Raw genomic sequence first — 72,089 nt, 5'->3', positions numbered from 1 at the left:
GGTGTTACTAAATTCTCATACAATGTCTGTACAAGTTTGGGTAGAGCTCTAAAACATATTTTAATGCTACCAAGAGAGCCCATTCCTCAAGTCCTTTATGCTAATCACCAATTCACTGATTAAAAAAATCTCTGACACTCCATATGTTTAATAACTAACCTTCTGATGTTGATCTGACAGAAGCACTTGTAGTAATGGTCACCTCTGCTGTGTGGCCTTTTTGATTTATTATTGGATGATTATCCCTGCAGTGTGAATTTCTTTCTGATCAGAATGCTCACTACATCTGGTTTGTAGTTTAACTTTACCACACGCAACATATCACATTGTCTAGGCCAGCCGTTCTTTACCCCGCCTGTATAGTAGAATCATCTAGAGAGCTTTAAAAAAATTCCAATGCCCAAACACTATCCACAGAGATTCTGATTTAATGACTCAGGTACAGCCTGAACATCAACATATTTTTAAAGGTCCTCAGGTGATTTTAAAGACCACAGCTGACAATCAGCTTCTGCTAACATATTTTAAAATGCATCACTGTCATGGTAACAGTAACGAGCTGGAGCTCAATGGAGACTGCTCTGTTTTGACAGGGGTGTGTTCTCCACCGGCCTCATAGGCATTTACCAGAGTGAACTTTTTAGCTTGCTGGCCTCTGGCGGCCCTGGGACCCCACAGCAAGTCTACGTCTAGACTCTAGAAAACGTCTAGGTCCAATCCCTAGATAATCAGTTCAGCCTTAACCACCCAGCCTTTGGCATGATATAAAGAAAATAAAGAGAAGTAAAAATTAATTAGAAAATTATACTTTCATGTGAAAGAACAGATTTTTTTACTCAAAGAAATTGCTTAAAAGATCCTGCCAGGATAGCTCTAAAGAATATTTTTAATTTGCTCAAGGCCTTATACCTACTCCTCAGGATGGGGGTCCTTAGGTAAATGGCAGGGACATAGCACCTAGGTTTATTTAAACTTTTATTAACTAAGGAACAGGATGATATATCCAATATATCCTACCATTAACTTGAGTGTGTGTGTGTGTGTGTGTGTGTGTGTGTTTTCAAAAAAAAATTAGAAAAGAGTACTTAATGCTATTTATTTTACATATTTCTTTCTACTAATTACTTATCAAATTATTTATTTCTTTCCACCCAATATGAGCAAATGTGGGCCAAACTAACTTTCTAAATATTAATAAGTTATGTGGTCATTTATACTACTATGCACAAATTCTGCTTACTCCAAATATGTGCTTATTTTCTTTTTCCTACTTCTTGGTTATCCCAAGCTATTTTCATGGCTTCTCTCCCTTTCTATTTTAGCTTGTATCAGCTGTTAGCTAAAATAATAGTTCTCTAACTTTTTAGTTAGGAATGTGGGTTAGAGACAGAAGCTTTAGAACACCTTGGAGAAGGGATGAATGAGATTAGCCACGTATGAGGACTTGGACAGAATTCCTAGGAGACTCTGATATCCAGCTTCAATCTCTTCCCTTGCCCATCCTCCCCAAGACATGCAATCCTCCCATCTCCCATCACCACGACATACAAAAATTGAGGATTACTGACCACAAACTCAAGACATTATAGATGAGACAGCTGAGTGATTTATGAGCTGAAACCCTGACCATTTAATGTTATATTCCAGGCTTAATGCCATCCATTCATAATTAATTTCAGCAATCTCTCCACTTCTCCTTTCCCATTCTTGGTCCCAACTTTGATTGCACATTGAATCACCTAAGAAGCTTTGAAAAGTTCCTAGTGGCTGAGGTGTATCATAGATCAATTAATAAGAATCTCTGGAGGTGGGGCCCAATAATTTTTAAAGCACCCCTAGTGATTCCAATGGCTCAGAAACACTCCTCTAAATTTATTGACAAACAAGCTGCTTCTAATCCACTCACCAAATTCCCACAAGAAGTTCAAAATCTAGTGACTCTTAGACTATTGTGCAGAAAGACTCTTCCTAGGATAGAGTGGCCAGAAAAACAAATAAAAATACAAATTCTGTTGAATTTGAATCTCAGATTATCAAGTATAATTTTTTTAGCTTAAGTGTGTCCCACTTGGATTATCTGAAATTTAAAATTAACTGGGGCTTTGTGTATTTTACTTCGTAACCTTGCCTTAGTGGTATGTGGCAATGCAGAGTCCTGGGCTCCCCTCCAATCTCACAGATCAGGAGTGCATCAAGCACTCTGTATTTTTTTAATCTTTATTTATTTTTGAGAGAAAAAGAGAGAATGTATGTGAGCAGGGGAGGATCAGAGAGAGAGGCAGACACAGAATCCAAAGCAAGCTCCAGCCCCAGGCTCTGAGCTGTCAACACAGAGCCCACAGCAGGGCTCAAACTCAGGAACTGCAAGACCATGACCTGAGCCAAAGCTGGACACTGAGCCATCCAGGCGCCCCAGAGCACTCTGTACTTTTAACAAGCACATCAGACGACTTTGTTGCAGGGATGGGCCACACTTTTAGAAATATTTTTCATTTTATCACCTTGTTTTTCCTACTGGTGTCCAGTGTCCAAGGTTTCTGGCCTCTTAAAAGTGTTAAGATAAAATATAAACAAAGTTGAAAAATTAAATAGATGTCTTCATAAATGGCGACTTTCACGGTACCATCAATCCAGGGAATTGGAGTCCAGACATGGGAGGTGTAATTAACCCCTTTAGTATTTAGACAATAAACCTTTGGAAGCACCTATTCACTTCACATCCTGATCTGAACTAGATATTCAGAATGTGGGGACCCTGTCTGTGCCCACGAGAAGTGTGATGGCTCCAAGGGCTAGTGGATGTAAGCAGAGAGATGCTGGCTTTCCCTATAAAAGGCAATGAACTCATCAGACTTTAAAAATTTCAGTCATTCAATGATTCACTCCAAAAAAATTTTTTTACTCAAAAATTTTAATAGAAACCTGTGATGTGCCAGGCTTTGTGGGAAGTGCTGGAGTCAAACAGAAAATATACTATGAGCCCTGCTTTAGAAGAGTAGCAATTCTCAAACCTTAATTCCAGGAGTCCTTTTACACTCTTAAAACTATTGAGGACACCAAAGAGCCTTTGCCTATTGGTGTCAATACTTATGTTAAGTCATTTAAAAGTAACAATTATAAACTGTTATGGAATAAATAATATATTTTTATGAAAATCACTATATTTTGTAAACAGAAGATAGTAAAAAGAATTTTTTATTTTATTCTCTTGCAAATTTCTTAATATCTAATTAATAGAAGGTAGCTATATTCTTGTATCTGCTTCTACATTCAATCTGTTGAGTAGTGTTTGGTTGATGTATATGAAGAGAACCTGGTCTCAAACAGACATGTAAGATCATTAGAACACAAATTGCGCTATGGGAACATACAGGGTAGCACAATGGTGCATGAGACCCAGAACGAAACCACTAATTGGATCAGTGGCCTTCACCAATACTTGATCACATGTGTCTGCCAGTTAAACATTTTTATCAAAGCTACATATAAGATGATCATATATATATATATAAAATATATAATTATGTAATTAAGTTATAGTGTATGGCATATGCTATATAGTAATATGCTAATGTTTAGTATATGGATATAATACATAAATAATATCCATCAAGGTACAAAATTCACTTATTGTTGGGGCTCTTTGTTAATTATAAGAAGTGTAAATCTATATTTTAAATATTCTTCTTAGGAATTTCACTTTTTGAGAGCATCTGGGTGGCTCAGTGAGCTAAGCATCTGACTTTTTTTTTGGCTCAGGTCATGATCTTGTGGTTTCTTGGGTTTGAGCCCGTATTGAGCTCTTTGCAGACAGCACAGAGCCTGCTTGGGATTCTCTCTCTCCATCTCTCTTTCTGCCTCCCCCCACCCCATTCACACTGCTCTGTATCTCTCAAAAATAAATAAGCTTAAAAAAAAAAAGAAAATGTCACCTTTTGTTTTCCCTCAAATCTTGACAAATCAGATATCATGACTCAGTAGTAGTAAAAGTGTCAGTTCTGCCATCTTCTTATTAATTTATGCTTCCACTATTAGCACATATTTTAATCTATGTTTTCTATTTAAGAATCTTTTTAAGTCACTTGTCCTTTCATGAGAGTGACTTTAATGCAGAAGACGTCATGCAAAGCCCCACTCACCCAGGCCACACAGACGCCCGGAGACCAAACCGTCGAAGTTGCGCTAACATTCCTGCAGCCCCGTGGCATCCCGTTCTCCTGCAGAGCCACCTGGCGGGGGGGGCGGGGGGGGCACTCCTGACACCTCACTGTCTGACAAGGGAATGAGGGAGGATCCCAAGATCAAACAATGTATTCAGTATGAATCGTGCTTAATTTCTTTTCTCTCTTGATTTTTTTTTCTCCAAAATAGACATCCTCATATTTCCTTCTGCCCCAGATATGTAGTGTGGGCACACCCCCAGGGCAGATCACTTTGGAGACACCGGATCACAGCCCAGGAAGACTGTAAGTGCAATGGAGCCCTCATCAGGAGCGCTAAGGCAAGGTGGGTGGTCCAGGAGAAGTTTGCTGGTGGAATGGATACTTGAGCTAAGGCTTATAGAATAGGTGTACATTGGTGGTGGGGGTGGAGTATCGCAAAGAGGATTTATATATTATTATTTTAATTGGAATGATTTTGGAATATGCTTCTCTAGGGACCTCAAGTACAAGTAGAGAGTGTTATTGATTACTAGCTAGAGACCCAATCTTGCTAAGCACCATGCATGCATTGCTTATCTGATATCCCAACAATTCAATGAGTGAGTTACTATGTTCCAGTTGAGGAAACCGAGACTCAAAAGGTAAGGTCCCCACGACCACACAGCTAGTGACCAGCAAAACCATAGCCACAGGACTCAGCTTCTTTAATTTTTTTATTTCTTTATTTTTAAAATTTTATTTTTGAAGTTTTATTTATTTATATGTGACAGAGAGAGAGTGAGAGAGAGTGAGAGAGAGAGAGCAAGCACACAAGGTAAGGAGGGGCAGAAAGAGAGAGAGGGAGACACAGAATCCGAAGCAGACTCAAACTCATGAACTGTAAGTTTATGACCTGAGCTGAAGTTGGATATAACCAACTGAGCCACCCAGGTGCCCCATCCAATTATTTTTATTTCTTAGAAAGAGAGACCCTGCAGTCAAGGGAGAGGGACAGAGAGACAGAGAGAGAGAGAGAGAGAGAGAGAGAGAATCTTAAGCAGGTTCCACTCTGGCTCAATCCCATGACCCTGGGATCATGACCTGAGCTGAAATCAAGAGTCTGTTCATGTTCTTTATTTTTAATGTTTTATTTATTTTTGAGAGAGAGAGAGAACAAGCAAGGGAGGGTCAGAAAGAGAGGGAGATATAGAATCTGAAGCAGGCTCCAGGCTCTGAGCTAGCTGTCAGCACAGAGCCTGACATGGGGTTCGAACCCACAAACTGTGAGATCATGACCTGAGCCAAAGTCAGACGCTCAACCGCCTGAGCCACCCAGGTGCCCCTGTTCATGTTCTTAATCACTGTATGATATTGCTTTTTAAATATCTGGCCAAATAAACCTAAATTCTTATCATCAGGATGCCAACATGTTTTTCATTGGTCCGTTAATTCATGCAACAAGTGTTTATTGAACTCTAACTCTAAATCAGAAACTATGGTGATATGATTATCAACAAGAGAGGTAAGCCCCTACCTCCATAGAGAATATGCTAGAATGGGAAGGGAAAAAAGTAGTGAATACAATAGTTTCAAAATGTGATTAGTGCTATGAAGGAGAAAATAAAAAGGCTGAGATGGAATGTGACAGAAGAACCCACTTGGGAGATTAGGGATGGCATCTTGGAGACGGCATGAGGGTTGAGATTTAAGGATGGAAAGGCTGTGCCCATGTGTAGGCAATGAAAGGAAAACCATTCCAGGAGGAGAAAAATACTCATGCAAAGGCCCTGATGTGAGATAGAGTCATCGGCAGAAACCGCCTCCTGCCTTTGGCTGACCACACGGGAAAACGGATCCAGAAAGTGGTTGGTTGAGTACGCCGCTCTGGGCGGCTAGCTGTAGCTCTTCGGTGTGCATTCAGCGTGTTACATCTCACCTGCCTCTTTGCTGAGTGATTGGAATATTAAAACATAAATTTGCCATCCGAGCCATGACCACTGTGTTGTCATCCAGAGATTCTTATCACCTTGATAACAATCACTCAGGCATTACATGTGAACAAGGTAGAGCTTGGCCAGGACTCAAAAGACAAATCAGATACAATTTGCAAGGTGAAAAACAGAGCTGAGCAGTCAATTAAGAGAACACGTGCATGAAAATCTAAAGTTATGTGAGGAGCTAGAAATATTTATGTCTAAGGTACATTTTATAATACAATATAGTATCCATTTATCACATTTTCATAGCGTTAACATTCTCCCCAAAAGAATATTCAGAAATAATAAGTATGACTTTGTTGTGGAAAAACTTCCTACACAATATTACAAATCCAAAAAATACACATTTGCAGGGTAGCTAGACTCATGATGAATATTAGATTATGCTCACAGCTAATTTGCTTAGCCTTGCAGGCCTCACACTTTGTATCCAATTTCACTTACGCTTTATCCACTGGAGAGCACAGAGGTGTAGCACCAACGGGCATGGAATTTAATGTGTGTAGGGTACATTTCATTTTCCCAGGCTCTGACACTCACTTAGCAACAATCAATGAGGCACTGATAGCATTATTGATCATAGTGATAGCATTGTTGATTTTAGATGTCACTGTAGGCCCTGCAGGCCTCTGAACAAGGGATCCTATTTCACAAACGAGAATCATTTTCCAGATGTGCTCCCTCTGACCCTTGACCCCTCGTAGAGTGAGGAACACATCGTTGGAACTAGGATTACCCTGAAACTGAACCTTAGACTTAGTCCCATTTCAAACTTTCTCATCATTTAAAGAAATTTCAGGCCAGGTTGGCCTAACGCTCAACCATACCCACCCTCGTGGGCCTCAGCTCTGAACTGGGCTGCCGCACAGGGCACGCAGGTTCTGTCCTGTAAATTCCAGGAGACGTCATCCGCAGGGATTCTGCTCTGTGACCTCCCTGCCTTTGAAGAGACAGGTTATTACAGTGTGCTCATTATGGTGAACGAGCACAACTTGACTTATAATCAGAACTCAGCTCTTCTGTCACTGTCACTTTAAATTTATTTACATTTTACTGCCCTTAGATGAAAACTCAGGCAGGCCCATGTCTTTCGTAGCTTTTAACTAAATCACAATCATACAGCCTCTCTAAGTCCTAAACGAGTTCTTAAACCAGAAATCAGACTCTAGACCAATATATTAATCAATGGCCGCAGATGTATCCAATGTCAGGTCTTTCCCCAGCTCCAGCTCAGCTCTGTAGGCTAACAGTCTCAGATGAGAAAAGGACACAGAGACAGCCCTTGGTCTATTTCTCTCCTCACTTTTCTTTCCGTCCATCTTCCTCTCACCCTACTCCATTTTTTGCTAGCCAGTCTCCGACTACTCCATGGGAGAGAAAGCGGGTAGCTCTGGGATCAGAAACCTCTCATTTGTTCTGGTGCTCATGCTCCCAGGTGGTGACCTGGGCCTCTCTCTGCTGAGCGTTTGTGAGCTCTCGAGCCTTCTGCGTGCCTGGCCACCTCACCTGGGCTCTGACGTGAATGGTAGCTCCTGGAATTCTGGACAGAAGCAAACTTGTTTTTGAAGAGAAGGTTATTAAAGTGTCATCAGTATAATGAACAAACAGAATTTGAGTTGGAATTAGAACCTCGCTCATTCTTTTATTTTTTTTATTGTTTATATTTTTAAGAGACAGAGAGAAACAGAGTGTGGGTGGGGGAGAGGCTCAGAGAGACAGAGAGAGAGAGAGAGAGAGAGAGAGAGACAGAATCCGAAGCAGGCTCCAGGCTCCAAGCTGTTAGCACAGACCCCATCGTGGGGCTCAGACCCACGAACTGCGAGATCATGACCTGAGCTGAAGTGAGACACTAACCAACTGAGTCAGTCACCCAGGCGCTCCTACCCTAGCTCGTTCTTACAAAATAGAAAAACATAAAAGCAAAAAAAACCTGGCTCATTCTTCGTTGTCTTTCCATTTTCAAGATATGGGCCATGAGCCTTTTCCTTTGGCCAGCTTCTTTCTACCTGCCCTCAGCTTTTGCTCTGCAGTCAGTCCTCCTCGCTCAGACTCAACTTCGGGGTGCTCTTCCCAGCTCCCGGCTGGTTTCTCTCATGTGACCCACACCTGGGTCAGACACACGTGGACCCTTGTTGCCCCTGCAGGTCCTGGCTGATCAGCAGGCAGATGCGTGCCGCCTGCCGCTTTCTTTTCCCCAGGCTGCATTAGCGTGCTTGGGCCACGGTCCAGGCCTGGTGACGGCAGTGACCCCTCTCAGCTGCCTGGACGTCCCACTTGAAGAACGTCCTTGCTAGGTTTGGGATGAGCCTGTAGCAGACTCGGTTCTTCTTCTGAGGGACAGGAGGGAGGGAGGGACAGCTCTCTCTCGCAGCACTGGTCGACAGAAATGCAATGTGAACCGCACAGATCATTTTAATTTTCTAGTAACCACACTGAAAGTAATGAGATAAAAAAGAAATAAAATAAAATAATTAATAAAATAAAACAAACAGCAAAACAAAAAAACAAAAATAATGATAATAACGTATTTTATCTAATGCCATAAATCCAAAATATTATCATTTCAACATGTAACCAATATATAAAAATTACTAATAAGATAATTTATAATCCCCCCCACTAACCCTTCCAAATCTAGCATGTTTTACAACTAACTCACACATCAATTTGGCCCAGCCACCTGTGGCTAGTGGCTAGTGTATTGTACAATGCAGATGTATTGAAAAATCTCTTCTATGGTCTCCATTTTTAAAAGCAGCTTTATTAAGGTATAATTTACATTACATCAAATTCTTCCATTTTAAGTATATGATTCAATGATTTTTAATAAGTTTCAGAGTTGTACAGCCATTGCCTCAGTCAGATTTTAGAACTCTTAGGATTTTTCCTCTTAGTATACACAAATTTAAAATAACCAGTCTATGGACACCTTTTACTAATTAATTGTTGGCAATAGCCACATATTAGAGATTCTGTGCAAATAGACCTTTTTTTCCAGTAGTTATGAAGCATAGGCCTTTTAAGCTATTTGAAAGATTCACAGGGGACGCTTGGGTGGCTCAGCCAGTTAAACTTCCCACTTCGGCTCAGGTCATGATCTCACAGCTTGTAGGTTCGAACCCCGCATCGGGGTTCTGAGCTGCCAGCACAGAACTTGGAATCTGCTTCAGATTCTGTGTCTCCCTCTCTCTCTCTGCCCCTCCCCTGCTCATGCTCTGTCTTTCTTTCTCTCTCTCTCTCAAAAATAAATAAGCATGGGGGGAAAAAGAAAGATTCACAGGAAAGCCTTTTTAAGGAGTGCTTAACTTTTCCCAAGAGGGGTTTGTGCTAAGAATCAATCGTGTATTATTCCAAGATGTTAAAATGGGGGCATTTTCATCACCCCAAAAAGATCCTTTTCAATTTCTACCTGTTCTTACACCTAGTTTTAAGCCACCACTAATCTTCTTTCTGTCTCTATAGATTTGTCTTTTTTGGACATCTCATTCCAATGGTATCCTATGATATGTGGTCTTTTGCTTCTTTTACTTAGTGTCATATTTTTGAGGTTTATCCAAGTTAAAGCACATTTCACTATTTTTTCCTTTATTGTCAAATAGTATTCTATTATATAGATGTGCCACGGTCTGTTTATCTGTTCTCTAGGTCATTTGGGCTGTTCTTAGGTTTGACTATTATGAACACTGCTGCTATGAACATTTTGTGCACAGGGCTTTGTGTGGACATATGCTTTAATTTTTCCCTGTAGATTTCTTAAGAGTGGAATTGCTGGGACATATGGTAAATTTATATTTAACTTATGAGGAAACTGCCAAATGGTTTTCCAAAGTGGTTGCACTATTTCTCTCCTCTTTCTGATTCTTATTTATGTATCCTTGATGCTACAGGGATAGAAGAGCTGGAGAACTGGTCTTCCACAATATCCCTCAAAAATTCTGCATTTGGGGTTTTGTATATTTGGTATCTGATAGTTATCACATGATCATGTCTGTAGATCTTAATTCTGAAAGAGTCCCATTTTAACATCATATATAATATAGAGATTGATTCTCAGCACAAGCCCCTCTTAGGAAAAGTTAAGCATTCTTTTTTAAATGCTATGAGTAAGAAGAAACATGTTTCAAAACAACTGGAAAACAAGGTCTATTTATGGCATGTGTAATAAGTGGTTGGTTAACAATTAATTAGTAAAAGGTGTTACCTGGGCAGGGAATTTCCAGTTTATGTATAATAAGCAAGAGATTCTAAAAACTCTCCTAGTATCCTGGGAGGGGCAGAATTTCCGAGTAAGGCCGACTCTGAACGATACCTTGTCTCTCTCTTGAGTGCCTCCATGACTGCTAAATTTTAAATAAAAAGCCCCCAGGTGGAGGAAGAACGTAGAGAATCATTGGACACAGTCTCCATGTAGATTAAAAGGAAGTATTCTGTTGTTTCTTGATTTCATCAGTTTAATAATCCTGTTGGGGTTTCCCACAATGTTTGAAGCCAATGTCTTATGATGCCCGTGATTTTTCTTGGTGTTCACTGGAGGGGAATGGGAAAGACAATGTGTAGATTTAATCAGCATTTGATTTTCCTCAGTGCCTTTGCATGTAGAGAGGAGCAGCTGCTCGTAGGTAATCTTGCCCTTGGGAATTATCAAGTAAAAGAAAGAGACAAGCAGCAGCTTCCACAAAGCCGGCTTTTATGAGGCTGAGCTAAAGAATCACCGGGGAAGCAGCTGGGTTCACCATTTTCATCCAAGTAATTACTGGAAGAGATAGATGGTTCTCAAGGTCAGTGGTAGAAAGAGGAACTAACGGCCAGCCCTTCCTCTGGGAGAACATTCACAGGAGAGAGGATGGATGAAGATGTCAATTTCCCAACCTGCTTGAAAGCAGCAAGGACAGTATTCAGAATTGGCCGCAAAGACCACAGTTCAAATCCTGCATCTTTCAACTCTTAGTTCTTTGACTTTGGGGTATATACCTTAACCTCATAAGCTGTAGTTTCCTCATTTGCGACTTGGAGAAAGTAATACCCATCTTGCAGGTGTTTGGTGAGCATTAAATGAGATAACCATCTCCATTTTAGAAACTAAATGAATTGATCTAGAAGTTTCCCCGAACACAATCAACATCTAGCCATCCTTCTCTTTTGCAATTCTTCCCATTTAAAAAAAAATTGGAAAATGATGTTTCCTGGTTATCACACGCACTATAACAAATCAATGCCAGGACGTTTTAAATGTATCACTTTAAAAAAATGAATCAAAATAAACTCCGTTTGGAAACAAATTCACTAAACACTTCTTTATTGCATAGCTGTTTCTATGATCAAAACCAATTAATAATTTACCTTCTGTATCAATTTCTTTCTATTAACAATCTGCCTTAAAATAAAGTTTTTAAACATGTACAAAAATCATCATTGCAGTGCTATTTACATTTTTAAAGAGAGGAAATGATCAGTTTGTTTAAATTTAAAAATAGCAAATAGTAAAGTAAGTTACAGCATTTTTGTAAGATAGAATATTATACAAACAGAACTATATGGAAAGGATTTTAATGATGTTGGAAAATGTTAAAGAAAAATATCAGGTGGTAATGACAGAATTAAAATATTGACTTGTTAAAAATTGTGTATAGAGAAACACTGGAAAAATTAATCAATATATTATATTAACAACAACAACAGAGATAAGCCATCAAGACCTATGAATGTCTCTATTTAGCTTTTAGCCCGGCCTTGTGGTTCCAACCTGTTCCAGGGAGAGCTGGTCTTTGCTGGGGCTGAATTACGGTTTCTTGGTTTCCTGGGCTGTTTTTGTTTTAATCCAAGTTGGTTAACATATAGTGTAATAAAGGTTTTGGGAGTAGAATTTAGTGTCTCATCACTTACATATAACACCCAGTGCTCATCCCAACAAGTGCCCTCCTTAATGCCCATCACCCATTGAGTCCACCCCCCACCCAACACCCCTCCAGCAACCCTGTTTGTTCTCTGTATTTAAGAATCTTTTATGGTTTGCCTCCCTCTCTGTTTTTAGTGTATATTATGCTAAGTGAAGGAAGTCAGTCAGAGAAAGATAAACATCATAGATTTCACTCATCTGTAGAATTTAAGAAACACAACAGATGAACATAGGGGAAGGGAAGGAAAAATAAGGTTTCTTAGGCTTTTAAGAAAGGCAGGTATAATATTTCATGAAGATGGGGTTTGGTATGACAGATTTGCATTAATATTAATACTGAGCCAAACCTGGTTGCTTTTAGAGACTTTACTATAAACCAATTAACTCTGCAATGTATGTTTCTTACCAGCAGTCAAGGAGCTGGCTTCTTAGAAAGAATCAGGAAGAACTTTTTGTGTTTTTGGAGGGAAAATACACACACACACACACACACACACACACACATCAGTTTCCTTAAAAGCCACAGTAATCAGGGTTTCAAAGAGTGTGTTCCAAACCCATATGCATTAGAATCCCCTGGAATATTAGATAAAATGTAGACTCTCAGGCCTAGTGTCACATCTATTGAACCAGTCTCTGGGATGGTTTAATAATCTGAAATGTAAACAATCTTCCAGTTGAGACATTCAGACGGAAGCTGAAGAAACTGCATTTTCACAGTGGTGGAGAAGTTCCTGTGCACAATCGTGAAAAGTTATGTTCCCCTTCATTCTCTGCACACACGTTGGTTTGCCCCATATTTATCTGGGGATGTTCTATGCTGACATGAAAGTCATTAGAGAAGCACCAGGTAACTGAGTTGGACTTTTCTGTGAGCAGAGAAAGCAGTCTCATGCATAGGAACCCCAGGCAATTTTGTTGCTGATGGGAGAAGGAGAACTTCATAAAGCCATGGATCTGTGCCACTTGCTTCATTTTCCATCATGGATGGCCACTACCTCAATTTCAGCCTTCTGGCCTAGAGTTTCAAAAATTCTGTTCTTTTAAGTATCAAAGGTAACAAAAGTTATATTGACACAGTATTTGGGGAGAAGATTCAATTCAATATTGCTCTTTCTATCCTACAACAGTCTTTATTCAGATTTTCTTCCTTTATTTTCTTATAAAAGTTTTTAACTGATGTTTCCTTCCTATTAGAAGATAATCAATATACTTTCTAACATTTTTTCCTTTTAAGGCCTTAAAGAAAGATTAAATCGATTTCATTACACATAGAATTACAGCTCAACATTTGGATTTCAAGCCCATTTGGTCCTCCTTTCCCTTGTGGGGCAAGGCTGAACCCTAAGGGCTTATAAATGGGCCCGGCTGCAGTTTGCAGGTGCAGTCATTTTGCAGGAGCCCAAGTCAAGATTTACATATGCAAATGTGTGTGGATGTGCCCAAACTGAGTAATTGTGCATGCAAATAGGTGATTAAATAGACAATTACCAGATCTGCATGAACAAATGGAAGTTGTGCATATTCAATAAGCAGGGGCACCTGAACATTATGCAAACAGGCAGCTTTGCTCAAAGCCTATGGAAACCTAGCCCCTGGGGCCTCAAAGTAGCTGAAATCCCAGAGCAAGTGGGGACTCAAATTGCACAAGTGGAATTTACTCTTTGACCTCAGCTGCCATAGTAATGACCAAATCTCTGACAAGGTCATCTTCAGGAAGTACCGTGGGAAAGGGATTTGATTTCTGCCAGGTCTTTCCACATACTACATTTAAAGCAGAAATTTAAGTATTCTTTTATGATCAGTACTAAGAAATGAACTTTGGATATCTCAGTACCCCTGCTCTTGCTGGACCATGCATCCACTCTTCCAAGCCAAAGCTCAAAGCAGGTATAGAGAATCAATCCAAGTTAAACTACCACATCTAGTGAGAAGTTGTTATGGCCAGTGTCAGAAAGGTTACTGCCTGTGTTCTCCTTTAGGATGTTAATGGTTTCCTGTCTCCTATTTAGGTCTTTAATCCATCTTGAATTTATTTTGTGTATGGTATAAGAAAAAAGTCCAGTTTCATTCTTTTGCATGTACCCGTCCAGTTTTCTAAATTTCATTTGTTGGAGATACTGTCTTTTTTTGCATTGGATATTCTTTCCTGCTTTGTGGAAGATTAATTGACCATATAGCTGTGGGTTCATTTCTGAAATTTATTTTTTTTAATGTTTTATCTATTTATTTATTTTTTGAGAGACAGAGAGAGACAGTTCGAGCAGGGGAGAGTCAGAAAGAGAGAGGGACACATAATCTGAAGCAGGCTCCGGCTCTGAGCTAGCTGTCAGCACAGAGCCCGACGCGGGGATCGAACCCACTAACCGTGAGATCATGACCTGAGCTGAAGCCGGATGCTTAACCAACTGAGCCACCCAGGCACCCCTATTTCTGAAATTTAAGAAACAAAACAGACGAGCATAGGGGAAAAAGAGAGGCAAACCAAGAAACAGACTCTTAATTGTAGAGAACAATGTATGGTTACCAGGGAGGAATTGTTTGGGGGGGAGGGGAATAGGTGATGGGGATTAAGGAGGGCACTTGCTGTGATGAGCATCGAGTGTGTATTGAAGCGTTGAGTCACTAAACTGTACACCTGAAACTAATATTACACTTTATATTAACTAACTGGACTTTAAACAAAACCTTTAAAAAATAAACAATAAAAAAATAAACCCATAAACTACCATCGCGCAATGGATGCAGCCTCGCAATGCTCCTGACCACAACAGGGCTGCCAACAATGCAAGCAGGGCTTATTTAATCTTAGGTAGCAGTTTTTAGTTTGTCTTTGTGAGCTAGGGAAACGTACCCATTGGTTTTAATTGTTCATTTCTTCACAGTTCAAGATCTCAGTTCTTTACCTCCCACCTAACCGTGATGGATGGTGTTGTCAGTGGCGTACATCAATGAGAAATGATTTCACATAACCGGGGGGCTTTTCTGACAAAAGATTAGTGGTGATGCCCAGACAAGCCCAATAGGAACCAAAGAGGAGTAAAGTCTGAGGCAGCAAAAGAGTGCTGCTTGCTAACATCCTCATATTTTTCACAAAGATATTTCATCTCTAGTAAATTCTACTAGGACATTTTCCCACATTCAGTTTTATATGAACTGCTTAGAGTTTTTACTTTACAAAGTAAGAAGTGTATTGCTACAAACCATAAAATCAATTATTCAATTCAATCAATAAGCCAGTTAAATGAAATAATTCCTTTAGTTTGCACCTGTCAGAAGGAAATTTCAAAATATTCTCCCCGGCATCAGAAAAGAATGGAATTAGCCATGTTCTAAAGAGGAAGTAGCCGTCTATTTAGAATATCGGGCAGCCTCATGCAGATGTGGAGAACACTGACCAGTGATTATCAAGGTCACATCCTGGCCAAAGAGATGCTGCAGAACCAACTTCAGTGAAAGCATCCCTTCAGCACTGTCTTCTGCATGGGCACAGTAGATGCTAACCAAGGACAAGGCTACCTCCAGAATGGCGAGTCATGTCCACGTGTCCAAGAATGCACTTAGTGGTCTTAGAAGCCAAAGAAAGCTAACCTTTTAACCAAGTGTAAATGTAATTGTCAGTTCTTTGCTTTTCCTGAATATCTAAATCAGTTTTTCACTAACTAAACAAAAACCAGTGTCACCAATACTAAAAAGCCATGTGTGTATGTATGTGCGGGGGGGGGGGGTTATGTCCAAGTGCATAGTAGAAATATAAATGTGTATGTGTGTGTATTTTCATGCTAATACTAAAATGGTATTTATCTTTTTCACTCTACTGGCATTTTCACTGATGCTCAAAGTAAAATTGCTCATGTGTTAGTTGGAATCAAGACCCTGTCACCAAACCTATAGTCATGATACTTCAATGTCAGGCACTCATAACAATAATAATAATAGTACTAATAAACCAGTTTCACTTATGAATATCTTTGAGGAAGAATAAGATATGTGTTCGTTTTATTAAATCAACCTTTGAGTACAGGCGTTTTTAGTAATCCATGTGATGACATGTTAATGACACACAAAGCACTTCTAAGCTGCATATGGAAGTATGATGGCTGCCCTGAGGAAAAATACTTGAGTGTTTCGGTTGCAAGGTGATCTAGATACTTTTTCCATGAAATACCTTTCACCTTGAAAGAAGAACTGATGGACAAACTACAGTTATTTGGCAATAGTTTATTCTGCAAGCATTTTTCGGAAAGGAAAGTGAGGCTAGTACTTCAAAGAAAAGAGCTGATTTGTTTGATAGCCTCCCGATAGGGAGAGATTTTTCTCATGAGATTGGTGATCATATTACCAAATCCAGCCTATTGAGATGGTAAAATGAGCTGTATCAATTTGAAAAACAATTCAGTGAACCAATATTTCTCAGATGACCAAAATATGGTGTCACAAAGTTATGCTTGGGTGAAAAAGCCATCCAGAGTGCAAGAGAGACAAATATTCCAATATATGGAGTTAAGAATGTTTATTAAGAGGAGTTTGATTCCATATTACAAATTAACATTTAAGAAACCACTAATTGTCGAGTTTTGGTGTAGTGTCAAAGAGGAATAAGCAGAATTATCTAGAAAGACTATTAAATACTCCTCCTTTTTCCAACTATATATCACTATGAGATCTGCTTTTTTAAATTATATACTTCAACTGAACAACATATCATAACAGATTTAGTGCAGAAGCAGATATGAGAATCCATCTGTCTACTACTAGGCCAGACATTAAAGAGATTTGCAAAACTGCAAAATACTGCCACTCTTCTCACTCATTATTTCTGTTTTGGAGAATATGGTTATTTTTAACAAAAATATGATATCTATGTTATCATGGAATGGATTTTTATTATTTAAATAAATAAATATTTAAAAATAGTCTGTGTTAATTTCAAATATGGTGAATACTAGTAAATAGAATCCACATAAAATAAATGCCCTTCAAGGTCCTCAATAATTTTTAAAACTGTAAAGGTGTCCTGAAACTAAAAAGCTTTTGAGACCTGCCATTTGAAAGTGATGGTTTGTAAATTTGTTTTTAATATCAGAGCTCTGTCCTCAAAGGAAATTTTATATGAACGTCTAAGTTTCAGAAGAGAGAAAATCAGAGTTGTTCTGGTTAAACAGGGAATGAAGACTCAATGCCATCTGGCCTCTCCTCCATCCCCTTCACCTCCCCCCTTAGTTGCTCTATAATCCCAGTTTGGGAATCTCGTGGGGGTGGTCTGATGTGTGGGATGGTAGGAACTGCAACATCCCAGGCCTCATGAGAGTGACGGAGGAGGCCAGGTGAACCGTCATGACAGGTAATAGGAGAGCCTGAAATTGGACTAGACACAGCTGCCTCTTCTGTCTCCTTCTGGGTCTGCCGACCGGCATCACTTAGAGCCAGGAAATCTCGAACTTAAAAATACTTGCCTTGTGGCCACTGATCTCTTAAGAATGTGTAGAATCAGGGATAAGCCCACCCAAAAGTGGTTAATTTGGCAAAAAGAAAAAATGGTGTCTGAGTTTGGGGTGTATATGGGGACACTCCTGGCATATTCTTTCCTCTGAATTATCAGTGCTGGATGGGGCAATGGAAGATTAACTTCCTCCCATCTGGGACAAAACACCATTTTGAAAGACCACGGAATGGAATGAAGTAGAGGAATCCAAAGGAGGGGGAGATAATAGGAGCACAAAGGCCAGGGATGAGAATTCTAAGCGGTTCTGGGCTCTGGACAGAAGTAGCAGTGGAGGGAGTAGAATCCTGCCAGATAAAGAAACTCACGAGTCATTATCTCTAGCTCTGACCTCTGTCCTGTTATCCAGACCACAGTATCTAACTTCTGGGCTTTTACTCAGCTATTTCGAAGATATCTCAAACTCAGTCTGACCCTGAGTCATTGTGGCATTCCTTTTGGTTCCGTGTCTCATTCACAATTATGGCATCATCGTTCACTCTGTCAATAAATCTGGATCCCTTGGAGTCCTGACGATAAGTACTTAATATCCTTGAAATGAACAGTTGTCGTCAGGAGGCAATTCAATGTCCAAACTTCCCTTTCAGGTTGGGAAAAGTCCACCAGAATTATTCTACCAGCCACATAGTCCCCTCCCCTCTCTGGACCCTCAAGCATGGCACCCAGAATTCTGAGATCTAATAAGTGTAACACCCCTGGAATAGAGTGCAGACTCAGGGTAGCAGGTTACGGGGAGTGCTGCCTAGCAGCAACAGCAACGCCACTGCAGTTAGGATACATTTTTCTTCCTAAAGAAGGAAAAGAAGCTGCTCCCTGCTCTTGGTTGTCCAGAGGCTTTTGCTGCACATTTTCTGAATCTGATTCTCAGGCTTCACTATGATAATCCATACGAGGCTGATAGAACCCTTCCCATAAAATCTTCTCTTCTTAACACAGCCAGTGTCATTTTTTCTGAGTTGTTGTTAAAAAGCCTTGACCTACGCCCCATTTCCTTTTTATTTTAAAAATTTCTTCCCTCCAGATCCAATTTATCTACCTTAGTTCAAGCCCGTATCATCTGGACAAAGACAGGTGCTTCTCCCTGACATCTGTCATTCCCCACTCCAGCTCAACCTCTGTCTGGAGATCTTACCGTAGCATTTAACCCCCTGTTAAAAAACAAAAGCAGAATGATGTTTGAACCTCTACATATCATTCAAGGCCTTTCAACCTCCTTTCTAATATCCAGCCTTCAGCTCCTTGACCAAAGGAGCCATTCCAAAATGATTTTGGAACTCCAGGACAAGCACAATGCCTGGACATAGAGTAAAATCCACTAAATGTTTAAAATGAGCGAATACATGAATGAATGAATATTACTCAGAAACCCTGTGCACCAGACACAATTAATATTTTGCCACTAAACACCATAATTATTTTTCAAACTGTCTACTGAAATACACACACACACTCACACACACATAATGTGTAATGCACATGCATGTTTGGAGAGGTTTTGGCTTCACAGTGCTTTGTACTGCTGGTACTCACTTACCACAGTATGTTGCAGTCAGTTTGATTCTACCTGCCATATCCAATAACCCATCAGCTCTCCCAGGGCAAGACCCATGTCTTATTTGTCTTCGTACCTTTAATGTTCAAGCATGGAGTAGATGCTTCGTGCATCTTTGTTGAATTTACCTCCTGGAGAGGAAGTGTGTTGAAGGGAGAGGGTAAGTTCGGCCTGACAAAAATTTCACTTCCCACAACTCCCATGGAAAGCTTTCAATATATCAACATTAAGTATGGTCTTTGTGATAGGTTTTTGTAGACACTCTTTGCCAAATTAAAGACTTCACCTTTTGCCCCCAGTTCCTTGACAAGGTGACCCTGAGGGCTTGGTGTTTGCATATGGGAGACTACCTTGTCTTCAACATTTCCTCACATGCCTGACAACAGAGAACCTGGACCATGTATTCAAACCGTAAATTGCCCAGGCAAAATTGAAGTCAAATCTACAAACTATTTTTGATAATAAAGAGGGTTCTGAAATCCTACAAGGAGCTCTATAATTATCTCAAGTGAAACCTCCTTATTAAATTTTAAACTCTTTTCATTTGGGTTATTGTCATTTATGTGAAATGGGTGGATGGGAATGAAGCCTGGGAAAATTATGAAGTTGTTAATCCTGTTTATGTTCATTCAGCACACAGTTTGGGCTTAAAAGGTGTACTGTGTGAAACATCTTTATGAATAAATCCAATAGTAATTAACAGATACAGTGGCTTGCTTTCCTTTGGCTGAGGAAGAGAGAGGAGTCAACCACAGGCAATGTATTTTCTGTTTTGCCTCATGGTGGACAACTTTGAAATAAGTTCATCAACTTTGTTCAATAAGCAAAACAAGGTATTTTATCTGGTTCTTACATAAAGAGAGTAAAATATACTGAGCAATGTAAATACTTCCAATTTTAGGGATTGGTTTCCAGTGATAATTAATCTGTCTAGAAGATCCTCATTTCAGAGCCTCTGTCTTAGGTCCCACAGTCCTGCTTTTTAGGGGTGTCTCAGCCAGAGGAGCCATGTCATGAAGGCATAAGAGGCGTGGACAAATAGCAGCTTGGGCATGCCAAGTGGTGAAATCTGCTCATCCATCATTTCATTCAGACAAATGAAAGATTACAGCCCTATGAGAAAATGCAGCCATAGCTACACAATGCTTTGTGCACAAAGCAAATTACTAGTTTCCTGTGATCTTTCTGACAAGTAAATTACTTCAGAAAATAGCATAGATGGGAACACAATGACCAAAAAATGCGGAGACTTGGTCCTTCAAAGGAGTTATTAGACCTCCAATACAACCATTTCCCAAAAACTCCAGAACTTCACTCCTCCCTACCACCAACAAAAAGAGGATTTTCTCCCCTCATCATTCCATAGCATATCTTGAAGAACAACAATATAGGAGTGGCAGAGTAGGAAGTGGATTCCTCAGTGATCAAATATCCTTTTTTGGTGACCTGGAAGATGTTAAAGAAGACAAGAGAGGACCTTGCTGCAGGAATTGCTGGGTCTATGATCAGACCATTCAAGCTTGGCAGGGAACCAGGGCCATGGAGTCTGTTCTGCATAAGAAAAGATAACCTCCAAGAAAAAAGTCTTTTTACAGTTAAACAGTTTCCAACTCTTAATATTTTTTCAATAATAAAATATAAATTCAAATTGGTTTTTCTTTGGAATAATGAAGCGCTATCTTGTTACAATTTTGTTCCCTTGTCTATTCAAAGCCTAAACTCTAAAACAGTCTCAAAAGGCTCTATGAGCCCCAGGGGCAGAACAAGAAAATGTTTATTAGCTAAGCCAAATAGAGCAGAGTAAGGGAAGAGGTTTAAAGATAATAGAAGTGATAAACAAATCACAAATATTGTAAATTCTTGAGCTTCAATTTCATTAGAAAAAAATGTCTTGAAGTTGACAGACTTCATAAAATTTTAGAGTCAAGCAGGGTTTTGGGCAAAATTTAGTGACATAAAATGGCCCACCCAATACTTCAGATATTGCATGGTAATGTTGTTACTAGAATCTTGATATTGCTCTGTTGAGTTTCCCACTTCTAAAGTAGGGATTTCTCCTAGAAAATCTTACAGCACTGTGCTGTAGCCAGGAAAGCACTTAATGGGAAGGCCTGATCCACATCCACCTCATCTGATGTCTTGTAGTGTGATTTTAAGCCAGAGGCAAAAACTCTTTGGGCCTCATGTGGAGAGTGGGGGTGTCAGCTGAGATCAGATATGCTGAAGTAGCAGCAGGGGGAGCATGTACTTGAACAGTGTATTATCAAGACCATTTTCATAATTTCATATTAAAAAACAAAAATCACTGGGGCACCTATGTGGCTCAGTCAACCGACTGAGTGTCTGACTTCTGCTCAGGTCACAATCTCACAGCCGGTGAGTTCAAGCCCTATGTCAAGCTCTGTGCTGACAGTTCAGAGCCTAGAGCCTGCTTCATACTCTCTGTCTCCCTCATTCTTTGCCCTTCCCCTGCTCACATTCTCTCTTTCCTTCAAAATAAATAAACATTTAAAAAATCCAGAAACAAAAATCACTTTTGCTTATGGAATAAAAACCACAGAAAACAGAATTCAACCAAATTGCCTAGACATATAATGAATGGATCAAGAAACACACGAGCATGAAATGCTAAAATCTTTTCCAAAACTGGTAGCCTCCATGGTCCTGAGTGATTGATAACAGGTTCTCCTTGTTCGTACTGTGCTGCCTCAGTTTCTAGTTCCTTCTTGTAGTTGGTTTGTCACTGCATTGAGTCCCCCTTTCATGGTCTTGGCAAAATTGACCTAAGAGCATAAATTCAATGACAACCTTTTAAATGCCAAATGTATCAGTTCCATTACATTTAAATACCACCATTTAAATTTTGTTTAACAAACAACTTTTTGCCCTTGCCGTATAAAGACTTTGTCCCTGCCTTGGGAGACCTACAACTTTTGTGCAGAAGATAGACATTTTATCAGAAAATGACCTCAGGGACTACACTTAGCTTTAGGTCCTCTGTCTCTTTGTCAGCTTTATCCCAAATAATCCTACAATCCAAGGCATTTGGTGGGAATGCACGTACACAGTAAGTGAAGAGGCTCTCCTTATTTGAAAGAGCAAGGACAATGGCCATTCTTAAAAAGGTTAAATTCTTTGTGCCCTTTTCTGCAAGCTATTTATTTGAGGAGCAGAGGAATCTAGCACTTATTTGATTATAGTAGTTTTCCCATCTTGGGAAAACATCAATGACATCAATGCCTGACTCTAAGGTGAGGCCTAAGAATTTCTATTTCTAACAAATTCTCAAATAATGCTTAGGATGCTGGTATGGAACCACATTTGCAATTCCCTGGTGTAGACAAATAATATTCAAACTGAAATGTGTGTTTAGAGATACACAAAAACTTTACCAGTGATACAGGAAGCTAGGTAGTTTAATGGGATCAAATTTCTAGATCCTCAATTTCTATACTATTCTTTCCTAATTGATAAAACAATCCATCTGGGAATTCACCAGTAGTTCCAATTGCTCACCTCTCCCTTTTGCAATTTTTCTCCTCCCACCTTGCAAAAAACAAACAAAAAATGCATAACTCTCCCCAACAGGAAAAAATATAGAGAATTGAGGGAAATTACTATGGAAAAAATTCCTTCCATCTGTATCTACTTATTTATGTGAACAAGTTTTCTTAGTGTTTATGTTTGTTTATTTATTTATTGTTTATTTTAGAAAAAGAGAGAGAAGAGGGGAGGGGCAGAGAGAGAGAGAGAATGCCAAGCAGGCTCTGAGCTGTCAGCTCAGAAGCTGACCCAGGGCTTGGACTCATGAACCGTGATCATGACCTGAGCCAAGGTTGGCCACTTAACGAACTGAGCCACCCAGGTGCCCAACTTATATTTATTTAAACAAAAAAGGGAAAGCATTAAAGCAAAAACCTGTTTTACTCTAGCCTACATAATTTTTATTAATGGATTCATGAACCCATTGAAAAATAAGATCCATTCTTTCCTTTTTTTTTTTTAATTTATCCTCAAGTTAGCTAAGACACAGTGTAGTCCTGATTTTAGGAGTAGATTCCAGGGATTCCTCACTTACATATAACACACAGTGCTCATCTCAACAAGTGCCTTCCTTAACGCCCGTCACCCATTTTCCCCACCCCCATAGTTTTTTCTCTGTATTTAAAAGTCTCTTATGATTCACCTCCCTCTCTGTTTTTATCTTATTTTTCCTACCCTTCCCTTATGATCATCTTTTAAGTTTCTTCAAATCCAATATGAGTGAAATCATATGATAACTGTCCTTCTCTGACTGACTTATTTCACTATGCATAACCCACTCCTTAATAAGGGCTATCTTTTGATAAAAATTTTCTTTGTGATTATTAATCATCTGTTCAACATTTTAATATATTTTATTTTGATCAACTGTGTATGAGAACTAATTGTAATAATAATAATAGCTCAGTAATAACTTAAGAATAACTCAATCCAAAAAAAATGAACAGTTATGGCCTGTGATTCCATAAAATTTCACGTATGGAAATGTTATCATAGGAGTCCCTGTGTGGCTCAGTCTGTTGAGCATCTGACTCTTGATTTTGACTCAGGTCAGGATCCCAGGTCATGGGATTGAGCATCACATTGGGCTTTGCACTGAATGTGGAGACTGCTTGTGATTCTTTCCCTCTCTCTTTTTGCCCCTCTCTCCAGCTTGCACTCACTCTCTCTTTTCCTAAAATAAACAAACAGACAAAAGAGTGAGTATCAATTGACTAAGGTCAATTTTGATTTTTTGGATACATTTCTAAAGGTAATTAATATCTTTCTTTTAAAACATCCTTGTTTGGCTGGGTGGCTCAGTCAGTAAAGCGTCCGACTTCAGCTCAGGTCATGATCTTGCGGTTCCTGGGTTTGAGCCTTGCATAGGACTCTGTGCTGACAGCTCAGAGCCTGCAGCTTGTTTCAGGTCTGTGTCTCCCTCTCTCTCTGCCCCTCCCTTGTTCGTACTCTGTCTCTCTCTGTCTCAAAAGCAAATAAACATTAAGAGAAATTTTAATAAAAATAAATCTTTGTTTACAATATGAGAAAAATTACATTTTTGTCACTATTTAAATTCAGGTAAAAAATTTTATGTATACCTAAATATGGGATGGTTTTCATGTGTCTTTTTTTTTTTCAAAATTCTTTCAGGAGATACTTCAACAAAAATTTGAAGACAACTGGTTTTGATTACATTTGCAGCCAGGAGACACTAGTTTCTCTGAACCAATCAATTGTTGGCTATTGATCTTATTAATTTTCTCTACCTTACTCAAATAACTTATAAAATTTTGAGAGGGCCAAGGGCATACTCAGGACCCTCGGGAACTGTGAGGAGCATACCTGTTCAGTGCAGTGAGGCTTCCTGTTCCCACTCTGGGATCTCAGTTATCCTGTAAGGGAAGAGAGAAAGGAGAGGAAGGAAAAGAGAGACAAATGCATCGTCTTCCCAAAGTTACCAAATTCCCAACAACTGCACTAATTGTGGGAGACAGGCATCTAAAGAAAATAGACTGATGTTTCCAGTATTTGATTAAGAATGATGATTTGGGCAACAATCTTACACCTTGGTGGGAGGACTGGCTTTGAAATCCTGGGCGCCCCTACTGGCCATGGCTGTGTGCAGTATTACCAGGGCATTTATTACAAGAGTTAGCTTTCTGGGAGAATTTGGCTATTTAGGTGCACATTCCTTCTGATATCTCTACCCGCCTGTAGTTCCCAAGTTTTCCTTGCTATAAGGGAGTTCACTCAGCTACCTTCATGTTCGACTTCCCCAGGATTGGCTACAACGCGTCTCTAAGGTCCCGCTGCCTAAAAAGTCTTTGATTTCTGAACTGTGTTTGACAGTGTCCCCAGGGCATTTCTCTGACCCTCTTTGCTTATCATTAACCCCAGTTACACAACCACACGGAAGCTTACTGAGGATACAAAGTTAGGGTCTATGGTACGTGCAGCTTTTCCTGGTATAGCTAATTTATAATGTAGAACATCTTGTATACATGAAAATCTCATATGACTGACAGTTTAAAAATATCTTTCCACATACAGTCAATATCAATATAGAATTGAGCTTTCCACCACTGAACAAAATTAAAACCTTTATGTTTCAAAAATTAGAAATTGTAGAAACTGACAAACTGATTCTAAAAGTCACGTGAAAATGCAAAGGTGCTAGAATAGCCAAATGCTTTGAAAAGGAAGAATAAAGCTGGAGGACTTACACTACCTGATTTCAAGACTTATTGCTGCACTAATTTAGGCAGTGTAGCATTGGTACAAAAAAATAGACAAACAGATCAATGGAGTAAAATAGAAAGTCCAAACATATTTCCACACATTTATGAACAAATCACGTTTGACTAGGCAAAGTAATCTAGTGGAGGAAGATCTTTTTAATGAGTGGTGATGCAACAATTAGATTAGATGTGTATATGCCAAAAGGGTAGCTTCAACAGATATATATATAATTTAATTCAAAATGGCTCATAAACCTAGGTATAAAATTAAAAAATATGAAACTGTAAGAACAATAGTAGAAAATCTTGTAGGTTTTGATTAAGCAAAAATTTCTTATATAATGATAGAATCATTATCCATAAAAGCACAAATTGATAAATTAGACTTCATAAAATTAAAAATGCATGCCTTCTCTCTCTCTACATACATTATACACACACACACACACACACACACACACATATATATAAGTGTGTGTGTATATATATATATATATATATATATATATATATATATATATATTTCTACCAAATATCTGCTGGCATTTTGATTGAGATTACATCGAACCTATAAACCATTTCCAAAAGAATAGATATCTTAAAAATAGAATATTTGGTCCCTGAACAAGGTATGCATTAAGTTTCTTTATGTCTTTTAAAATTTCTCTTAACAGTTATCTATAGTTTTCAGCATGCCCATCTTGTTCTTCTTTTTTCAGATTTATCCCAAAATATTCCTTAATTCCTATCATTTTAAAAACTGTATTATGTTTTAATTTCAATTCCCTATTGCTTGTTGCTAGCATATAGAATTATAATTGACTTATGTATGTAATTTATTCTATATCCTTGATAAACTCCCTTATTAATTATGGTAGCTTTTTAAGATTCCAACTGATGCTCTATATTGGCAATCATACCAAATATGAATGAAAACTTTTAGTTCTTTCCCATCTGGATGCCTTTCATTTCTTTTTCTTGACCTGTTGCATTTACTACAATGTCCAGTATAATTTTGAATAAAGCGGTGAAGCCACAAATCCTTGTCTTCTTTCAAATTTTAGGGAGAAAGAATTCAAAATTTCACCATCAGGTATCACAGGTACCGTGGAGTTTTTGTAGGTACCCTTATTCAAGTTAAGAAAGTTCTCTGCCACGTATTGTGACAATATCTTTACTATGAAAGGATGTTAAATGTTGTCAACCACTTTTCCTGCATCTATAGAGATAGTCATATGATTTTTCTTTTTCAATTTGTTCATATGATGAATTACACTGATTGAATATCACATGTCAAACTAGCTTCATGCTCCTAGATAAAATTTACTTCATCATAATTTATTGTTCTTTACATTTAGTACTGAATTCGATTTCAAAATGGAAAAAGATTTGAGTAAACATTTCACCAAATAAAATATATACATGGTAAATAAGCATAGAAGTATGTCCAACACTAATATTCATTAGGCAAATGCAAATTAAAATTACAGTAAATACCACTCCACATGTACTGAAATGGTTAAAACTAAATTAAAAAGACCTACTATACCAAATGTTAGTGAGAATAGAAAACAACTGGACCTCTTAAAACCAGCTATTGAGGATATAAAGTGGTATAACCTCTTTGGAAGACAGATTGATAGATTCTAGAAAAGTTGAACATACGTAAATCTTCATCCAGTCATTTCCCCAAAAGAAACGAAGGCTATGTTTATTTTAAAAAAATGTCTACAGCAAGGGTTGTAAAGACTGTATTTGTAATAGCTCAAAAACTGAAAACAACCCAAATTTATGGTTAAACCAAGCTTTTATGTCAATACAATGCAATACAAATACAGCATTAAAAAGAAATGAACTATTGATATATGACAGAACATAGATAAGTCTCCAAAAAGTTACGAATGAAAAGCCAGATAGGAAAGAATACATGTCATATAATACTTGTTTTTTTTAATGAAAAGTAACCTGTAGTGACAGAAATGAGATCAGCAGTTCCCTTGGGACATGGCAGAGGCAGAGAAGGGTATGAAGGAGGGGAGCATGACAAAGAAGCAAAAGGAAATTTCTGAGGTCGATGGATATATTCACTATCTTGGTTGGGGTAATATTTTTACAAGTCAAAGGAATACTTTCAATATACAGTTTACTGTATGTCAATCATTTTTCAATATAACTGTTAGAAATCAAAGAAAAGTTAATATTCTTATCTATGAAGAACTTATAATCTACATACAAAATTATGTATATATTATTTAATATATGCTGTTAAATATGTTTAAATTTAATATATGATATTATATATATGCCTATTATATATATCCTCCAAATAAAAAATCTAGCAAAGGAACTAAATAGAAATTCACAAACAAAAAAGCAAAATAAACACATTGTTAAGAGACACATTTTTAAAGGTTCAACCTCATTCATGATCAAAGAAATTTAAATTAAAACAAGAATGGTTGAATCATTTGTGTATGTTTAACTTTCCTATATTAACAACTTATTGTCCAAATAGTAGTATTATAAAAATAATAGTACCTATGTTGGAAAGGACCGTTGGTGAAAAAATATTCTCACACTCTGCTACAGGAGTGAGAACTCATACAACTTTTCTAAAATGTCATTGGTACTATCCATATTAAGAACGCTGGAAGCAATCATAACATTTGACCCCAGTGTTTCCACTCCTTGGAATTTATCCAAAGGAAACAATCAGAGAAAAACATAAAGATTAATGTAATGAAGACCACAAATACTGCAACTTAAGAACAGAATTTCAGAAACACTAATGTCCAAAAAAGTGTTGTTTAAAGAATTAGAGTGTATCCAAAGAGTGAAATGTTGTACTTCAGTAAAGTTCAGGTTTTATATATTTAACATTATAAAAATACACCTGACTTGATATTTAGGAGCCATACACGTGCAGTCTGTTTCCACCAGTGTTTCACATTCATAGGTAAACTCACACATACACACATATATCTAAATTCTCTTATGATTAATAGTAAATCTATTGCAATATTCAAAGATGTCTTTACCTAGTGATAAAACATGACATGATTTTTTTATATTCACTTTTATATGTTTTTCTATTTCCAAGTGTTTTTAAATCATGAAACATGTAATTTTATAAAGATACAAATAAATGTGGTGAGCAAAAGTAAGTAATTTTTATTTCCTTTGTCCCATCCACACCTGACATAGGACACATGTGCTTACAGTCGGGCTTGGGTGTGGAACGGGGATGCAGCGGGCGGTGACCTGGGATATTTCTTCTTCTCAGAGCACTAAACTGATCTCAGTTAAAAATTAACACATACAATTATCTACAAAGTGACTTCTTCCACCATCTCAACCCCACCCATCCTCCTTTTATATTGTTTTCTTATGCGTCATTTCAAAGAACGTTAAACCTGGTTTTGGAATTTTTTTCCAAGGGCGCTGGAGCAAAACATTTTGCCTCCGGGAAAGTTAGCTTAAACCAGCCATGAAGAAAATGAAGAAGGAAATATAGATGGGAAAACAGAAGCGATGGCAATATCTCAAGGTCAGAGCCAAAAATTTCACTTTGTCCAGGAAGGGCAGGGAGGATGTGCAGGAGGAGGAAATCAGTGATTGATAACAGCTGTTGGGAGGACTTTCTGATCAAAGGGGGAACTGTAGTCACCCACATCATAGGTCTTCTCCTTACGCTCTGAATGACCAGTCCTGTGGCCCGCTCTGGCCACTAAAATTTAGTGAGACTGGCTCCATAACTAGCAAACTAATTTCCCTGAGGAATAACTGGAGGTGTTTTGACAGACCAGAATTATGCCACTGGTTAAGGTTTGGTGACCTTTACCATGCATCTTATTTTATGGGTGAGTTAATCAGAATATTCTGTAATTATAATTTCATATTCTCTGATTTGTAGAGGTTTTTTTTCCCTTACAAAGCAGTGCAGTATTCTCCTTTGCCCCCCTTATATGATCCTGATTTTTTGGAGGGACTATTTATTTTAGTTTTGACATAAATGTTAAATTTTATTTTTGGGGAAACCCCTCTAGCCCCTTCCCTTATGGACTTAGGTGTGTTTCTCTTACAGACAAATTATTTCCTACATATTTTCTGGTGCTGAGCAGTCTGCTGCTTCCTTGTCAAGGCCCAGCCATGATCGGACAAGAATGGACACAGACAACTTCACATCTTTAGATCTTTGATTGTTTTGTTTGACCATTTTAGCTCCTTCCTCCTATGGTCCCTCAGCTGCTCCCATCACAGGACCCAGTTCTGATGTTAAACACCTGGCATTTCAACTGAGTTCAAATGTTCATATAGGTAATTACTTTATAATTACACATCTCTACCATTAACTTTCAGTTTTTCAAAACACATCGGGACCAATGGTATTTCTTGGCCAAAGCCCAAAAATATGTGAATACTAACTTCGGTTGCTTATATTTCAAAACAGTTCTGCAATAATAAACTCTAAGTGACTTAAAAAATAATTTGAGGTATCTATATTTGTACAATACTTCAGAAAACTCTACTTTTAAAAGTATGATTATTAGACTTTGCTCCAAGCGCCCAGCAAGATGCATGATAGACCAGCAGCCGGATACACCGCTGTGAAATATCTACCCACTGGGGACAAAGCAAAGATCACATACATTTCCAGAGAGGAAAGAAGTGTTTACATATAGGATGATCAGGAATTAGAATGGCTTTGAACGTCTCCACAACAACGTGAAGTTGGAAGACAATGGGACAGCACTTTCAAAATTCTGGTTGGAAACTATTTACAATTAGCATTCTCTACAAAGCCAGACCATCAGTAAAGCCTGAGGGTAGAACAAGAACATTTTTCAGCACTTCCAAGTCTTATGATAGGTCAAAAACAGTTGAAAGGGCTTGTCTCTGGATATTTGGGCATGATACCTCTGCTTGCAACTAGCTCCCTAGAAATATTTACTTCTTTTAAATCATATGCATCAATACTTTTTATAGGATTATTAATGAAAATTGAACAAAGGGGGTGGTAAACATGAAAATAAAAAGCTGATGCCATGTTGATTTTTAAGTTTTCTTCTTGCTACTTCCATTTAGTAAATAATTGTCTTGGGCACCTTCTTTATGCTTTCGGTACGCAGAGGTATTGAATACAAACCTTGCCTTCAGGTTTGTAGTCTAGTAGAGATGATAGATGGTAATACATACGATCATAAAAAGTAGAACATCTCAAGTGTCATGAGAGATGAACAAACTGTTAGAGGGAAGGTATCACCTGTAGCTGAAGGAGGCTCACTGGGAAAGGCATCTGCGTGGTCCCCTGCAGGGGGAGGCACGGCGGTGAGACGAGGGGCGGGTGGGGGACAGGAAGCCCGCAGAATGCTTGGGTGGGTGTTTGCAGGAGACCTCATATGGCTCAGTTTGCTGCAGCCCAGAGCATGTGCAGGAGGAATTAAGCTGGGAAGGCAGGCTGCAAATACATTGTGGAGGCTGGTCCTGCCAGCTTACGGGTTTCTAGGGCTTCAAATGCTTTTCCCATGTACTTTGACCTTTTGTTTTCAGAAATGTAAATCTGCAGAAAGAGATGGCGAAGCCTAGCTCTTGCATTATTCATAAAGCATGCTGTCTCTTAAAGTTCTCACCTCCTGAATCTTCTTCTATCCCACAAGAGATTTACCAGTCTCTCTAATTAAACTTCATTTCCCAAAGGAGTTTTTTCATGTTATAGACACCTTTATTGAGAAAGGCTGAGCTGTATTCTTCTCTCAACTCAACATAAGCCTTGTTATCCCCCCCAAAAAAGTTGGAGAATGAATAAAAGTAAAAATTATTCACTTCCTGAATTCTTGCACATTTTAAGGGATTATTGAAATAGTTTTGATTTTGTACTGGATGGGCAGGGTCGATTAATTAACATCAAGTGCATAAGAAATCTTTATATATGAAAGGGCAGACTTGTAGTGAAGACTTCGTATCTTGCCTTTCTCACACCCCACTTTTCTACTGAGTTCTAGAAGGACAAATTGACACTCTGGTCCTTCAGGATTGATCACCACGCTGCATTCCCCATAGATAGCAGAATGTCAGAGGCTAAATATCCCTTTTAGGGTATCCTGGGTTAAAGTCCTCTGAGAGACAGGGAGCTCCTCTAAAACCATAAAAACAGCTGAGAGGACAGCCATCAGGGAAAATTTGTCTGAGCCTCCCATGTCTGAACCTTTGCTCTGATTTCCATCCAATTAGATCTCTCTAGTTCCCAGTTCAGCTTTCCCACAATTCTAAGGTTTAGATTTTTCACTGCCTGTAGATATGTCTCAGAATTGTGTTGTCATCCCTTTCACTCACCCCTTTGGGATCTGCTCACAAAGCTTACTTCCAGATTATGGATTCAACAAGAACTCTGATATTACAATCTACATAATGATCTAGCACCTTCCAGACTTTCTTTGCAGTCAGTCATTGGGCTTGATAGAAGTAAAAACAATGGCAACCAGTTGAAGGGTGAAGTGCATTCAGCCAGTGTACTCAGTGAACAATACCCTTCCTTTGGGACCCAGGCTTTTATTTTCATCTCCTTATTACTGGTTTCTATGGAACACAACTAAGTATTTGGGGGCTGGCAAACCTAGGCTCCTATCTGCTGCATCTGGACAGCAATCTGGGGACATTTAACCACCATCTAGTGTTGAAATTTCTAACCCAGCACTAAGGCCTTTAGCAGGATGAAGCCAAAAATATAAAACTAATCCAATTATAAGCTCAGATAGTTAGAGGAACCATAATGATGATTGGAAATCTGAGCAACAGTTCCATCTAGTTATTATATGAATTCCAAATAAATATCAAAGAAACTAGGAAACCAAGAAGACAACTAAGCAGAAGGTGAGGAGTAAGAAGAGACAAGCAACTGGGAGACAGTATGGGGATTTTTTACACTTTCTCATTTAACTTGGACAAAAACTCTTAAGTAGAGAAAGAGGGTGGGGGACAAGCACTTTGTGAACACTGTAGCAGTCAGCTTTTGCTGTCATAGTAAACAATACCAAGATCTTCGTTGCTTTTAACAACAAACCATATATTTCTTGCCCTTGAGTCTACAGGTTAATTCCGACTCTCTTAGGCTCTACTGGGCTCAGCTAGGCTTGGATGGACTCCATATGCCTTGTTATTTTGGAAGCCAAACTAGGATATGCTTTTTATCATGGTGGGAAGAATCTCAAGGAGTAAACAGAATCACATGATGTCATAAAAGTTTCTGCTGGAAACTATTCTTTCCATACACATTCTAGCATCCAGAGCAAGTCCGGCCCTAGTCAAGCCATTCATCAGTGAAATGAGGATGTTACACTTGGCGCACACAACCATGTGTCAATGAGTTGGTAAATATTATTCTTATCGGGGTAGAATATTATTGGAGGCAATGATACAGTCTTTCCCAAGCCCTCACTCCTGTGTCAAGTACTTTTTTTTTTAATTTCTCTTTGCTACAATAGGTTTAAGAGGTAGAAAGTATACTGACTTTATAAATCAGGAATTTGAGACTGTGAGGGATAAAGTAATTTGTTCAACACTGGCAAGTATTGGATCAGGAATTTAAACCCAATCTGTCTGATTCTCAAACCCATGTTCTTTTCACAATACTTTTATCTAGAAAGACTACATACCTGAGATTTAAAAGAACCTAAGACTACCAAAAAGAAATTTATGCATGAAACAGAGACTGCAAGAATAATTTCTATATAAAATGTAAACCTAATTAAGTATAATGAGTGTAAATATTAGAAAACTTTAGAAACTCTCTTTTATAATGCACCATTTGGAAGGGGAGAATGAGATAATAATTAGAGTCAACCTTAAACAAAACTGTAGAGAAACATTTCTTTCCATGCACTCTGTCCCTCACATTTATTTCTCACTTTATCAGAGGCTCCTTAGACCTGAGTCAGAAGCTGGCGACTCCTAGCTTCCTATTGCAGCCTCCCTTGTGCCAACCTTCCCAACAAATGCCCCACTTGTAAAATGCCCCTCTTTCCTACACCATGAAACACCAGTCCATCAGTGTTCCAATCAGAAGGTATATACTATGAAAGATGGTCCCTAAGAGAGCAATGTCTAACCCTCAGATAATACTTTTCTTATTTCTAATTTGACCCTGGGACCCTGGGACCTATTGCTAAAGGAGGTCTATCTCAGTGGTTGAACTTTCTGATAACTCCACAATCGAGCATGTACACTGCAATTAATATATATGCATGCAGAGTGATTCCATTTTTATGGAAGGGGCAAAACCCCTCTTCCTTCTCATTCATAGTCTATCGTCAAGTGGACTTTATGCCTTGTTGAAAATAGAGGAGTAGGTCCCAGGTGGGATGGCTCCTTACCTTTTTTCCACGAATTACTTCTTATTTGGAAAAAATGTATTTTGGGTCTGTTAACTTGGGGAGAAGCCACTCTATGCATATTGATTATGAGAAACAAAAACAGAGAGGATTACATTTGTAGGTCCTTTTAAAATATCTTCACTAGCCACTAGCCCTCTACTCCACTGAAATAGAGTCTTAGGACCTAAAGGAGGTAAGAGGAAAAGAGCAAAGAGAATGTGCTGGCTTGCCTTCTTCTTTCTCTGGTTCACCTGAATATAGGTTTTGAGCCAGTAAATTACAAAATCAGGCTCCTTGTAATTAAAAATAGAGACAGAATAATCCACAATATTGTTATTGTGTGCTTGGCACATAATTGGTGCTCAGCATCTGTTTGTTGAATGGATGAATGTGTTGGTGAATATGAGCCAGGCATACTTAGAGTTCACTAAGTATGACTCACTCATATTTAGAGTTCATTAAATATGTTAAGGGATTTTACATTTGTGTTTAGTCAGTATTTGAACATTCAGAAATAATGGATATTTATATCTTATGAGCTTTATTTTGTGGTTTAAAATGGTATCAGAGCTATCATAAATGCTACTGTCATCCGGATATGTTTGCAACAATTTTTTTAGGTATTTATTTTTGAGAGCCAGAGAGCATGAGCAGGGGATGGGCAGAGAAAGGGGGAGAGAAGGAGAATCCCAAGCAGGCTCTGTGCTGTCAGCATGGAGCCCAATGCGGGGCTCAAACTCACTAACTGCGAGATGGTGACCTGCACTGAAATCAAGAGTCAGACGCTTAACCAGCTGAGACCCCAGGTGCCGCTGTAACAATTTTCTTTAAATGCCAGTAGATGTAGGATCCATCATGCCTCTCTTTTACATATTTGTATGTGCATCACCAAAATGTTTTTGTAATATGATAGAATTCTGAATAAATCACCAAGAGAGGAGCTACTCTCTTTGTAACATATGGGAACCATATCTGCCCATTTAAAAGGAAACAGTTTAAGAGACCTTTCATTTATGCCGAATACACTCATACATACACACGCCACAGCATTTTACATTGCAGGAGTGTTGCTGTCAAGTGCTGCCTTTTAAAGTCTTGGTCCACTGACCTTATGGGGTACGGCTTGGTGAGAAGGGAATGGGGGTCAATAAGGCGAGGATGGTGTGGTGTAAAGAGGACAAAAGTGAATAAGTGGATCATTGCTAATGTCAGAATTCCAGAGATGCCTGGGATGCCTGGAGCATTCCTGCTGGAGACTGAAATAACATATGAGAGCGACCCCAGCTCTAGAGATTCCTGCTTCATTTATTTTGCACTGAAAACCCCTGTAAAAATGGTCCTTAGCCTCGCTTGAGCACTGACCTACACTTAAATCGAAAGAAACCAATAACAGTTTTACTTACAATCCCCAAATGCCAATATGTCTGAAAAAATATGTTGTGAAGGAAAGGGAGGAGAAAAAAAGCTTTCGTGCGCATAACTTATCTTTGACTGTCACAAAATCAATAGGCTTTACAGAGCCCAGGAAATTCAATAGCTCCGCATTCATAACAAAGATTGGTTTGGGTGATTTGTCTCTCTCTAATAAGGCAGCCTTTGGACCCCAGCATCCCTTCCTTTAAAACTCAAAGGGGGTGGGATTTCTTCATCACAGCCAAGTCCTCTTGCTTGTCTATTGTCAGGATCTTACAATGGTACTGCTTGTCTGGCCAAGCCTGGCTTCCCCCAGGAGAACAGACCTCACATTGGGGCGTGGAGCAACAGATGCCCAGCTTTATACCAGCATTCAGCCACCCTCAGCCTGCCTGACAGCCCTTTCATGCACCATGGATTCATCTGTTTCAATGAAACCCCAGAGAAAAGTATTTTGCTGGTTTTGGGGGGTTTTCGGTTTTTGTTTTTTGGGTTTTTTGTATTTGTTTTTGTTTTTCCTGGAGACCACTTTATAGAATGTGTCCAGATATTCACTCTGGAAACTAGGCAGAAACATGTGAAAAAGATTTGAGTGCCCTGACCTGACCCAGCTCTCATCTGAAGAAACTTGTGGCCAGGCACCCATCAATGTGGTTAGTCAAGTGACAAGATGGAGGACCAGGAAGAATGAAGAGGCTAGCTAGTAGGTGGAACATCGTGCCTGGAACTTGCCAACTCAGTGTCTGGATAACACCCAACACAGGCCCTTGAACACAGCAGGGAATCAATAGATATCAATTGAATCATAGTAAAATATACAATATATATTGAATTCCTAACATTTGCCCATCACTTTACATACTGTACGTTAGTCCTAATCTCCATAACATGCCTAAAATCAGATATATCAATATCCCTGTTTAACTAAAAGCAATTCAAAGAGATTAAAAAAAAAAAAAAACAGGGCCAAGGTCACAGAAATAGCCCCTGTGGAGTCCAATCAGCATCTGCTCTAAGGCCTGATCCTTTTCAGTACTCCAGAGGATTTCTCTTGGCTACATCGTCAGGCCAAGGAATGAGCAAGAAAAACCCATGTTGAATGATATTGTTAGAGAGTTGTGAATATTAGGGTACTCCTTGTCCAACTTCAGCCCATATTACTCTATTGGACTTTAATTTTTTTTAATTGTTTTTTATTTATTTTTGAGAGACAGAGAGAGACAGACTGAGCAGGGGAGGGTCAGAGAGAGAGGGAAACACAGAATCTGAAGCAGGCTCCAGGCTCTGAGCTGTCAGCACAGAGCCCGACGTGGGGCTCAAACCCACGAATTGTGAGATCATGACCTGAGCTGAAGCCGGAAGCTTAATCGACTGAGCCACCCAGGCACCCCTACTTTATTGAACTTTAAAAACTTGTGTTTTGGGGTGCCTGGGTGGCTTTGTCGGTTAAGCATCCGACTTCGGCTCAGGTCATTGTAAAAGTCACCTTAAGGTGGCGACCGAGTGGCCATTCTGCTGTAGGTCGGAGAAGAACTCCATGCACCCACGACCCCCACTCCCCTCACCTGCAGACCTGGAATGTCCCGCGCCGTTTTGAAAACAGCCAATCATGAAGCTCCAGCTTCCCATCACCCTGACAGAGGAGGCAAACTGTTCCATCCCGCCACGTCCCTGAAATGCCCTTATTTGATAATCTGCCCTCCCAAGATCAAACCCAGAACCCCCTCACCCATAACACCCCCAATGCCTATCAGGCGTGACTTCCCTGACTCCTCATTCCCAGGGTCATGGAACTTCACCCGGGAATCGCAGATCCCAATAAAGGCTTTCTTGGCTCCATAACCTGGTCTCTTTCTTTCCTCTGTCTCTGCCTCCATCTATTAAATCTTATAGTCATGATCTCACAGTTCATGGGTTCAAGCCCTACATTGGGCTCTGAACTGATAGCTCAGAGCCTGGAGCCTGCTTCAGATTCTGTGTCCCCTTCTCTCTCTGTTCCTCCCTTGCTCAGGCTCTGTTTCTCTCTCTCTCTCTCTCTCTCTCTCTCTCTCTCTTTCTCTGTGTCTCGCAAAAATAAATAAAATATTTAAAACAATTTTTTTAAAAACAAAAACAAAAAACTTGTGTTTTAGTTTTGCCTCTACAACTAACTCACTTCTTTTGCCATGTGGATACATGAGGTAGGTCCAGTCCAGTAACAGAGAGTAGAGTTGATTGGCAGACCAAAGTGGGGATTGACCAATACCTGTGGGTGGCAGCTGTCTTTCCTCCCCAAAGCTTCCCTAATGGTACTTCTTGAAAAAGCAAGAGGTAAATAGCCATCAGTCAATAGACAACTATTGCATGGGGCGCCTCAGTGGCTCAATTGGTTGAACGTCAGACTCTTGATTTTGACTCAGGTCATGATCTCCTGGTTGTGAGATTGAGCCTCACATTGAGCTTCGTGCTGGGGATGGAGCCTGCTTACAATTCTCTTGCTCACCCTCTGTCCCTCTGCCTCTCCCCTACTTCCCCACTCATGCACCCATGCTCTCTCTTTCTCCAAAAACAAAGAAAAGAAACTCTCATTTGCTCACTCTGTGTTCAGCCTTGATTAATCTGTGAGCCACTTGTAGTATAGACCAGATGATTGGAGGCTGGGGCCACAATTGAGACATAAAGAGATGGGAGCCGGCTGAGAGTGGCAGCAGAGGGGACATATAAGAGGTCAGAGCTGTAGAGCAACTAGTCCCTCATCCACCTTTTCTAGGCAAGAGCCCCTCTCCTAACTTCTCCTACCTGCATTCAAAGAGTGAGTCAGCACAGACCTGCCAGAGTGGGGAAAAGGTTGGCTCTCTTCCCCAAGATGAGCAGCTGGCAGATGAGCTGAGTAGAGCTTTAAGAGAGAAGAGGAAACCAATGACCGAGTCATGAAAACAGCTGTTAGTTACTCGAAACATGATGAGTGAAAGATCATGTAGCCATCAAATACCAGAGTCAACCTGTTCCCCCACATGTTCAAAAACCTCAGGGTTTAAGCATGGATGTAGGCAAGGAAAAATAAAGATTTGTGTTTGTTAAGGCCATCAACATGTTTGTGTTGTATACGTTAGAACTGAATTTGCGGTAACAGAAAATTAAAATTAAAATGGCTGACGTAAAGTAGCATAGATGTCTCTGATGTGCACACACATGGTCTGAAGATCGTAGGGAGGACTAGTAAGGCAGTGTCAGGGAGTCATAAAGAACCCAGCCAGGCTCTTTCTTTCATGCTGTCTCATCATCCCATCTTCAGCCTGTGACATCTACCTAGTGGCCCAAGACAAAAACTCAAGCTCTAACCACAGTATCTCTGAATCCCAACCAGCAAAAGGAGGAAGGAACAAACATAGACAATCCATATTTCCTTCAGTTCACTTCTCAAAAGTCGCACATGACACTTCTTGTATTCCATAGGCCAAAATTCATGGCTTAATCTAGCTGTGTGGGAGATCGTTGGCCACGATCCCAGCTAAATTTGTCTGTTCTATCATTATGGAAGAAAGGGAGCCTGTATACCAGGAGCCAATTTGCAGTATCTGTCATACAGTCTTGATCAAAAATAATGCCAAAGATTCTTCACCACAACGTCTAGAAGAGGCCAGCAGAACAGGCTGCTGATGCTTTCCTATTTTATCCGGATGTATGATATGCAGACTGGAGATATTGGTCATTGGGTCACACAAACATACTGCCATCCCAAGGAAGTGTCCAAGGAAAAGAGAAGAGGGAGAAGGGGAAAAGAGAGATGGGACAGGAGGAATAAAGAAAGGCCAGAAAGAATAAGTGCAAAAAGGGGAAGAGTAGTAAAATTTAGGGATTGACTAGACTTGGGAATTTCAGCACTAGAAGTAAGCTGACATGGTTGCAGAGAGAACCCTGGAGATCAATCCTTGGTGTATCTCTAAGACACACCCATGCACATACATCCAACTCTCACATTCTTGCATGTCCACAGCTAAAATCTGTCATGTTGACGGTATAGGTGTATATCTGGGACTTCGTCACAGCTAACTCATATTTGTTAAGTACTATCATTTTATAAAAGATGATTTACATAAAGACAATCTTTTTTTAATGTTTATTTTTTTGAGAGAGATAAACAGAGTGCAACTGGGGGAAGGGTAGTGAGAGAGGGAGACGGAATTCGAAGCTGTCTCTAGGCTCTGAGCTGTCAGCACAACTGATGTGGACTCAAACTCAGGAACGAAGAGATTATGACCGGAGCTGAGCCGGACCAAGTCTAACCGACCGAGTCACCCTGATGGCCCAAGACAACCTTGTCAGTAGCATATTGCTCCTTTGGGTTAACCATCAACTGGTAACATTTATAAAATATATGTTCTATGTGAATTCCTTTGGGAAGCCGAGGAACAGGTGTTTCTCTCCTTTTTCCTCTGCTGCTAGAGGTAGTGGAGGGAAACAAATTATTAGACATTCGCTTTGGGATTTGAGAGTTTGTGACAGCCCTTTCACAGACCTAGTGAACCATATAATCAGACTGCCAGAGAACTTGTTGCTATGTAAATGAAAACAGAATTTTTTCAGAGAAGAAAACTCTACAAACTGGGTAAGTTGGTCTTCAATAAATATGATTCAAAGCCCTCATGAAATGGGAAATCTCAGAAAAGTTGGGGTTGCATTATAATACAGAGCCTATGAGAAGGCCTACTATGTTTTAGGAAAGAGTAAATTTAATTGTTTAATTATAAATGCTGATGACTGAGGGGAAAGATCGGTCGCTGGCCTAGAAACAAATGCCGAATGTTAGTCAACCAGTTTAAAAATTGCCAATGCAAGAAAAATAGGAAATATAGTAATGTTTACCAATATTCACTTTGTTTCTTTCCATTGCTCAGTCTCCTTACAATTAGACTGAGCCATTTGACTAGTTTTGCCTGATAAACTATGAACAGAAGTGACTTATTCCTACTTCCAGTCAAAAGCAATAAAAAGCCAGTGGTCATTTCTCTAATTTCTCTGTCTTCCCCTCTCACGACTGAGGAGGTCTTTGCTACAAAATGGTGTTGCTTCTGTCCGCCAGGCTTCCTGAGTGACTTTGGAGCTGTGCTACAATGGACCAATGTCAGCCACATAGCATGAATGACAAAAAAAACTTTTTTTGAGCTTCTAGATGTGATTTTTTTTTTTTTACCCCAGCACAGTTTAACTAGACTAAACTACGGAGTAAGCAATTAAATATCTTAGAGAGAGCCAAACTCTAAAATTAAAAATGAAACCAAGACAAAACCTCAAAATCTCAGATTCTCAATAACTCTCTAAGCAGGAATTTGCTCTAAATAGGTAAGGTTGTTGCTGAAATGTTCTCTCTAGCCTCAAAACCAGCTCTGTTTTGTCTAACTGCCAACACGTTTCTGAATTCAGTAGCTCTGCGTTACTTGTTGGCCAACCAAGTCTACAGGGAAACGGTTTTTGTTTATTCATTTTTATTGAACTATTTCACTACTGAGTTGAGTAAAATTTCAGTTGTTTAAGTTCCCTTCCCAGATGTCTGAATTGTAAGTTTATCTGATAGTCAGGAGAATTAATCTCCTTGAGCCAAATCTTTGATAGAGGAAATTATCATGAATTGGGATATATTTCATAGATTCTGCCAAATTACAAAATGCATGGTAAGCATGTGTTGGAAACCCCTCAATTAGGACCAAACTACAAAATGTTAACGAGACAAATTAGGGACTCAGAGTGATATAGAATTTGTTGCCTCAAATAATGAGTTGATGGAGCCTATGTCAAATCACTGACAGAAGGGCTGATACAGAAATTTGCCTAAGGCACCTAGGTGTCACCGTCAGCACCTGAGGGTGTGATCTAGTTTCCTCTACTTCTAGGAGCCCAGTGAATTGAAACTACCCATTGGAGAGCAGTAACACTTACTGAACATCTATAGTACTAAGTGTTACATTCTATATTTTCTAAAGTAGATTCCCACTTTACAGATAAGACAACTGAGGCTAAAGGTAGTTAAGTAACTCAAGAAACAGGGTCAAGAGTCAACTTGGATCCAGGCCTTTCTATTATATGATGTATGTGGCAACATTGGCAAACATACAAATAGGTCCATATAACTATACTCAACTTGATAGAAATCTTTTTAGTGAAGGGTTTTAATAAAATTTGATCTTTATTTTTTAACCAAAATTAAACTTTTATTAAAATCATTAAAAAATGAGATATCCTTCATATCTAAATTTTCTAAATGTCCAGAGCTTACATTTTAAGGGTTGCATTTTTAAATATTTTACTAAAATATCCACAAAGTATGCTCCTCACTTCCTTTTCTCCCCCTCCAGGTTTATTGAGATATGATTACACTATAACATTGTATAAATGTAAGGTGAAAACTTATTTGGGAATGGAGGAAGTAATATGCTGGTTCTAAGAGGCAAGATTTATCATATTAAATTCAAGCTATTCAATCAATAGGAAGGAGGAAGAACATGAAAATTACAGTGTAAGAAAAACACTGATACCATGCTGGTGAGGACTCAGTACAGTGGAAAACATTTCTTTATTCTACTCTCTATGCAGATTCTGCTTTAAAAAGAACACATATTCAAATTTGTCTAGATTTTTGTCTTTGTTTTAAAAAACATGTAAGAAAAGAGTATAGACAAGGGATGGAAGGCACAGTACTTATATCTCATTCATTTTTATATGTTAAAATTTAAAAACAATAGTATTGTTTTCCCATTAAGCACATTCCTGATTAATAATCTTTGTCATCACAACCCCTCCTTCTTGGATTTATTTGATTTAATTACTCAGTGTTAAATGTTGTTAGCTGTTTGAGTGTTCTTTAGGGAAAGCCAACTGGTGTACCTCCTCCACATGGGATATAGGCTTTCCAAGATTTTTATCTCCTCAGCTCTACAAGACAAAGGGAGAAATAAAAGCTATGTAAATACTCTCATTTTCTACATGTATTATATCTGAGTTTGGAAAACATTTCCTTAGAAGATTCAATCCTTGGTCTGTTTCTCAGAAAAAATAATCACCCTCCCTCAATTTCACTTCCTAGATACAAGTTGATAATATTTCTATGTGAAGAAGCCCTATGTTACCTTAATAAATAGCTTCATCTCTAAAAATATGACCCCTTACACCTCTATATAGTGGCCAGTTGTAAGAACTAAAAAAAGAAAGTAACTAAAAGGAAGCAATATATTGCTTGAATCACAGCCACTTAAGTATCAGCTTGCTTTCTTCTTTCCCCCTAAATCCTAATTTGCATTTGATCTAAAGTGTAAGCACTTTGAGGTCAGTACCTTTTTAATTTTTCTCAATTTCTGCAGAGCCCAGAAAAGTATCTGGCACATTAAATATTTCTTAAATGAATGACTGTTCATTTCTTTATCTGAAATCTTTTATATTTACTTCCAAATGCTTTTTTTTTCCCCAATATGCTGGAAATTAAGAACCACAGCATTTCTCGGTACATCATTCAGTATGACTTCCCATCTGATGGAAATCATTCTCCAGTTCTCTTGAGGGAATTGAAAAAATTGCGTTCGTGCTCTGGCTCTAAATTCTTTTATAGAATATGGTTTTGATGAGTAAACTAAGACTTCAGATGACTCCTTCTCTTATGTGTGTGAGTAAAATGTTCAATCTCAAGTTACTTAAGACCATTATAAACCTGATGTAAGGACTGGTTAGAAAAAGACAGCAGTTATTAGCCCAAAACTTAGAGGTGCATAACTGACAAGGAGTTTTTGGTTTTTGTTGTTCTGTTCTTTTTGTTTGTTTATTTTAAATCATAGGGGAGCTGGAAAAGTAATTTCCCATTATCTAAGAAAGCGAAGATTAACAAAATGATTATAGTTATCTAGCTTTGGAGTATATTGTAGATATTTTCTTGCTCTTTTTATTTCTTTTAATCTTCCTCGCTTTCCATGTTAACATTCATAAACTATCGTTTTCTAGTCATTTTGAGGGAGCATATTTGGGTGTAGGGAGCAAAAAGTTACTTTAAAAGTTTTGTTCAAAAGCAGACTCATATTCTTGTACCTGCCTTTATTTCTGGAAAAGTTACACTAAATTAAACATTCTTTGTCATTGCTTTTCAGTCTTGTCTTTAAAATGGTCATACAGTAGCTGATCTCTGGTAGGGACAGCTCTTGCCCTGAAGAAAACTTCCATTTATAATGTCCACAAATGATCCCCCCAAAAAAGAGGAAGAGGAAGAAGAAAATTATACGCACAGAGCTTTATTTAGTCCCTAGAGTCATAATCCAAAAGTGAGCTGGTCAACCATAAGAGTGGGGAGTTGGGTAGTGGTGGGGAGTTTGCTCTCTGTATAAGATTATCTGGTTTCAGCTCTTTTCGTGCTTAACGCAGCCATGGCTCATGGTCCCAAGAAGCATCTGAAAGCGGGTAGCAGCTCCAAAGCATTGGATGCTGGATAAGCTGACTGGTGTGTTTGCCCCTCATCCATCTACTGGTTCCCATAAGTTGAGAGAATGTCTCCCTCTCATCATTTTCCTAAGGAACAGACTTAAGTATGCCCTAACAGGAGAAGAAGTAAAGAAGATCTGTATGCAGCATTTTATTAAGATTGATGGCAAAGTCTGAACTGATATAACCTACCCTGCTGGTTTTATGGACGTCATCAGCATTGACAAGACTGGGGAGAATTTCCACCTTATCTATGACACCAAGGGTTGCTTTGCTGTTCATTAGATCATGCCTGATGAGGCCAAGTATAAGTTGTGCAAAGTGAGAAAGATCTTTGTGGGAACAAAAGCAGTCCCTCATCTGGTGACCCATGATGCTCACACCGTACACTATCCTGATCCCCCCATCAAGGTGAATGATACCATTCAGATTGATTTGGAGATGGGAAAGATTACTGATTTCATCAAGTTTGATACTGGTATTCTGTGTATGGTGACCCGAGGTGCTAACCTGGGAAGAATTGGTGTGATGACCAACAGAGAGAGACACCCTGGTTCTTCTGATGTAGTTCATGTGAGAGATGTCAACGGCAACAGCTTTGCCACCGGGCTCTCCAACATTTTTGTTATTAGCAAAGGCGTGGATTTCTCTTCCCCCTTGAAAGGGCATTTGCCTCACCATCGCTGAAGAGAAAGACAAGAGACTGGCAGCCAAACAGAACAGTGGGTAAAAAGGTCCCCAGATGACGTCATCGGAAGCCTTTATACATAATTAAAGATTAATACAACACACACACACACACAAAAAGATGATCTGGTTTCAGTTTGTCTGTGCCAAGAGGTTACCCTAGATGCACTCATAGCCCGATTCAGCAGGGAGCAAACCATCAACTGCTACTGCTGTGCAGCTAGGAAATGTGTCCCCATGTGATCAGCTTCATCTGTCTTTATCAGAAGAGAAAGTGGATGAGGCATAAGAAATATTTTGAGAGTCTTGTTGAGAAACATGTGGATCAGAAGAGAACAAATAGGTAATATCAGGAAGTTCTCAGCTCATGAAACCTGATCAGACACACATGATGTGTCCATCCTGGTACCCACTGCTCACTTCCCCAAGCCTCTGCCTCATTGTACCCTGAAAGCACAAATCTGATGGTATCTCCCCCTGTTTCTAAAGTCCCAGACTCTTTGTATAATGTAAAATATCCCTTACGAGTTGCCTCCCGCCTGTGTCTTGGCTGCTCTCTCTCTCTCTCTCCCATCAGTTATTGCTCTGGCAGGATGAGACAACTTACTTGTCATTCTGCTGCCTTTGACATCTGTTGTTCTTGTAGTTGGAAAGCCATTTGTTCTTTTGTGTCCCTAGGAGTCGATCACTTCCTTGTTTATGCTCTCTTTGCCTTTTGTACATACTTTTGTTATTGTATCTAATACAGCATATCTTAAGGTATTGATTGACAAGTCTCTTTTCTACCTCAGATTGCCACATATGGCCATGCAAGTGCTTTCTCCTCCAACTCCAGAAAATACCATTCACATTATAGAATACATGAGTTGTCAGTGCGACAGTTCCGCCTATACTACTAGTATTAATAATAGTAGCTGCTTTTTATGGAATATAGGCCAAGCACTACTCCTCTGTCATCTCATTTCATCTGTATAAGAAAACCCTGGAAGTGAGCACGATACTTACCTCTAGTTTATGGACAAGGAACTGAAACCCATAGATCATAAATAATTTGTCCCATGTCCTATTTTATATTGTGAATGCTTTAGAGTCTGCATTTAATTCTTCTATTTATCTCCAGTGCCGAGCATAGTGCTTAGAATACAAAGACACTTGATGCATGTTTAGCTGAATGAATAAATGAATGAATGAATAAATGAGTGAGTGAATGGATGAATGAGGAGCCTGAGGGAGAAAGCACTCACTCTCAACTTCTGGAAAAGCTTCATATAAGCCAGGAGTCCTTTGGTTGCAAAAAATCTGGAATGTGACTAAATTCAGGCAAAGCGAAAGTTATAGGCTCAAATAATTTAAATAACATGAATGGGTGTCAGAAAGAGTGAATTCTCTGTCATTCATTCAACAGGTGTTTCTGTTATACGTATTCTGTGTCAGGCACTTGGGGAATATGGGATATACCAGATCGCCGCCACCATGGAGCTTACATTGTAGCAGAGGAAGACATAATAAATAATTGAGGTATATAGTATGTTTCAGTGATATACCATAGGAAAAGAAAATTTAAAACATGGTAAGGGGGGAGCAGGAGTATGGTTGGTCACTGTGAAATTTAGCATGGTATACCCCTCACTGAGAGGAGAACATTGAAACATGTGCAAATACCTGAAGGAGATTAAGAAGATGGCCAGGTGGATATCTAGGGGAAGAATAATCTTGACAGACATCTTGGGCATAGTCTCTAAAGTAGGACAGTGTCTGGAATGTGAATGCACAGTAAGGAAGCAATATATCTGTAGGTGGGTTGCCAGATAACACAGGATGACAGTTAAGTTTAAATTTTGCCTGAGTGGCTCAGTCAGTTGAGCATCTGACTTTGGCTCAAGTCAAGATCTCACAGTTCATAGATTTAAGCCTTGTGTTGGGCTCTGTGCTGACAGCTCAAAGGCTAGAGCCTGCTTCAGATTCAGTGTCTCCCTCACTCTCTGCCCCTTCCTGTTCATTCATTCTCTGTCTCTCTCTCTTTCTCTCTCTCTCAAAAGTAAATAAACATTAAAAATTTTTTAATTTTTTAAAAATGTTTTTTATTTAATTTTGAGAGATAGAGACAGCGCGAGCCAGGGAGAGTCAGAGAGAGAGGGAGACACAGAATCTGAAGCAGGCTCCAGGCTCTGAGCTAGCTGTCAGCACAGAGCCCGACACGGGGCTCAAACCCACGAACTGTGAGATCATGACCTGAGTTGAAGCCTGACGCTTAACCGACTGACCACCCAGGCGCCTCTTAAAAGTATTTTTTAAAGAAGTATCACCATCACAGCCAGCTGTCAATGTAATGAGGTAAAGAAGTGTTTGTGGTAAAAGAAAATAATAAATCTTACATGAAATACGCATATACTAAAAATGTATTACTAGTTTGTCTGATATTCAAATTTAACTGAGCTTTATCCTGCATTTTCATTTGCTCAGTTTGGCAGTCCTAATTTAGAGCAGGCCAAGAGGGAGAGAGGAGTCTCTCTTCTACCCCTCCTCTCTCTGCAGATCCCTGCTATTTTCCTTCCCGGCAGTCTGCCTTCCTCCACATGACAGGAAATTTCAGAGCTTTGGAGCTTAATCCCACAAAGTCTGTCTTCAATGGAATTTGATTCACATGCTCTATATTTCCAAGTTAAAGAATTTAGGGTAGGACTCCCAATGACCCAGTAGGAGTTAGGGGTCAAGAGGACTAGATACGACAACAGGATCAGCTTGAGTCAACCTTCGGTCCTGTTAGATGGGGCAGTTCCCAAAAGGAAGAAATGATGATGGCCAAAGGAAGAAATGATGGTGCGGCAACGTCTTAATCTGTTCAAAGGGCTATGACAAAAATACCATAGCCTGGGTGGCTTGAAAACAACAAACATTGATTTCTCACAGTTCTGGAGGCTGGAAGCCCAAGAGCATGGTGTTGGCAGATTGTGTGTCTGGTGTGAGCCTCACAGACAGGAGTCCTTCCACTATAAGCTCACAAAGCAGAAGGGGAAGGGAGCTTTCTTGGGCCTTTTCTACAAGGGCACAAATGCCAGTCACGAGGCACTAACCTCACGACCTGATCACCGCTCAAATGCCCCACTTCTCAATATCATCACTTTGGAGATTAGGTTTTGACAGGAATCTGGGGGAGTACAAACATTCAGACCATCTCAGGTGAAATATGTGCATACAAAAGCTTTCCATACTTAGGTATCTTGGCAGATCCCTGGCACTAACTGCTTAATTATTTTCACTGGTGGGTAGGAACAACAATGATAGTATAAAATCCCCAAAAGTGAACCTGGATCGGAACTGTGTTCCCCATATATTTCTGTGTGGTTGTGTGTTTTGTTTTAATGTATTATCTTTTACATTATCACTTCATTTCCTAAACTGATATTTTTTTTAATGTCTTCATATATATCAACTGCCTTTAGGGACAGATGTCCCAGAAGCATGCTTGGTAACCAGTGATTAGAGCATCTTAGAACTTATAATTTCTCACAATAATCCGCCATCGAGGGAGTCACATTTCGCTGTTTACAATGCTAACCTTTCTATCCTGCCTTTGATGCTGCTTGGATGGACATAAATTTCCTATCACAGAAATGCAATCCCACCTGGATTACAGAAGTTGGAGTAAAAAATTGTGTTTGAATGCCCTAACAGGCCCGCACACCTGCAGTTCTCTCTCACACAGAAGCTTTGGATACACTGGTGACAGGAATTTCACAGAATTCAAGTGATTTATCACCAGATTTTGCAATGCTTCTTGCTGGATAACTATGATTATGAGGTGTCACCACTATAGCCGGCTGTTGGGGTGCTGAGGTGGTGAAGGGTCTGTGATGAAAGAAATTTGCAAGCAAACTTGGGGGAGAGAGTGTTTTTCTGTCAGAAGAAGAAGAGGGTGTGTGGGTTCTGGTGTTCAGAGTTGCTGGAAGGCTGTTTGGCTACACGCAGCTGAATAGAAATTGTGCCCGGGGGGTCACAGCCAAAACCCATCAGAAACCATACATTATAGCTTGAGGCGTCCTCTCTGTGTTCCCTGTGGAGCCGGGCATCTTTATTTCATACATCATTTATTCCTCCCATGGAGGGATTTCACAAAAGAACAGTCTGGAATACTTATCAAGTTGCTTGGGACGCCTGCACATGTGAGCCCTCTTTTTGGGGGACCTTATCTCAACCACTCGGGTTTCACTTCATCCCTTCCTATTCAGACAAATCAACCTGTTTGTTAATTTGTCTATAAACTGAGCCTTTACATGTCTCTGGAGACGTATTCACTAGCCATACCCAGAGTCCTGTTTTTATTTGGTAGCGTTGCTATAATAACATTCAATACAGAATTGCTCTGGTTCTTTCTCTGTCATAACATATAAACACATGCTGACAGGAGGCAAAGCAAAGAAGAAATACATTTGTTGCCTTTGTCAGAATTGCTTCCTGACCGCTTTCACAGGCTCTGCTTAATGAATCCACCCCCACATGGAATACTCCTCAGAGATGTGCTTATCAAAAATAATGTTAACACCTATTATTGTAGGGTTTTGCGGTTGATACCACTGATGGTCTGATACTTGAAATATCATCAGATATTTCCAGGCATGTAACAGAAAAAGCACAAATAAAAATGAGTTTTCATTCCCTTTCCTTGCAAAATTCTAACATGCCACCCAACTCTTTCCAGAAGAGGGAGAATTCTTAAAAAAAAAAAAAAATCACACAAACGTTCCACAGGTGGAAACATGGATTGGTCTCAGAAGTTGGGTAATATCACAAACCCTGGCACCTGTTTCTTTTTTTTTTTTTTCATTTAATTTCAACATGGTTCATTGGAGCACCCACTGGGTGCCAGGCACTGTGTGGGCGGTGGGAAAGACAGTTTTCATAGCCTCTGCTCACAGTTTTAAGAAAAGTTTTCATCCTTGTGGTGTTTTAACAAGTTCCTACAAGGACTTTCTTGCTGCCACTAGACCCAACTGCAGGGAGTTTTTCCTTTTCCCAAGCCCCCCAAATGGACAGCCCACAGGGGCATAATGCTCAGGGCCTCACCCCTGAGTTTCTGTCACTAAAGATAACCCGAGGGGTAGGGGGACACTTTCCCAGACTAGACTGGTTCTCTTTGTCCACTAGCCAAGGCTCTGTATGGAGAGGGGGGTAGTGGTTGTTTGGCTCATTTGTCCGATCTCTCCCCTCCCCGTCCTCTGTTGTCTGTCAACTCAAACTCCTACCGGGACACATTGGGAGAAAAGCTGTCACCGTGAAAGGCTTCAGCTGCCTCGCAGTGCCGAGTCCCTCTGCCAGCTCCCCTGGCCTGGGCACTGGCATCGACGCTGTGTTTCATTTAGAGCAAAATGAAAGGACCAAATGAATGGACTTAAGCCCTTTTTCGTTTCCTTTTCAAGCACACCCCACCTCTAGGCACCCCCAAAATGGCCTCCTCAGGTTTTTCTCGCCTCCTTTTCTAGTAAAAAGACAATGGTGTGGAGAAAAAAAAAGTGCTGCTAAAACTTAAAAGGCTTCAACACTGGATTTTCTATGCAAATCCAGAACACTGTTTAACAGCGGAACAGGGAAATTTCCTCCTTTCATAATATTAATTTATGTGATGCCTGTCCCAGTTTCCTTCTTCTGACTCTGTTTGAATCGCCTTATACCCACTTAATGAAATGCAGTTTTCATTTTCATTCCAAAGATCTTTGTGAGTCTGGGGGAACCTTACAGAAGTGAACCAGTCCCGTGCTGCCTTTGAAAAGTGGCAGAGCATTATCAAGCCAGGATTGTCCAGTGGTGAGGGTGCAGAGCGGGTGGGTGAGTAGGAGCTGGTACTACTCTGAAAAGTGAGGGAGAAATTGTTCCCTGTGCATCTGAATATTGCAAACTCATTCTCTTTCTTCCGCCTTTTCAGCAGGCTGCTGATTCACTCTTTATTCACCTCCTCTCCCTCCTGGAGCAAATCATCGCTATTGGCCCCTAAGCGGGTTACTTGTTATTCACATATTTTTGGACCAAGACATAGATAATCATTAGCCACAAGTTTAGACACTCCTTGTGTTAGAGGGGAAGAGGGATAAAAGAAGATAAATCTGGGAGTGTGGCATAAACTACCCAAGCTTAATGAAATGTTATCGCTCTTACGGAATACTCGTCCTCATAGGGTACACCTGTACCAGTGCTGCTGGCAAAGGGGTTGTACAAATGACCCCATTCTCTATACTATTACATGGTTCAGTTCTTCTATTTCCTCTAACTTATTGGATCTGTTTATTGCTGTGTTCTCACTATACTTCCTCTAATATCCATGTTACCAAGCTTTTCTTGGTACCTATCTGTTGTCCACGATAAAAAGTAACACTGGGGCACCTGGTTGGTTCAGTCGGGTCACGATCTCATGGTTCGTGGATTCGAGCCCCACGTCAGTCTCTCTGCTGACAGCTAGCTCAGAGCCTGGAGCCTGTCTTTCTATTCTGTGTTTCCCTCTCTCTCTCTGACCCTCCCCTGCTCACGCTGTCTCTCTCTCTCTCAAAAATAAATAAAACATTTAAAAAAACTTTTTAAAAAAGTAATGCTAAAGAGCAGAGCAGACAGCAATCAAAGGCGTTGTTGGTAACACCCCCATGCAGCCCTTCATGAGGTGCCCATCACCTCCTGAGCCCCAATATGTACTTCTGCATGTGATGCTCCTTATAATGAATGCCCGTACCTCTGTCTAGCTGGTGAACCCAAACTCAAATTCACCTGTAAGGGCCCAGCAGAAATGATCCTGTCCTCCCAACTTGGTTTGTTTTTTGCAGGCACATATTTCCATTCCCTCTCTCTGCTCCCGAAGTATCTTCTATAGCTGTACTGTGAGTATTGCTTTTCACAGTCCACTGCCCAGTTAGACCACCAGCTCCTGAAGAATGAGGACTATGTCTTTCATCTTTAGAGACCTGTGTCTGGCACACAGTGAGGAGCAAGTAAGTGCTTTCCAGAGGACATTTAGAAAGAGTTCTCGCCACCTCTGTCTCACTCTTCCATCGTGTCTGAATTTCTGCTAATTGCCCAACACACTTCCTCTTTCTTTATCATGCCAATTGAGATAATGATGCCTACCAAGTCTCTTTGAAAGTTTGCATGGATAAGAATATTGAACATACTACATGTGTGATGAATGTTTTTGAAAAGCTTATACATATATGGGAGCACACTTATTATCCTGTGAATTAGATGACCATGAGCTTTTTTTCTAATCCAGAAACAGAATCCTAGACTCCTACTGTCTGTAAGCAATTTGTGTAATTGTGACCTTCTTTATCCTCACCAGTGAAAGGTAGGGAATGAGTAAGAGTCTCTCTAATGTCTTTTTCTGGACTAGAATACTCACTGAGGATTAACCCTATTGTGTGCGGCAGGTAAATGTGGACTAGAAAGGAGAAGGAAAATAATAGAAGGCCATGCAACCATCATAGACATCAAGAAATAAAATCCCACAAAGGGCTATTTTGATTAGTACTCGCAGCTGCCAGCTGCGACTCCAGCTTTCGTGACCGGGGCTGGGGGATAAATTGCCCTCCTCATTAAGAAGCTGAGTTGAGAAATGTACAGGGGTAAAGTCAGGGACAGGATGCGGAGTGCTGACAGTCTTCTCTTTACCAGCTATAAATCACTTTCTTCCTCCTCCTGAGTTATCTAACACAATACAAAGAAAGCCTATTTTAAAAATTAATTTATTGAGTTTGTATTAAATGGTATTTGTCAACTATGTTCTCTCTTGGTGTTAGCATTTGGGAGGCACCCTTCCAAACATACCCAACAAAAAGTGAAGTACTGTATATGGTCATAGCATGCTTTCACATCTTATGGATTTTAGTCATGCAGACTTATTTCAAGTTAGGTTCTTCGAAACATAACCCTATGCAAAAATGTCTAATACAAAAGCATTAGCCCGTAACATGGATGATAAAAGGATCATTATTATAATTAAATTTAAATTTTTTAAATGTTTATTTGTTTTTGAGAGAGAAATAGACAGAGTCAAGTGGGGGAGGGATGGAGAGACAGGGACACAGAATCTGCAGCAATCAGCATCGAGCCTGATGTGGGGCTCAAACCCACGAATCATGAAATCATGACCTGAGCTGAGAGGTTGGACGCTTAACCGACTGAGCAACCCAGTGGCCCCTTTACATTAAAAAAAAAAAAAGGGATTGATCAGTGGGTTTATAAGCATATATCAGGTCCAAAAAGAAATAAAAATCTTGAAAAATTTCCAGCAACATGGTACTTTTAAGTACATATATTATGGCTTTTGCTGTTGTCTTTGTTTTGATTGTTTTCTTCTTTTTTTTAGAGTCAGTAGGCAAGAATATCTAGCACCATAAAAGAAATAGATTAAAGTAAATACACATTTTTTCTATGTATATCTTTCACTTATATTATCAAATACCATTTTGGGTATTTCAGTTTTGCTCTGATGTTTTGATTGTTCATTCATGAGATTATGGTAATAGAGACAGTTCATTTATCCTGCTGTTCCATGTCTAAGTTCTATATAACCAGCTAACACAGACATGCAAATTATATGTAAATATGCATGACCCTGGCAACTCCACACATACTTGTGGTGGCTTTGCCCTTCATCCACTGTAGACGTGCCTATACCTTTTTGAACAAAGCTGCACTTGTGCTATTTTGGACTCAGTATCAAATGCAACATCCTTCTTTCAAGTTATGATGTTTTGAATGTTAAACTCCATTTTAAAAAATTAAAAGTTTCTTTTTAAAAAAATAAAACAAATCAACCAACTTTCTACCAGAAAGGAAAATGTGGAGATAATGTATTATTACAATTTTACACTTAAGATTTCTCCTTTTGGTTCATCTTTTCTTTATTCTTTTCATATCTAACCACATGGCCATTCCCTCCCTCCTTCCCCGTGCTCCATCAGTACAGCAGCTTCTAGGGTTCAGCCGATGACAAAGTCACATGGCATGGTGACCAGCCTGTGTTAGAGCTGGCTGACTGATGGCATTAGGCAGCACACCTCACTATTTACCGAAAGCTCCTTCAGAAGAAGAAAATTGACACAGGACTAATTACACATTAAGAGCATTTGTCTTTCCAAAGTAGCAAATAGTTTTATCTGTGGTTGTGTGTGTGTAAGGTGATTTTAAAGTGGCTGCTGATTTACAAATGTCAAAATTAACACTCTGGTTTGTTTTTTGGGGGTTTTGTGGTGGTTGTTTTTTGTGTTTTTGTTTCTGTTTATCATTAGGTATTGCATTCTGCCTTTAGGATCCTGCTAATGACTGTCCCCCCACCCCACCCGCCAGTAACTGGCTTGTCCCAAGAACGTTCAGTAAGAAGACAAAGAAGCAACACCAGGGATGGGAGAACCAGACCACACCAACTTAAGTGAAACTGTCAACCCCCCAGGGAGCCATTAATAGTTTATTGGGTATGGAAGATGCATAGCAAAGTAAAGGAAGAAAGCTAATAACCTTTAACATTAAGAAAAATAACTATTATCGTGACCAGTGTAGCATGAAGCACAAACAGAATACTCTCTGGGCAACAAAAAATAACATGTAGCCCACCAGAGCAATTAATAAAATGAAAGCACAGTTTCTTGCAGATGGATACGTAGGAGAATAATGGCGCGGGGCTGCGCTGAGCTGTCATGCATCAGATACTACATCTGTTATGGAAATCAGGGCAAGTGGGGGCCTTTTGTTCATGCGAGAGCCCTCCCAACAGGGATTTGGCTGGAGTAGATTTTCTTGTTATTAAACATGATTTCTAGCTAGTCGAGAGCAGATGCTTCTGCAGCATTTGGAACTAATAACCAACCTTCAAGTGCATGCCACCCTGTAAAGAGGCTGGTGCTGTTGGAGAGACCAATTTCAGCTCAAAGATAATGCGTTCAGTTCAGTTTTTACTTTGCACATGAATGACACTGATACCAGATGAGCCTTCTGCCCACCAGAGAGTTGCTGGAAATAGTCAATGACACTAACCCTAAAGAAGATCAGAGCCCTCCAGGTGTACTTGTGAAGGACAATTCAGAGCCAAAACACCAACGTTGTAGACTTTAGGTGGAGAACAGGGAATGGGAGTAAAGGGCAAATATGTAAACTCCAGCCTGTATTTGGCAGGTCCCCTGGCCTGCATCCTCACCATGCTCTCACACCTGGACTGTGACTTCTGTTGAATGAAAGTGATTCAAGGGGTCACAGGTCACCACCTAACCACTAAGGAAAAGCACCTCTTCTTGATAAACCACCTAAATTCAACTGGCCAACACGTTACTCCTGAGGTTCTGGGTTTTTTACTTCTCTCCAAACACAACACAATAATTTAACCGTAACAACACCAAAAGAGATCCAACATTCATTCTATCCTAACTACTGTGTAGATGGCTATTTCCAAATAGCAAATTGGCATTTGGATCAAAATCTTTGCAGTTATAAATGAAGTTTGAATTAAAGAAGTTCCTTGTCTAATCCTCAAAGTCAGTATCTAGAGAATTCTAAAATACAATGACATAGAACTGTAAATAAACATTTTTTACATGTAACAAGTATTCTTAGGCATTGTTTTAGGATAGCCAGAAGTAGTAGAAGTGTAGATATAGACAGTGTTTTTACCACTGGCGTCGGAATTTTTCTTATTTTGAGAAACGTCTTGGAGCTAGAATTTACCTCCCTAGAAATAAGATGGTCCTTCTGGGATGGATCTAATGCCAACTATGGCACAGCCTGAAATGGCATGGGATTAGGTATTTACAAACATGGGAATAATGGCCCGCAGTTCATTTTTGTAATTTTGTCAGAATTTTAGAGGCTGTAGTTTGAACTTGTTTACTCAACCCTTGAATGAAGCTTGAAACATTCTTCTGATGATTTTGACTTCCTCTTCCCAAATTTTCACCTATGATTCCATGGGGTCTGCCCCATTAACAGTTGTTTCAGCCTGTTGAGTTCCCAACTATCCCGTATGATTGCTCTTTTGAAACAGATTCAGTTTAATCTGTAACTAATAAATCACCTAGAGTCTATACCCAGAGTACTTTCAGATGGATTGAATGAAATCGAAGGTTCAGGTTGGTTGATCAAACCCGTTCTTAAGAGATTTCCCTGCCCATTCATAGGTAAGCCCTTCCAATCAGTGCTTGTCAATGTTACCTATAAATGGCGACTGCATAAACTGATGACAGTATAACAAGAGTTGGCACTAGGAAGCTGCTTTCAGTTTGTCATATGTGTTCACAAGCTTGATGGTACTGGATCTGATCCCCACTGTTATTCAAAGAAGGTAATAGACGGATATTATTACCCTCATTTTACAAACAGAGAAACTGAGCATGCGATGGGCCAAGTAGCTCACCGGATATCACACAGCTAGAAAGTGGTGAAGCTGGAACTGATTCCCGCACCTTCTGACCCAGTAAAAAAAGTGTCCATTTAAAAGAAACGTGTTTTTGTTTTATGCCATGTTACTTTAAAAGTGCAACTGACTTTCCCTCCTGAGATTATAGTTAGAATTCTTGTTAAAATATCGAGGACAAATAAGGTACATGACTAGTTTTGAAACAAACATCGTCTTTCTGTAGCAGCCACAGTGTTGCCACATTGTTCAGCAGGTGTTAAGGATATTGAATGTAAGAAAGCTTATTAAATGAGATGTAAACCTGGACATCCCAGACACTGTGATCTATAAAACCATGGTGGGCATAGATCTCTTATTATTATTTTTCACAAACAGGGTTGTTAACCCTAATGCCCTGGCTGGTTTCCAAATAAGGATTACAATTTGCCTTGCTAAAAACGTTCCCTGCTGCTTTAATTAGAGATGGTATTTCCCTCCCTTTTCGGGGCACAGTCTGCAGCATGCCCTGTCCTGTCAACCAGCTGCTGTCACTCACTCGAGGAGGATGGAATGGTCTTGTAATACCAAGAGACAAAGCAACAGCCATAAAGCTGGATTTTAAAACCATACATAAACTTAAATGACTGATGCTTAATATTTTACAAATTAAATCATAGGATGGAAAAGAAGCTTTGAAGATGATCCCTCTAAGCTGGGTCAGAGAGAGTCCGCATTTCCAGGAAACCTGAGCATCAGATTAATGTAAACAACTTTCCTTTTTAAAATATACCAATTCTGGCCAGGAAAAAAAGAAAGGAAAAGAGGAAGGAAGGAAGGAAGGAAGGAAGGAAGGAAGGAAGGAAGGAAGGAAGGAAGGAAGGAAGAGATCAAAGGAAGGAAGGTCAAACCAACTGTTTTATGCAGAAGTATCTACTTTCTTGTTTGCTATTGTACATGCGTAGTAAGAAAGGTCAGCATATTCCTATTTATTCCCACAATGGTAAATAATTTTAAACCCACTACGAACATCCTAAATTTGAGAATGAAATATCCATTTAGTGAAGTGGAAATCATTTGACCCAAGGTCTAAGAAAGAGAAAAAATTAAGAAGAAAAGAACTATTCCACACCTTAGAAGTGGATCTGTGAAGAAAAATGAAATATTCATAATGTGTTACTGTAAAACAGTTTTCAAGGGATTATGTGGGAAAGGCTATATCCCATATGGCGTTTCCAGACTGCCTCCTAGAGAGCTGCCATAAGGTGAGGGAGCAGGCGTGACAGAGGCGGCGTCCATCTGCGCTTGGGGATGCCGCTGCCACCGACGGAGCCCAGCTCCCGGTCTGCACCGGGCTCAGGAGCTGGACATTCTTCAAGGCCACACAGCGACTGCCCTTCACTTTGTAACTGAGAGGGCTGTCTCTGACTCGTCTTTCGGAAAACGCAAATAGCTGCCTCCCAGCTAGGAAAACACGTCCTATTTCAGGTTGCTTCCTCTATATATACATTTCCTTGGATCTCTTTCGTTGATCCTGCTCCTCAACCTCGCAGTTCACACTCCTTCCTCTTGTTGTATTTCACTAGACCTGATTTCTCCCTTTCGTGTCCAGGAGACCACAAAACAGGAAATTGAAAGTGGCGGGTCTCATTCTTCAGGTACTTAATATACTCATTTAAGAAATTAAACACGTGAACATGTGCTTAAAGTCCATGGAGTTTCAATGGCAGACACAACAACGTCAGTATATTTATGGTGTAGCACAGAGAGCCCGTCTTGAATGCCTTGTGTCAGAAAGGTTATCATTAAATGAGCTGTAAGGCAATATGTTTGCGCAGGGGAAGGGGGGAAGGGTAAGACTGTGGAAAACTGAAGAGCTAATTTCCTGTAAAGAGGGAAGCTTCTATTGAGCACCACATTTGATTTGTGAATGATAATAACTCATTTTGAAAATGTTTAAATTCCATCAAGGGCAAGCTAAACAGAAGTATGGCCCCTGGTTTTTGCATCCATATTCTCAGGAAAATGATTAAAATGCTATTAAATGAAGCTCAGTGAAAGACCAAATTAGAGAACAGCCTCAACTGTTCAAGAGGGAAGGTTGCTTTTCCCAGTCATCCATCACAGGCAGGATTTTTTCTGAGTAGAGTTCCGGTGAAGAGAACTGACATATTGTACAAAGGACAAATCAAGCTACTTCCAAATCTAGGGTAGGATTCTAAGACTTGGGACTTTTCCAACCACACCAGGATCCTTTCCTCCTCATTACTCTACTTCATCCATCTCTGAAAGACTTTTTAGAAAAGTGTCTGGCTAAAGCAGAAGTATGTAAAATGGGACATTCACGGGACATTCATGAATAAGTAATGCATCTTAAAAATACGGAATAAAACCCAGCAAGAACAACTGTAAGAGGCAACTGTGGCAACAGGAGATCTGATCCTTGGCCTTGCATGCACTAGATATGTGTCCTTGGATAACCATTTAACATCTCTTGACCGATTTCAGCCTGCATAAAATAAGGGAGTTAAACTCTCTAAGTCTAGTCATAGGTCTATGCCCATCTCACATGAGCAGCAGGCTCATCCTTCAAATGAATTCAACTGGAGAGCCCGCTAACAGCGAACAGAAGAGGAATTGTTTGCATGGAAATATATAAAGCATCTGACATCTTGTTGAACTTGCAGCAGAGGCTCTCCAGGCACAAATTTAAAGCCACTGGACAAAATCATCTCTCAAGTTTTTTTTCTATTATCAAAATTCAGATTCTTGACTTACTAGAGATACATTCAATTCTACCCAAAATGAAAATAAATTAATCCTCTTCCTCCAAATTAACTTCTTCCACAACTTCACTATCAATACATCACCTATTAAGTGCCCATTGTATGCTAAAAATTGTCCTTGCTTTCTAGGAGCTAAGGATACCTTTGTGAAGATGAGACTTTTGTAGTAAATGAAAAACTATAATTATAAACCAACTAATAAAAATAGGTATTTTTTATTTCGATTAAATAAAATTTGATTAAGCTTTACAAAAAACAATCATGTTACATAACTAACATGGACCATCTGGTAGTAAACGAGGTCAGCTTTCCTATAGGTCCAAATGACATTGACTCAAACTCCTAATTCCATATTATCCTCCAGTTATTTCTGGTATTCCCAAAGGGTTACTTCTCCTATGCTCACAAAGCATTTGTCTGCAAGAATTAGTCTTTACCTTCAGCCAATAACTAACTGCTGTGATTTTCTTCTGGGACCACAATTCTCTCTGCTAATGCCACAGTTCTTCGAAGTATCCTGAAGGGTCTCTTTATTAGCCCACTGCTGATTCTCTTCAGGGGGAAATCAGTAGTATTGATGCTCTAAAAGTCCTTCCTCTGGAAGCCACAGTAGTGTTTTTGGTCTTTGGATTTTTTTAAATGTTTATTTATTTTTGAGAAAGAGAAGAAGAGAGACAGAGCATGAGCAGGGGAGGGGCAGAAAGAGAAGGAGACACAGAATCTGAAGCAGGCTCCAGGCTCTGAGCTGTCAGCACAGAGCCCGATGTGGGATCAAAACCCACGAACTGTGGGATCATGGCCTGAGCCAAAGTTGGTCAGCCGCTTAACAAACTGAGCCACCCAGGCGCCGCCACGGTAGTTTTAATTGTATGGAAACAAGGAAAACTGCCTCCCTTTCCCAAGAATGTGCCACATGGTTGTGTTGATTTACAGAGCATCACTGTACAATTCCGGAGTCCTGAAATGCCATCTTCAATGTTGACGCTCAGATTCTCCAATCTTGATTTTATGCTATAAACTCTCAATGAAACTGTTCAGCTCAACTATCAGCAATTTAATACCTGCATTTAAGTAAAGAATGCTTTCACAGTTTCCCTCCAAATAATGGATGAGCAACCACTTTATTTGTGGGATTAAAGGTGCATTTTGGAGATTTTCTTAGACTAAGTGTAGCAGTCAAGATAGGGTAGCAGTTACACAGAAGTAACAAAAAAACCTCTAAATCTTAGTGGCTTAAAAAATGAAAGATTAAGGGGCCCCTGGGTAGCCCAGTTGGCTGAGCATCAGACTCTTGATTTTGGCTCAGGTCATAATCTCAGGGTTTGTGAGTTCAAGCCCCAAGATGGGGTCAGTGCTGACAAGAAAGAGTCTGTTTGCTGTTCTGTTTCACTCTCTCCCTGTGCTCTCCTGCTTGAGTACTCCCTCTCCTTCTCTCTCTCTTTCCCTCTCTCTATCAAAATAAAAATAAATAAACTGAAAAAAATCAGATTAATTTCATGCTCACACTATTTATTAATCATGGCTTTGCTCTGGGTTAATCATGAGTTTATGGGCTCTGGCTCACAAAGGAGAGGTGATTTAGTGATTTGAAGGACTCTTCTTTATGTCATACTCTAAAATCAGATTGAAGTTGCAACTGCTATTGAGTATATTGCTGGTTGCTAAGGGAAAGGGAAAGAATTTGGAAAAATTGTACATGGTTTTTAATGCTTAAAACTAAGAGTCACATATCACTTAAATTCACAACTCATTGGGCAAAGCAAATCACGTACCCACCCCTAACTTCAAGAAAACAGAGATGGGTAGTCCCACAATATGCCCAGAAGGCAGATCTGGAATATTTGACTAAAATTAATGATTGCCACACCAAAGATTATATTCCTCAAAATGAGGTGGAGTCTTTACCTATAGAGACAGAAAACTGCTTGCAATATGAAAGGCCATATTTCCTGCCCCTTTCCACCTCTCAACATTTAAAAACATTCCAAGAATTCGTATCATCTAGCAACTTGATTAATGGTTGTTAAAATAGTTCAGAGGAAGGAATGGTGTTGACACTGGGGAAATTATGGAAGGCAGCAGGAACGATGTGGAATATGAATTGGACCTTGAGAAAAGGATTTAAGTTTTTTCAAAAGGGGGCAGGATGGCGCACCTGCGTGGCTCAGTCAGTTAAGCATCTTACTCTTGATTTTGGCTCAGGTCATAATCTCACCATTTGTGAGACTGAGCCCCCTGTTGGGCTCTGTGCTAACGGCATGGAGCATCCTTGGGATTCTCTCTCTCTCCCTCTCCGCCCCTCCTCCACTTGCACCCTTTCTCTTTCTCTTAAGATAAATAGACGAGCTTTAAAAAATAAAAAAATATATATAAAAAGAGGGTGCCTGTGTGGCCCAGTCAGTTAAGTGTCCAACTTCGGCTCAGATCATGATCTCGCAATTAGTGAGTTTGAGCCCTGCACTGGGCTCTGTGCTGACAGCTCGGAGCCTGGCCCCTGCTTTAGATTCTGTGTCTCCTTCTCTCTCTGCTCCTCCCTCACTTGTGCTTTGTCTCTCTCTGTCTCTCAAAAATAAACAAACATTTAAAAAAATTTTAAATAACAAAAAATTAAAAATAAAAAAAGAGACGGGGGGATATTTTGTGGCATCACATACATGCAAACACAAACACAAGAGTGGACAAGGAGTGGGTGGGGAGCAGTGAGTAGAGCAGTTTGCTTCACTAGGTGCTGCAGAGTATGGTGCTTAGTGATACAAGCTTGGAGTGGTGGTTGGGGAACCAATTGTGGGAGGCCAAGACAAAGAATTTGGTCTTTGTTCTATAGAAAATTAGAAACCATTAAAGGTTTTGAAGATGATGAGTGCAGTGTAAGAAGATAAATCTGCTCGTACAGAAGATAAATCCGTCTGCCAATGGACTGCAAAAGGAAAGGCTGATAGAAAATAATTGGTCCACTATTGCCATCATTGAGGCCTAGACAAAGATGGAGACAGCAGCGATGGGAGGAGGGGGGGAAACAGCTGGAGGAAACTTGACAGGAAGATTTTAATAGGATTGGCTCTGTGACTAAAGCAAAGGAGAAAGGGAGAGTAGTTACCAGGCCCTTGACTCCTTATCTCTCTAGTCAACACTGCCAGAACTGATAGCAATCTCTCAATAGGCTGTGTGTGTGTGTGTGTGTGTGTGTGTGTGTGTGTGCGTGTGTGTGTTGTGTGCACGAATGTGAGAGACAGACAGACAGACAGAGACAGGAGATGGAGGGAGGGAGAGCTGGGAAGAGGGAGATGGAGAGAGGAGGGAATGGATGTCTGTGGATGTGCTTACAAAACTCTCTTTTGCATCCAGCTGTGAAAATTAACTTGGCTCTAGGTGCTATTTAAAGAGATTCTGTGTCCAATAAATTGGGTAGTGTTATGTTGATGGGCGCCTACTATTTTTAGTATAAATGGGGATCCTGCTTGTTAAATAGTGTATTGCTGAACTACTAGGACCATTTTGTGAGTTCAGTGGTTTAGCCTTAAAAATGGTTCTCTTGGGCTTCTCAGTTTCAGTTGCCCCAAAACAGTAACTAGATTGGATGCTGGTTATTTTGTGTCACCAATCTCCTCTTACCAGCTCAAATTATACCTCCAGATATCCTCATCACCCACCATCCCGCACAGCCCCCTCATCAGAATTCCCTTGCAGAATCTGAATCAGAAGCAGTGTCTCCAGTTTTGCCATGTTTTGCCTTCTAACACATTTCCAGAAACACACTGTTCATTTTCTTGGTTTATTTAAGAGGTTTTGTTCATGGTGTTTGTCTAGGGGACTGATTCCAAGTATAACTCTTGGTCCCCAGGGTCAGCTGTAATGTCTCTAGGTGGACCCTGCCTTCCGTGCTCCAGCCTCTGTCTGGAACCTGGGGCCAGAGCAGGTATTACTGTTCTGAGTCAAAAACAGGTGCTCTGTTCCGGTGCTTCCTCCCTTTCTTCAAGAACTGCCCCTGGTGTGTGCTGCTAACTATAAAACACGCCTCAAGATGCTTGCATTTTGTACCCAAGGACTTGGACAGTAGGGCTAGTTCACAGTGGAGATGGACAGTCACCAAGTAACCTAAGACATCTTTATTTACAACTTTATTAAAATCTCCATTGTGTCCAAGTTAATCATTTGCAAGAAAGTAGATAATTTTTAAAAGAATGGTGCTTTAAAAAATTTCAAGATTTTTTTCTTAAAAATAATTTACTATACCTCTAGCACTGAGAGCAACACAAAATCAAATTTTAACCATAGTCGGAACTATAATATACTGATGATTATACCACACTCATGTAAGAATGTGCTGATGTTGAATAGTATTGAGAGTAAATACATTATTATGCTTGAGAATTTGGAGTGATATTTGATCTGGCTCCAGTGATCCCAACCCTAACCACCACTCTGGAGTTCTCTTGCTTATAAAATGTCAAAGCCCTATAGAACTTTAATAAAACAGTGTGGTGCAGCCATAATAATAGATAAATATACCATTGGAATAGAAAATAGATTCCAAAGGACCTTAATGTCTATGAAGGAATGTGTACATAATGTCGGTAAGAAAAAGATGAAGTATTCAATAAATAAGTTTGAGAAAACAGAATGCTTTGAAGGGAAAATATATTTAAATAAATAAATCTCACGTTAAATAATATACAGAGGTAAGTTTTGAATGATTTAAAAAAACTGATGTGTAAAATACCAAAACTATTTTAAAAAGTAGGAATACTGTGGAATTATTAAAATATGATTATAATTGCATTTCTATTTTAGGCAATATTAATCAACCATTAAAAATAAGGTTTATCTATGTGTGCTAATATGAAAAGACATCTATATTAATTAAAAAGTAATTTTATGATAAGATAAATAGTATTGATTCCTTTTATGTAATATATGCATGAATATATCTACACATATACATACTCATTCATTCATACACATACACAGGCACACAAGGAAATAGATAAGGAAAGAAACTAACCCTTGCTGCTAACAGGAGACAGGTAAAGAAAGAGTTTGCGGGTGAGTGGGACATTATCTCGGTCATTTATATTTCACTCTGTTGCCTACTATATATTATGATTTTAAAGATGAAGCAGAAACTTCAATTATTTTGAAATAAAAGAATGTACCCTCCTTCCAAATAAAAATTTAATATTTGAGGGACACCTGTGTGGCTCAGTGGGTTAAGCATCTGACTCTTGGTTTCGGCTCAGGTTATGCTCTCCCAGCTTCGTGGGGTCGAGCCCCACATCAGGCTTTGCTCTGGCAGCACGGAACCTGCTTGAGATTCTCTCTCTTTCCCTCTCTCTCTGCCCCTACCCAATTCGTGCTGTCTCTGTCTCTCTCAAAATAAACTTTTAATCAAATATATATATTTGACACTATTCTGTGCTAATGAAATGAGACAAGGAAAACATCATCAGTTACTCGCCAAAGTCCGTCCTGTTGTCAGGTAAGCTGACATTTCTCCCCTGCATTTGAGCAATAATCTTCTTAGTCACCTGCCTGCAGTACAGTGCCCATTATTCCCTGCAATTAGTCTTCACAGAGGAGACATGTGGAGATCAAGTACTCCAACACCTAGCTGGGTCACCTTCAGTGTCACTTCTGCAGATTCCCCTATCTAAATTGCCATAATGTTTTAAAACACTCTGGTTTTTCTGACATCACATAGCACATTTCTTCATGTACTCTCTGCTTTACTACTCTGTTAGCACCATGAGGACAGAGATGAGGTCTGCTTTGTTCCAGAAAGAAGCTTCATCATCTAGCAAAGCCTGGTATGAAGTTGATAAATAGATAATAAATTAAATATTGAATGAATGAATGAACGAATTGCATGAATGAGTTAATTGCCAGAATAAGCAAATATGGATTAAATGAATGGATGGATTATTCAAGACAGATACCACCGATTACAAAGTATATCCACCAAGGAGAAATAGAAACCATTAATATCATTTTCACACAACCAGAAGGAGATTTAAACACAGGTACCCAGAGAAGCAGCGGTCAATGAACAGACAAAATCTCCTGATTTTCTTAGAGTCTTTTTGAACAAGAAGCATGCCAAGAGGTGCTAAGTAATGAAGGTCAGATTTGTTATTTACAAAGCTGCCTGCATTTTCTAGCTGTATTTCAGGTCAGGACTGGCAAGATAACAGAATACCCAAGGGAGACCTTCTTTGATTCCGTAAATGAATGTTCTAAAAGAAACATATTGGGAAAGACACAGCCCTTCAGAGCCTGGAAAGAGCATAATGCAGGGCTGGCCTGAGGGAGCGAAAAAATCAATAGCCTTAACTGTGAATGAGACCAGCTTCTTTACAGCTAATGTTGGCAAAGGAGGAACCCTCAGGGGCACTAATATTGGCACTGTCTCCATCAGTTTCCTCTGGCTCTGCTTGATAGCAGATACCAGCGGGGTCAGGGATGCAGCAGGGTTAGCCAAGACAGAAAGGGGTAGTAGGGGAAGCCCAGCTGGCTTGCAGACGTGATTTGCCCCTGCCTACTTCCCTCTGCTCAGCCATTGGAAGCCCACGGGGCATCCACCAGGCAAGAGACTGACCCTGGGAACATTAATTATATTCCTGAATCGAAATCAGGCTTTGGGTCATAAGCTTTCTCTTCACCAGCCATAGCATTCTAGCCACAGAATGTAAAAGACATAAAAAGACTTTTTTTTTTTTAAATTAAAGTTTTACCATTGAGGCTGGATCCTTTCAAACCATGGAAAGAACTCGTAGACAGCGTCCTTTTTACAATCTAATTGGTTAATATTAGATGAAGGTTTTAAACCAAACTTTTCCCCTATCACAATGGTCTGTGTTCTTCTCAAGAAAAAGAAAATGGTTTTCCATGACAGTATCCATTAATCAAAATCAATAGCCATAAAAGCAATTTTTTGTTGTTGTTTTTGAGTTAAGGGAGGAAAAAGCCATCTGGAAAGAGAAACTTGACTCTTCAGAAAGGAAACACCCTCAGCCCACCATCCAAACTAATAATGAATAATCCCATTACAGAGAAGGCAAACCTTTTTAAAATAACAAACAAACAAACAAACAATGATATCATCTAACCCTTTAGCCTCTGGTATGGTCTTACTGTTTGGGGTTGGTTTGTGTGTTTGTTTGTTAAATAAAGGCAATTACTTTAAATTCCAGGCTCTCCTTCCTAACTTTAATTATGGCATTGTTCTAAAATCTTACCGTAGAGGAGTGCTCTGACCATCTCCTCTTGGTCCATCTTTTGTAAATTAAAAACCTCCATGACCATGACTCTTTCAGCATTCTAAAATAACTACTTTGTCCCAATTCAGAGTAGGATGAATATGACATTTATTGGTTTACTTACAGATTTTAATATTTATTTTGTATACACTAGAAGCAATCTACAATTACAGAAAATTAACTTAGAGTAAGTTTAACTACCATCTTGCAGTGGTTAAACATAATTTAAGATGAGAGAAAATAAGATTACCTTGATATGAGAGAGGAAATAACCTATTTTCTCATTTTCTAGCGTATAATAGGGAATATAAGATCTAATTATAAATCAGCATTCTCTCATTTAACTATTTATAGAACAAAAATCATGACTACTCATGCAACTTCAGTGTAGATCTGTGCCAGCACCTCTATTGGTTTTTCTGAGTTCTTGAAGTCACTTGGAGAGGACGAAGTGAAACTCAGGAAATCACCCTGGCGTCAGCCCCAGAACCACAGACATGTGACCCCCTAGAGCCCAGGTCCTTGAGCCACAGTCCCGCCTGTAATCGCTGCTGATGGTAAGGGAGTTTGAGCTCTAGCTGGTTTAGAGGAAGGAATTACAAAAATCAAGTAACTTCAGTCATTTCTCATTCCCTCACAACTGTGCATTCTAGCATTTTTAAATGCAGAACACAAGCTCACATGGCCTGAGAAGCAGCAGGAGAGTGTAGTCCTGAAACTGCTTGGGAATTAAGTGGGTTTGAGTTCAAATATCAAGTTCACAGCATATCAGCTTTGTAACTTTGCCCAAGGTATTTCTGTTCTTTGAGCCTCCGCATCAGAATTTCTTCTTTGGGTTTCCCCATCTGAAACCTAATTTAAAGGGCTGATATAATGGTTGGAAAGCACTTGGCACATAGGTACAATAGCTGTTGTTTTTAACATGTTTGATTTTTTATGATATTGGAAGATACCATGAAAAATAGAAACAATAAAGTATTTTCTAATAAGAAAAAGAATATATTTGTTGCATTTTCTTGTGAATGTACTTGGCCAGATGACTGTTGGTTGGTTAATCTAGACATTAAATGGAAGCATTAGTACATTTGTTTCTAAAGCAGTTGTGGTTTTTTGGGAATGACTGCTTTAACTATTTTTTCCTTAAAAAATGTCCTATATAGCTATATGTTATAGAATTTGGAGAAATTACCCTTCTTTCATGTGCTAAAACTGGTAAGACTTATTTCTTAAGAGAAAGTCTAGTCTTAACAGTAGGATCTCTTTCTACCCATGTCTATAAAGAGACAGGTCATCACTTATCCAGATACCTTCAGATTCTTTTTTTTATTCACAAATGTTTTATGCATCCATTCAGTAAATATTTATACCTTCATAAAAAGACTATCCTCAAGCGGCCTGATCTACAAATAGTATACAAAACTTTTTTAAAGAAATAGTATCTAAAGGTATCTTACTGTTGTTTCAAGAAATCATATTCCTTTCTCTTTTATTACACAATAAAAACATATTTGTTGAAGGACACATTAGAAATACAATATTTTAAAGTCATTTTTCCTACTATCCAAATTTAACTACTATTAACAATGACTAATAGCAACCATTGACTTTAGTCACTATGTATATATGTATCCATGTATTGGTCTTTTAAGTATGGTATACTTTGGAAACTCATTTTCCTTAAAAATATATAATCATTAAGACTCCTTCAGTCACAGATGACAGGACCCCTGATGCCATCTGGCTTAGAAGAGAAAATTTATTGGCTCTTATAACTGAAAGGTTGCTAGATTGATACATGGCTCAACCTAGTGCAATCACTGACACTCTAGACCAGTCTTCGAGGTACACCAGCATGACTTGCTTTAGTGAGCTTTGCTTTAGTCCACTATACAGATACTGTGTTTTTTACAAGTTAAAGTTTTGTGGCAATGCTCCATCGAGCAAGTCTATCATTGTCATTTTATCAACAGCATTTGCTAATTTTATATCTTTGTGTCACGTTTTGGTAATTCTCACAGTATTTCAAAAAATTTTTCATTTTTATTATATTTGTCATGGTGATCTGTGATAAGTGATCTTTGATGTACTAGTGTAATTCTTTAGGGGCCCCGTGAACTATACCCATATAAGGCAGTGAATTTAATTTATAAATGTGTGTATTCTGACTATTCTACTGACTGGGTATTTCCCCATCTCTCTCCCTCCCCTCGGATCTCCCTATTCCCTGAGACACAGCCATATGGAACTTAGGCCACTTAATAACCCCACAATGGTCCCTTTCAGCATTCAAGTGAAAGGGAGAGTCACATATCTCTCACTTTAAATCAAAAGCTAAAGATGATTAAGCCTACCAAAGAAGGCATGTTGAAAGCCAAGATGGGCTCAAAACTAGACCTCTTAGAACAGCCAAGCTGTGAATACAAAGGACAATCCTTTGAGGAAATTAAAAGTGCTACTCCGGTACACACCAATGATAAGAAAGCATTGCTGATGTGGAGAAAGTCTTAGTGGTCTGGATAGTAGATCAAACCAGCCACTACACTCTCTTAGGCCAAAGCTGAATCCGGAGCAAGGCCCCAACTCTCCTCAGTTCTATGAAGGCTGAGAGCAGTAGAAGAAAAGTTGGAAGCTGGTAGAGACTGGTTCATGAAGTTTCAAGGAAGGGCCACTTCCATAACGTAAAAGTGCAAGATAAAGCAGCAAGTGCTGAAGTAGAAGCTGCAACAAATTATCCACAAGATCTAGCTGTGATCACCAAAGAAGGAGGCTGCACCAAACAACAAGATTTCAGTGTAGATGAAGCAGCCTTGAGTTGGCTTCAAAGCTTCAAAGGACAAGTGGACTCTCTTTTTAGAATTGTTTTAAATGTTTATTTATTTTTAAAAAATTATTTTAATATTTTTTATTTATGTTTGAGAGTCAGAGAAAGACAGCGGCGAGCAGGGGAGGGTCAGAGAGAGAGGGAGATACAGAATCTGAAACAGGCTCCAGGCTCTGAGCTAGCTGTCTGGAAAGAGCCCAACGCGGGGCTCAAACCCACAGACCATGAGATCATGACCTGAGCCAAAGCTGGACGCTTAACTGACTGAGCCACCCAGGCGCCCCTGTTTATTTATTTTTGAGAGAGAGAGATAGAGACAGAGACAGAGACAGTAAGAGAGGGAATGAATGGGGAAGGGGTAGAGAGAGAGATAAAGAATCCAAAGCAGGCTTCAAGGTCTGAGCTGTCAGCACAGAGCCTGACTTGGGCTCAAGCCTACAAACAGCAAGATCATGACTGGAGCTGAAGTCAGACACCTAACCTACTGAGCCACCCAGGTGCCTTCAAGCTGAGTCTGTTGTTAGGGGCTAATGCAGCTGATGACTTTAAGTGGAAGCCAGTGCTCACTTTTCATTCTGAAAATCGTAGGGCCCTTAAAAATTATGCTAACTCTGCTTGTCCTTTAAAAATAGAAGAATAAAACCTAGGTGACGGCACATATATTTACAACATGATTTACTGAATATCTTAAGCCCACTATTGAGAAAAAAAAAAGATTTCTTTCAAAATATTACTGCTCATTGACAATGGTTACCCACAAGCCCCAATGAAGATGTACAACAAAATTAATGTTGTTTTCATGACTGCTAACACAACTTTCTATAGCACATGGATCATGGGCTAATTTCTACTTTCAAGCCTTATTATTAAAGAAATATATTTTGTAAGGCTAGAGCCGCCATAGATGGTGATTCCTCTGGGCAAAGTAAATTGAAAATCCTCTGGAAATAATTCACCATTCCAGATGCCATTAAGAACATTTGTGACTCGGAGAAGAAACCAAAATATAAACATAAGCAGGAGTTTGGAGAAGCGATTCCAACCTTCATGGGTGACTTACATGGATTCAAGATTTCAGTGGAGGCAGCAACTGCAGATGTGGTGGAAACAGAGAGAGAACTAGAATTAGAAGGGGATCCTGAAGATGGGACTGAATTGCTACAATCTCAGGGTAAGAATTTAACAAATGAGGAGTTGCTTCCTATGGATGAGCAAAGGAAGTGTTTTCCTTTCGTCTTTGTTTTTGTTTTGAGATGGAATCTACTCCTAGTGGAGATATTATGAAGATTGTTAAAATGACAATAAAGTATTTAGAATATTGCATACGGTTATTTGATAAATAAGAAGTTCTGCTATAGGTAAAAGGTTATCAAACATCACATGCCATGGAGAAATCATTTGTGAAAGGAAGAGTCGACTAATGCAGCAAACTTCATTGTCTTATTTTAAGGAATCGCCACAGCCACTTCAGCCTTCAGCAACCTCCATCCTGATCAGAGGCCACCAACACTTAGTCAAAGATTTTCTACCAGCAAAACGATTCTTTGAAAGCTAAGATGGCAGTTGGTATTGTTTACCGATTAAGTATTTTTAAATTAAAACATGTACATATTTTTTAGACATAATGCTCTTGCCCACTTATAGACAACAGTATAGTGTAAACGTAATTTTCATGTGCACTGGGAAAACAAAAAATTCATCTGACTTTCTCGTAGTGGTCTCAAACTGAACCTGCAATATCTCCAACGTATGCTTGTATGATGTGAAGGCAAAAACCGACATCTACTCTGTAACACATAGTAAACATTTTCACCTGTAATTGAAAACAGATATCATTATATATCAGCAAATTATATAATATTGGGGGATGATATTCTATTTTTTGATATTTCATGATTTATTATTTAATCAAATTCCTATTGTATGTGTACAGTAAGTATAAAATAGTGACTACAAAGACCAAAAACCAGATGGTTCACTTTTGGCAAGTAATCTATCTTCACGACTTTCATCTGTAAAATGAATATAATAATGGAATCAATGTGATAGAGTTATATTAAGTTCGAAATGAATAAATTTGTGTAAATTATTCAGAGCAGTTCCTGGCATTTAGTAAGCATTCAATAAAAGGTGTAGAAGTATTACTACTTCTAAGAAGTAGTCATAAAAGTAAGAAGTAGAATAAAAGTAAGAAGTATTACGACTATCACTTCTTAATGTCAGAGTGAAGAATATATTTCCATATATGAGTTAAGAACTTTAGCACACTGTCCCTGTCCTTTTTTTCTCTTTATTTAAATAAGCTTAGATTTAAGTACTAAATAACACTAATAATAGTGTTATTAGATTTGCAATCTATATTAGAGGTATTATGGTTTTAATTTTTATCTTACAATTTCTTTACACACTTTGAAAACATTTTGACACATGCATATATTTTGTTTTGTAGCTAACCCTTTAGCTGTATATGTGTGTTTAAAATGTTTTCATGTTGTCAACCAGTGTGACTTTATAACATACTCTATCCAACTGCTCTTTTTATTTTCTTTCTCATAGTATATACTTAAGACTAGTTTTTCAAGAAAGATATATAGTATATAGTATCTACTCATACGTATGCATTTCTGATTTCCTTACACATAAAAAAACAAGTTGACTGAGTATTGGATTCTTAAAATTGTTTCCTTTTAAAACCTTGTAGATATAACCTATTATTGTTGGTGCTTTGGAATTCTATTACGCATGTTGAGACCACTTTCTGTTTCATTTGTAAGTAAACTGTCTTTTTTGAACCTTGAATTGTCTTGCTGTATACTTTGGCCGAAAAGCATATAGCTGCAAGTCCTTGTCCTTAGTATTGCCTACAGAATGCTGATCACCTTCAATGTACAGCCTCCTAAGAAAAATATTCTCCTATGAGAACTTTGTTTTTCCTCTTCGATTTGTGAGTGTTTTTGTTTTTGTTCTTGTGTTGTTTTTGCCACACAGTTACACATATACTAGTTTTCTGCCCTTCCCCTTCTGTGTAATTCAATGGGCTTGGATATTCTCTATTTTCCCCGCAGATCTAGTCTCCATCCTTCTCCACTATGTTCTAGGCTCTGAGAGTCTGACTTTTGCAGCTGAGTAACTGGTTTTCCCAGCCTTCTGCTTTCCAGTTGTCTCTGGCCAATGAGAGACATTTTAAGAACATCAGAGAGCAAGAAAGTTGGATATTTATTCCCTCAGCTCCCTCAGGGCTGGGTCAAGGCTGGGCTAGGCCTCAGCCACAACTGCTTCTTCTACTGCCTTCTCTCGGGGTCATTACTTGCTGCTCGTTCACCCCTTCTGACCTGGAGGTACTAGCTGGTCTACATTATTGCCAGTCCTAGTTGCTTCATCAGTCTTTATTGGTTACCCTTAACCCTAACCCATACCATGCATAGTTCTTTCATCCACCTTTAATCATTCTCCTTGATTATCTATTTATTTCCTGCAAGAATGTTTTCTTGTTTACTGATATAATCATTTTTCCCTCTAACTTTCCTCATATTTTTGTTTTCTTCCTGGTTCTGTGAAAGTTTATTAGTTTTGTCTGTGATAATGGCTCTTTAATGTCTTCAGTTGAGGTAT

The 72,089-nt window shown here is 39.3% G+C and overlaps 2 long non-coding RNA genes and 1 pseudogene across 2 annotated transcripts; 2 read left to right on the top strand and 1 right to left on the bottom strand.

Annotated features, from left to right (window-relative positions):
* Nucleotides 1–21,678: 21,678 nt before the first annotated feature.
* Nucleotides 21,679–24,918, bottom strand: LOC115287240. The gene is made up of 3 exons (XR_003906361.1): nt 24,874–24,918; nt 24,458–24,507; nt 21,679–21,873 (listed from the first exon to the last, which is right to left on the bottom strand). It is a non-coding gene; the product is annotated as an uncharacterized LOC115287240 (long non-coding RNA).
* Nucleotides 24,919–32,631: 7,713 nt separating this feature from the next.
* On the top strand, nt 32,632–35,967 carry LOC115286508. Its single transcript, XR_003906095.1, has 2 exons — nt 32,632–32,720; nt 35,405–35,967. It is a non-coding gene; the product is annotated as an uncharacterized LOC115286508 (long non-coding RNA).
* Nucleotides 35,968–43,516: 7,549 nt separating this feature from the next.
* On the top strand, nt 43,517–44,362 carry LOC115286507 (annotated as a pseudogene).
* Nucleotides 44,363–72,089: the final 27,727 nt, after the last annotated feature.

The sequence above is a fragment of the Suricata suricatta genome, chromosome 3 (genome assembly GCF_006229205.1).
Source record: "Suricata suricatta isolate VVHF042 chromosome 3, meerkat_22Aug2017_6uvM2_HiC, whole genome shotgun sequence".
NCBI classification, from domain to species: domain Eukaryota; kingdom Metazoa; phylum Chordata; class Mammalia; order Carnivora; family Herpestidae; genus Suricata; species Suricata suricatta.
The sequence above is the reverse complement of the archived record's forward strand: the minus strand, read 5'-3'. Positions and strand labels throughout refer to the sequence as shown.